Below are 71,923 nucleotides of genomic sequence, written 5' to 3'. Positions count from 1 at the left end.
GAAAGGGTGCACTAAAAGCTTGTTAGCAAAAGATAAATTGTGCAGTTTAAAAGTTTGTAAAATGCTACACAGGTTGTCCAGAGGAAGAAAAATATGAGCTTTGAGAATGATACAATGAAGCATTTGCCATTTTTAATCAAAATGTAGAAACATTCAAATTTTAATATGCATGACGTTTATTTAAAGATGAGCTTAAATGTTCTTTAAAAAGAACAAAGCTATCTGCTTCAAGGGCATAACTTCATCATCTCTGTCTGATACGCCAACAAATTGTGAATTTGACCCATCAGCTACTTTTTAGCCTCCAATGGAAAAGAAAAAAAGAAAAAAGAAGCCAAATCGAAATCTAAAGAAACATATTACAAACCGTCTTAAAGAGACTGAAATCTAGTTGAAAGAGAAGAGGTAACTTTAAAGGAGTTTGATGCCTTTATATTTACAATGAGATGAAATTAGTTATTAAATCCTATATATTGTCTTAATATTTACAATTTGTATGACTCCACTTTGTTTCGCTAGTTCCTCTTATTATTTTCTATTTGTGTGAAAATTTTAACTCCCTTGTTAATCTTTCAAATGGATCCTTATGATTCATATTTCGACCGTAAGCTTGAATGAAAGTTTAAAGATGAGTTTAATTACAATTCTAGACAACATGTTCCTATAAGAACTTGTATACAGATGATTTGGCAAGAGACCTATTTGTACTCTGGATTCAAATAGGATTCCCTAGAAGAACAAATTGAATGTAAGAAGTATCATTTTTATTCTGTAATAATCACTCCTCGATAGTTTCAAATTAAAGGCAAACTAATATTGGTGACAAAGTGACAGTGTCATAAACTAGCAATAATATCCTAATCCTGTTTTCAGTTCACCAAGCAAACTGAAAAACCCTTGCATCCCAACTTGAGATCACGAGTTAAGAACCAAAATATATTGTTAAAAAAGAAATTTACAAACACCCGGCCTTTGTCTCCAGCAGCATCTTTGGCTAAAGAAAATCGTGACTATGGACCTTCAACAATGTAGCAAAAATACCAAAATTACTTGTTCTTGAATGACTGGAAGCAGCAAAAGAAAAAGGAAAAGTTAAAAGATGATAATCACATTGTCAATATTGATTTAAATATTAATTTTGTCAGCATACAACCTCCATATTTTTCGAGATGTCCTTGATCTGCTCAGCTAGCTCCTGCCTCTTCTGAACAGCTGCCAGAATATATAACGCAAGTGTGAAATTTGTTGACATGGTCAATAAAACATTAAAAGACAATCATTTTGCTCCTATTACCTTTGTTAGAAATATCTTCAATTCTTTTTGATGTCCTCACTGCAAACCTCTGAAATGCAGGGCTGGGAAACCACAATGAATATTAACATGAGAAAATGACAGTAAACAAGAAAACAAGAACTACTACTGTAAATGAATTTCGTGTAGACAATTGGATGATTCAAAAGCAGGAAACCTTTGGACTTTGAATGCACCCACATTTTGAAAATCTGTGGTACATGATTTGGAATCCATAAGGTAATAATTGAAGCATATTATGGAGACTAGGGGCCTGCTTGATCAGTATTCTCTAAAACATTTTTCCCCCTTTAAAAATGGAAAGATGAAAAGAATACATTTTGGTTGCATATTCTTTTATCTGATTATTATTATGAAAAATTGTCCTCCATAATCACATTCAAATTAAAAAATTTAGATCGCATTTTGGTTGTTTTTGTTTCTCTGCTCCCATCTCAAACCCAACCAGTACATTTTTCTCTCCCACCCCATTACCACAGCTGCCAACCATGGTTCCTGGCATTCATGAAGCATAAGCCTTAGCCTTTGGACAAACTCCTAACAACACCAATGCATAAAAGAGGGCGATCAATGATTTTCAATGGGACAGGGTGTTCTGCACAAAAATAAAGCTGTGCAGTGGAACGGACAAAGCATTCATGTCATACACTACAAGGAGATTTGTAGTTTGAGTTGGATTAAGATCTTTTCCTTAAATAACATAGACTCCCATGAGGTGATTGTCCAGGAGAACATCTCTGAAGAGGAAATAGATATTGCTGGGGAGAATGGGAAAACATTGCAGAAGACGATGGGTGTCCTACTGTCCTTGATCATTAAAAACTTCTTTTCAGAAAAAAAAAGTATCAAACACTAGTTTTTGAATATTTATATTCTGTAAAGTATTTCTGTGAAGTAATTCTTAAAAACAAGAAAACAAAAATAGAATCAAACAGTCACTAGAAAGATAGAATCTTGAATGGATGGCATGCATATAAAGCTGTACTCAAATGCCATCACAGGAAAAATCAATCAGCATAAACATTTAACAAAGAAGCAAGTTGTCTTGGACAAGAGCACAGCTATAAAATTAATAAAGCCTATCAGATGCAAATAAGGGAGGGAAAATCACGGGAAACAATGGCTTATCATTCTCTTGAAGCTCATCCTCTTCATCATAAATGATCTGCTTGTCCCGAAATGAGTGACCTGGCCCAGTAGGGAAATCCCAATTCATTGGGCCTTTCAATACAATCAAATAGAAAGCCCCAAGGGTGCCATATTCTAGGAGCCCAAACAATGTGATTGAAAAAATCCTCCTCTATCAGTCGTGGGTTGAGGATGGAAAGCATGGAAAACAAGGGCAAATATGGGTTGTACCCCTGGGCATAAATCACACTATTGGCTGCAACAGTGGGCACATCATAAAAACATGATGCAATGCACACAACATGTAACATTCACAGGCTGCAACGTGAAGATGCTATAATAGCAACCGATTAACTAACCTGATGTCAAGTTTTTCGCTAATTAATGAATGCTTGTTAATTCTATTAATCAATGTAATATTTCATGCACAGGCACAGATATGGTTGATTCAAGGTTTCCAAATTTTCCATGTCTTTCTTACTCCTCTTGATTGAGTCCCTCAATCCAAAATCAGAGTGTTGGCAATAAAAAAAAGCCTTCAAAAAAAGATGTTTGCTCTAATCAACAAAACCATTTTTTTCCCAACAAGGATATTCCCCATCAGAAACTAATTCCTTTCAAGCCGTGGAGATCACTAAGTTTTGCCTCAACAACAACCATATGATTCATGCACAATCCACATTAAAATCTAACTAAAATTTCTAAAAATCAGCACAGGAAAATCCAATACAACAAAATGCACATTACCAATTATCATATTCATAGGTATATACGCGCACATGCAGCAAACCTTTCAAACTCCTTTAGATTAAGCTAGAGAAGGAAGCTTACAACCTCAAAAATCAAACGCATAGATCAAAAACAGAATTATAAAATAAATTTTTTTTAAAAAAGTGAATGAACCACATACCTGTTGGCAAGACCATTGATAACCACTTCATTCACCACGTAAGAGAGAACCCTTTGCACGAAATTTGCACCACCGGCCATGATTATTTTCTCGGCTTCAAACTGAAAACGATTCCAATGTTACCCAGAAAATAAAAATTAAACTTTTTAGGGAGTTATCAATAATTCCCAAGTTTTCTTCCCTAATCTTTTTATTTATTCTGATTAGAAAACAAACCAAAAAACTATAAAAGAATAGAAAATATGGTTTCAGAACAGAAATTGAGAGCTGAGAATTGAAAAGGGTAATTAATCGCAAACCTTGATTTAGAGATTGTTATAGGAGAGGAGACTGATTGAAGATGTTTCTGGAAATAAGGCGGCGAAGAGGCTTAAACGGAGCTTTGAGTTTCGTTTATATTAGTGGCCTTCACTTCTTTCCATTATTATATTGAAACGCTACAATATTTGGATGATTTTTAGGATAAATTATTTTATAAGTGCATGAATTATTTGATAGTTTTTAATTAAATTTTCACTCTAGTTACAAAAAAAAAAACTATACATAATTAATTATCTAAAATTAATATTGACCTTTCGTAGGTTTGTATTAGTATTTTTATCTCTACAAATCCACTCGACATAAGTATTTTTTTCACAAATCTATCCGGTTTCACTCTAATAATTTTGCTTTAAATTCACTTAACTGACTTACACAATTAATTTTCTATAATCAACAGTTGGACAAAAAAACATAATTAAAAAAAACACAAGTTTAAGAACTTACTTGGAAATAAAAATAGTTGAAAGATCTAATTAAATTTTTTTTAAATAATTTAGAGATTATGAAATAATTTAATCATATTTTTATACTCTATACAAATTTAATATAATTTTTAGGAATTTAATTTTTTATATTTTAATAAAATATATTCTTAGTTTTAATGAGAAACTAAAACTAAATTATTATATAACTGTATAAATGCAAAATATGTTGATTTTTATAAAAACTAAAATTAATATTTTTAAATATTTCAAAGAATAAAAACATATTTTATGGGAAAATATATGTTATGTAGTTATAGTATAAAATAATTTTTTTTATTTAATCATAAATTATTATATATAGTAACTTTGTTGACTTTTAGGTAATCATCTTACAAATGTATTAAAAATGATTTTTAATTTAAATTTTTTTATATTAATAACGTATAGTAATTAAATTGTATGTTTTAAATGGAATTATTTAGACACATATTTTAATCTTACTTAAAAATTTAAAGAAAAATTAGGTTGTGTGATAAGATGATAATTTTATATATTAAAAGATAAAAATGTTAAAAACACTTGATACACTCTTTAAAATACATTCTCTTTTATTCATTATAATTTTAATATATTTTAAATAAATAAAAAATATATTTGAAGGAATGTGTTTCTAGCATTCTTCTTTATATATATATATATATATATATATATATATATATATATATATATATATATATATATATTATAGAATGAATGTGTTAATTATTTTACTTGTAATTTGCCTTAATTTAGAGGAAGTTAAATTTACAAGAGAAATGATTTTAAATATTTTGCAATAGTTAATTATTAATTTTTAAATACTTTTTTTTGTAATTTATTAAAATGATTAATGAAAGATACAGTACGGGTGATACTTGAGTCTAGCAGTATTAATAACTAGGTCAAACAACCCACATCCATTTATAAATTGACAGGTGAAATGACTTAGCTCATTTGTTATGATCCACAACTCTCTGAGCATAAAAAGTAAAAGCGACCTTTATTAGACTATTATTCAGGTAAAGTGGTTGAAAAAATGTTTAAGCCCATAGCTGTGTGATCAAAATCACCTTATATGGCCTAAATAATCTCACACACCCTAACTCTTTTATAAGGCTTTTCACAATGTGTCATGCTTGTTAGTACATTTGATTGATTTGATGTATGATTATGTTTCGATTATCATTGATTTTTTAACCGTTAGTATTGTGCTAGTCATTCACATTATTTAAAAATCGAGATTAAAATCTTTATAAATATCTTTTCTTTTTAACTCAATGAAATATCTTTTATTAAACATAAAATTATGATGGCCAGGTCCACCAAATATATAAGTCTATTAAACAATTAAGACTTAGTTTTCATCACAATTATCATTTATAGGATTTGTTTTTTTTCATCTTCACTCCATCTTGTTACCTGTACCTTTCTTTGAGTCCTTATGTGTTTTTTTATATACTTTATTGCAGTGTTTGTAGGCATAGTAGAGAATGTTCCTATCAAACTAAAAATAAATTTACAAATCTATATTCTTCTCTAGTTTTATTGAATTTCTTATTTCATTTTGGGTTAAAACAATTTTTTTAAGTTATTAATACTTGTACATTTAATTATTATAAAATAATCATTTTATTGATATATCAGTGTTGCCATGGAATTAATTTAGTTTCTATCTTTCTTAACTATGTCTCAAATCCAAACTCATTTCCAAATACCAAATTGAAAAACTCTTTTTTTACTCAAAAAATAAAATTTTTCAAAATTTCTTATTTTAAATAAAATTAGTGAGGGCCTCCTTTTTTTTTTTATCTTTTTTTCATAAATTCAATCGTTTGTTCTTGACAAGGGACAAGTTGTGACAATAGGTCATAAGCCATGAAACTGAAATTTTAGAATCTTCCTTTCACTTAGCATAGGTTCGCTGTGGAGATGTGAGATGACTTTGTATGTATAAATGTGACATAGTGAATGTGACCCTTTTTGGTTTCACAATGTACTCTAATGTCAACTCTATTCATGATGCACGTATATTTATATCACACAAATGGCATTTTAACATTAATGTACACAAAACAAAATAGTTGACATCTTCATGTCACAAGAGTTAAGAAAAAAAAAGGGCATGGATCTTTGTGCAAGATATATATTTGTTTGTTACAACATAGCCAAAAGTATTTGATTCCACGTATCAGGAACTCCAGGCAAACACCAGTGTATGCAATCTGCATTTTGTGGATTAGCCCTTTCCTCTTCAGTCAACAGTTTCCCTCCGGTTTCAGTGTAAACTGATGAATGTCCATCAATTCTGTATTCTGATATCTGTGTTATGTTGATGAATGTCACTGGAATTTTCATTTTCTTCACCACTTTTGCCACCACACTCATTATTCTCTTGTCAGAACCAGTTCCCCAGTGCTTCTTTTTCCTCACTGGCTTTGTCTCATTGAAGCATTTCACACCTTCCATGTTGCCCCAGTCTTGGCTTCTGAGAAACAACACATTTGATTTGTTACGATTGAGCAATTTACTCAGAGACATAAATGAAGCAAAGAATAACTTATTGGGAAAAATTGATTTTGGTTAAAATTGATTTTCAAGTAAATGTAATTTATGTTTGAATTTTTTTATCTAATGCAAAAGTTACCTAAATTGCTTCAACTTAAAATTAGTTTAGACCCTTAATCAATCCCTTAACCTGAAACTGCACATATGAATATTTATCCAAAATCAAGGACGGATCCAATTCTTTTTTTAGTGGGGGCAAAACAGAACTAGTTTACAATATTTCCAAAGAAAAAATATTTTAAACTTTTATAGACTACATAATCTCATGGTAAAAAATTTAATTTCAAATTACTTAAACGTCTAGAAATTACAACTGGGTCAATGTGTATGTATGTGCTACTTGTTTGAAAAATAAAGTGATAAAAGTAGTATTGATTTATTCTTTCTTTTATCTTTTATAAATTTTTACATTCATTTAAAAAAATAATTTTGTATTATGAGGCAATATCTATTTTTTTATAGGTATATTTTTTTTTTTATCAAATATAGTTAAGTAAAAAAAAAATATCTTAGTGGTAGCAATTGTCCCCACAATGCTTAAGGTGCATCCTTCCCTGCCTAAAATCACGTTAAATGGTATTTCAACTTGAATCTAAACGCGCATTTAACTTATAGCTTTAAGTTGTTGCCATAAAAAGTTTAACTTCATTAAAGTTTCCTTAAGATAGAGACCTTGTATGTGTTGGTGACATAGTGGTGAAAAAGACTCGTGTTTTGTTTGGATTGATGGTTGAGTCGATCCAGTTGGCCCACGTCTTCAAAGCTAACTTGTAAGCAACTGGGGTGTCAAATTCTTCATACCCTTCTTGTCCATTGGCAAATGAACCCCATCTGAAATTTGTAAACTAGAGGTTAGGCAATGCTTTCTTGCTTTTGGTTAAAGATCAAATGCTGCTAGAGATTGTTGAATGTTTGTTATGAACAAAAGAAGAATGACACACATAATATGCTGATTCAGTAGTAAGTATCAAAGAAAGCCTACATTGTTTTAATCCTAACACCACTCATCCACCATACATAGGTGTTAAAAACAAGGATGTCCACACCCGTCCAGTTTTTGGCTCTTTCAGCTATAGCATCCACTTTTATTATCCTTTTCTTTATATCTATGATGTCAATGTCACTGTTGGACTCCACAAGATATGGGGCCCAATAGAATTCTATAGTAGCATTGTAAGCCTGTGAAAGTACAGATACAAAAAAGAATGAGCTTGAGATTTCCAAAAAAGAAGCATGATGTCTAATAGTTAGTGTCATTATTTGAGAGAATTCCTACTAGTAATAGATTTTATTGTGTTAAGTGTCAATTACATAATTGAGAGCCCGGCAGAGCCTCTGATTAAGTTAAGGACAAAATTTAGATGCAATTTTATATGTGCTTTTGGTGTTGTTCTGCAATCACAATTAGAGCTTCACCTCGGTGATTTGGGTTATGCAGATCAGAGGTAAAACTCTGATTCTAATTGGAAACAACACCCAAAACACATAAAACTGCATCTAAGTTTTGTTCTTAAGTTAATAGCTGATTGAGTTGAGTCAACATCTTTGACCATATATTGAATGCATGTATCAATACCTTGGCTGTGAAAACTGAATGAACTCTTCCTAGTTGCATAGACTTATGCTTATGAGGTATGACCCATTCTACCAAGCAGACAAAAGATTCCCATTGGTTTCTTTGCAGTGAATCCCCCACAAATAGCACCCTTTTCCCTTGAAGCTTTCTGAGGGCAAGCTCTGGGTTGAAACTGCAAAAAATAGTCATTTTGGAATATAGGTTATATAAACTAAACATACATATATCTATGACCAAAAAGTATGCATACTTAAAACAAGTTCTTCAATTACAATTGGCTTGTTGGAGTGTGAAGCTTACCGTGGCAAGGTGCAATCTTCTGGCTGCCACTCCCAATGGCGATAGTCAGAATCATTCCTCCCATTCTTGACACAAGAAAATTGTCTATCTATGTATGGACAGCTTATGTCTGAGTAGAGAGGCTTTATTGAATGGTTAAACACCCATTTCCCATTTGCAACATTGCACTCCTCAGGGTCAAAATCAAACCTGTCATCAATCCATGATGATGCATTCACAACCACAACCTCCTCATCTGTTTTTTTGTCACCTGCTAGGACAATCATGATGAGATATCATTGCATTAGAATCAAACCGATAAACAAAAACATGAAAAGGCAAAGACGAGATAAGGTGAGGTATATGTTTAGTTGTGGCATTTGTCAAGCTGACTTACTAGTCTTTGGTTTGGTGGTTTTTCTAGGACATGGCTTGAACTTGAAAATGGACTTGGAAGAGAGGAAACTGAGCCTCTCTACATACAAGATAGCCACAAAAGCAAGAACACAGGTTGTGATGACAATGATGGGAAGAGGAAGCTTTCCTCTGGGGTGCTTCATTATTCCTGAAGGGATCATGGGGGATGAGTGGAGCTTAACGGTGGGAAGAGTTTAATGAAGTGGTGCTCAACACAACAGAATGATGAGGACATTGTACAAAGGGTTTAGAGGGGTAGGTTTTATGCATTTTTTGAGTAGGAGTGAAGTTAAAGCATAGTATACTTTGGCATGACTAAAAAATGCTAAAAGATACTGGAGGTTAAGGAATGGGTTGAAAGGCTAACATCTTTGGCACCTCATACTTTGGCCATGTAGAGAAAGCTATGCATTTAGCCACACATCATGCTTTCTAGTATCTACATCATTAAGTAGACCCTGTAGAATATTCATTGTGTGGGAAATATACTATTTTTGTCAAGTTTCTGTCTCTCTCTTATGTCTTGTTGAATATTAAATAGATCTGTTCACACCATCAAGTATATGCTGGTCCCAAATGATTATTATACTAAATTGTGTCTTACTCCATTTTTTTTCACTACTTTTTGATGTACGGAATAAGCATTATGTATACCACACACACAGATCTATTGTGCAGGAGTTGATGAATTCCTTAGTAGTATTTGCTATGTACATTAGAATTCATGCAAGTGAAAAATTGAGTTAAATTTTGTAAACTGATTTGCTTTGAAAATTTCAATTTGTTTAAGCATTAAAAAGGGAATTACCTTTTTAAATTATATGGATATTTTATAAAAAAGTCATTGTCTAAAATTTTATAATATGATGACATTAAATCAGGTCGTTAAGGTATTTGAGTAAATTATACACCTAATTTAATCATGATTCTCTATTATTCTCCATTTAAAAGGAGGAATCATGTGCAGCAATTGAATGCTGTTCTATACACAAACAGCTACCAAACAAGAATGTTAAGATCACAAACCACGTTTGGATGTGATTCCTCTCTACCCAAACATGCCTTTCTCTATAGCACAGGATAAGTCCAGCAATCTTGTTCTTCCACTATACACACAATATATCGATTATGCAAGGTTGTTCCAATATTGAGTGGGACATGATAGCTTCCAATATGTTCTGATTGCAATACTCAACTTATCCTGTTCTTTTTTTTATAGCAACTAGTAGTTGCATGGGAAACTTTTTTTCTTTCTTTGCTCCCTGTATGTCCATTTGTCCTTTTGTGGTTTTAGAGGAATCTTGAAAAATTGTTCCTTCTCACCTTTTTGCCATTCTATTCCTTCCAAATCCTTGCTAGCTAGATTTTGACGTCAATATATAAATGCTAGAAAAATTGAGTAGAAAAGACCTTGTGTGTTCTTTTTAGTAGAAATTGATATTTATGTTACACTTTGTAGTGTTGTATGATTTCTTCAGAACTTCTATCTTTATGCAAAAAGGAGAAGAGATGGTTCAAATGTACTTAATTGAGTTTTAGGGAGAGACAGAGAGGAAATAAAAAGTAGTTACAAATTAACTTACAAGAGTGACATAATTGATCCAATTTAATTAAGCTGAAGTAAGACACAGAGAGAAAAGGGTATGAAAATAAAGCAAAGAAACAAAGTTGTAATTGATTAAGTAAAGTTCTTAAAAAGAAATAGAGGGGTAGGGGTTGAATTGCGTACGAGACTTAAAGTAGGTGAGATACACGATTTGAATGTACTTGAAACTCAGCATGAGAGGGAAACTTAACTGAATTTGATCGTATTGGAATATGATTTTGTTTCTATACATGATTTACTGATTTGCCAAATTACTCTTCTTAGATAATCTTTTTCACTTTGAAATTGAGGGATGACTGAATTATTTTACCATATATGAAAATAATAATTAATTTCCTTATTCAGAATATTTCAGCTTATAAATTTCAATACATGATGAAGTTATAACTTATAAGTTATAAAATATTTTTTTCTGTTATAAATAATACACTATATAAGAAAAATGAATCCCCATACTTTCCTTGTGCAGATCTTAGTAATTTCAACACGTGCCAAATCCATTCAATATGGGTGAAGTCATTGACAAGAAAAATGCATTCCTTTAATAAGTAGTAGTAACATGCATGCTAGCCAATTTTTATTGGTCTAATCAAGTATACACACAGCACTAGTCACATACAAAATTATTCATTTTCAAGAGCAGGTAATTATGAAGATCATTTAACAAAGTGGGGTGTGAAGAATGTGAAGGGTGAGCTGTTTTTGTGGGAAAGTTGGAGGGCAGAACGTGAGAATACCTTCCAGAGAAGTAGCAAAGCAGCAATGAACCAACCCTAATATTGGAGGCTCTAACAGCTTTGAAATTAATTTCATAGTGAAAGCCACCCATGATCTTGGCTTTGAAAACGTTTCCAATTAGGAAATTGACATTACAACTTAATACACAGTGGTTGCACTAACCTAATCAGACCGTACAACAGAAAATTGACATCCTTAAATTAATAACAATTAAAGCGTTGATTCAAATTATTATCATGTACAATATCCTTAATCAACTCAACAAATCCTGAATGGGTGACCCTAAAGCATTGAAGTCGAAAATACACCTAGCCAGTAGTCACTAATAATCATTAAGCAATAGAAATCTCCACTGTAATTCAGCATCAACATCAAACTCATTACTAAAATTGGGTATAATGAATAAAGAAATCCACCACTTGCAATTTGAGGGAATTTTGATTAAGCTGTTGCTTGAAAAATGGATTTGACCTAAAGCCATTACGTCAATTTTCCAATTGTAGGTAACACAAATTTCTCTCTAATATAACTTTCTTTGCTTACAATCTTAATCTTATTTAGAAGGTAGAAAAATAGAAATATGTTTTTTTTAGTCAACGAGGAAGGTAGAAATAGTGAGTTTTCTTTTAGTCAAATGGGTACAATTTTGCTGTTAATAAAACTAATATTCTAATAATTAATATTTATTGATAAATTTTTTATTTGGATGAAATAAATAGAAATATTTAGATTTAAATGTAATTATGATCCTCATATTTTGTTCGATTCATAATTTTAGTTTCTTATTTTAAAATTAAGGAATTTGATTCTCTTATTTTTAAAAAATTCTTTAATTTAGTCTTTCAATTTTGAAATAAAAACATTTAGTCCTCTTATTTTAAAAAATTTGTAATTTTGATCAAATTTTTAATTTTTTTTTACATTTTATTTCTTTTGTTTTGGTCTTATTAAATCCTAAATCTACTATATTTATTTAAGATATCATCAAGAAATAATTCAATTAATTACAAAATAAAATTAAAAGAAATAAATCATAGAAAAAATTAAATATTAAAACAAAATTGTGAATTTTCTAAAATATGAAAACTAAAATTATGAATTTTTTAAAATATATGGATCAAATATTTGTATTTTGAAATAAAATGGTCAAAATTACAGATTTTTTAAAATAAGAGGACTAAATATCTCAATTTTAAAATAAAGGGATTAAAATTATGAATTGAATTAAATAAAGAATTATTGTGTTTAATTCAAATATTTATTTAGTTGCCCGCTTTTGTTCTTTACTTTGCTGGAATGCTGAACACAAGCCCATACAAAACATAAAGTAAGGACCTGAATGCTTCTTTATGGGGCAGTAATACCAGTAAACAAAAACGACAATTAAATATTTATATAAAATAACGACATTCAACCTTGAAAAATGTAACCCAACAAATTAAAATAAGTTTCTGATTGGAAATTCTTCACTTACAATTGTTCATTCTCTTTTTTTTTATTGGGTGCCGTTGTCACTATGCTTGTCCGCTCCTACTACGATGCATGGGTATTGGACAAAAATGCTGCGTAAGACCCTTTAACCTTTGCTGTGTCGTAAGGTAATACAGCACGAGTGTTGTTAGTTGCGCTGGATCCATATTGTGTATGCTGACATCCAGTATTTAAAAAACCATTTGGTGAATCATTAATTAATTCGTATGATTTAATTTATATTAAAAAAATATTTATACATATTTTAAAAATTCTAAAATAAGTCTTATAACAAATATTTAATATAATTTCATAAATTCATTTTTCAAGTCCAATTAATTGACAATCAAGAGTGAGATTCTAACCTAAAAAAACAAGTTCTAAACAAATAATAAATTATAACTAAATCAAATAATTTTTCTTCTTTTATTTTGTTTTCATAATTATAAAGTTCACGTCTGTTTCCACAAAATATGGCTAAATAAAATAATTTTAATTTGTTTTTCTAAATTTTCTAATTTAAGGCGATTCTCAAAATATATTACTTTCTTCATATCTTCCACATTCTGTGTTACTTAATTAGAAAAATTTAAAATTCATAAAATAAGAAAATTCAATTATATTTAATTAATTTTGTAAATTAAGACAATTCTAAAAAGACATACCTTCCTCATTTATGTATATAAATTAATTTCGTAAATTAAGTCAACATTAAGAAAGTACCTTCCTTATTTATGTATCTAACTAACTAGTTAATTAATTATGTTTCTTATTTATTTTAACAATAACAGAGCAAAATTGTCCAAATGATATTCTTCTTGATAAAAAAATATGAGATGGGTCAAGTCCAATTCTCACAAAAGACTAACAATATACAAAAGAGGAACCCCTAAACTCTTAAGTCTTAACATTGCTCCAGCCGCCAAGAGGACTTGATGGGTTTGCTCTCAGTGGAGGGTATGAGAGGCTACAATGCAGAGATGATATTGGTTCTGTGTGGTTGAGTGAGTCCCAGAGAGAGACATAGATAAACGATTGCACCAGTGAAATGATGGTGGTTCGAGGTTGACGACGCCAGTGAAGTTTGGTCTTTGGAGGTCAATTGTGATTAGATTAGGGACTAAGGTTCACTCGACAAAAGCTTCATGTGAATTTGAGAGATAGAGACAACCTCTTTTGTGTTCGTCATTTTTTTGTTTATTAATCAAGACAATTTTGATTTATAGATATTTTTTTTAAAAAAAAAACTGACCCAGATTGGGTCAGTAGTTTATTGGTCCAACCATAAACCCAGTTGGGTCGCATCGGGTCACACCGAGTTAATTGTATGACCGATTCAATAGTTAAATCGATTAAACCTTCAATTCATGGTTGAACCGATTAGACCGATTGGGTCGGTCTAGTTTTAAAACACTGATCACATCACACATATAATATATTTGATTTTCTATTAAGAAAGTGTGGAATCACTTCAAGGGAACTACTATTAGCCCCTACAAAATTACTTTTGGCCCACACCACACTTCCCTGCCCTACCTTTCTTTCCTCCTGCCCTTTCTTTATTCCTTTTACCCCTTCCTCTTTCCCTCTCTTCACTCATACAAGTTGGAGGTATTTCCCCCCCCCCCCTTTTGTAAACATAACATAATCATGATTTTGTTGTGCATTTTGCATAGCGAAGTCATGATTCCGTTTTTCTTTCGAGTTTTTGGTAACACAAGGAAATCATGATTTTATTGTGTAATAATTTATGTAACACAATGCAACCAATGGATTGGAATACATTTATATTAATGAGGTTACAATGCTACCTGGATGGGGAGATATGGATGATGGAAGCCAATGTTTCTTTTACCAACCCAGCCTTTTATATGGAGTCAAGCCTAATGATATTGGTGTGAGGAATGATAATGATCAAGATGTGGGTGGTGATGATACCAATATGTATTTGTAACCTAACTATCTTGACTTTTCTAGTTATTTCATGACTTTTATATGTTTGTGTTTTGTGAAACCTTGTGTTTTGTTACTGAATAATTTTTTTGAGTCTTTTAGGTTATTCAAGAGCACAATGATTTGTTAAATTGGGCTCGACATGTGGGAAAGGAGCACGGGTTTATGGTTGTAATTTGTTGACTCATTGGCAAGCATACCAAGTCATCAAGTAGTATTCAATAAATAAGAGTTATCGTTCCCACGAAAACTCGAACAATACTTAGCAAATGGCACATGTTTTTACTATCTAAACTAACAAATAAATAATGATGATTTGAACATAGCATTCAACAATAGAGATAGAGCAAAACAAAGCTACAAGTTAAATATTTAGGGGATTTTCGATAAACACACAATAAAATGATATAAAATTCAAATGACGAAGGTTATCGAGGTTAGATTTCGCCGAACTAAACTCTCTTTACACTAAAACATGATACTCATAATCTAATGTTAATATCAGTCACAGTTCAAAAATTGTATTCTAATCCCTAATTCTTTAGGTGAAAAGACCTAAGTTTTCTCATTAAATGTCAATCCCTTGCACATTTAACAAAGAAGTTTGCTTTAAGCTCAATGACCCAAAGATAATCATTACCCCTCATCCTATTTCTAGCTCCGGGGTTTAATGGGCATTTTACCACAGTTCAAGATAAAGAAAGTACTTTCCAATAACAATCTTATCTAAAAATCAAGTTGTTGGACAAGTGGCCTCAATAACTTAAGAGAGGGGGGTGAATTAAGTTTCAAAATTTTCTTACTAACAAACTTTAACCCCCTTTTAAATGATATATGATAGGCATTTAATAATATTCTTTTAATTGCGCAAGACAAAGTAACCTGCAATAAAATAACTGAGATAAGGAAAAAGAGAAATGCAAACTCAATTTATACTGGTTCGGCCACTTCCCGGGCCTACGTCCAGTCCTCAAGCAACACACTTGAGATTTTCTACTATCTCTGTAAATCCTTTACAGACTTTGAAAAGACTTTGGGATTCCTCACCCTTGTGTTCAAAATTCTCACAAGCCAAGAGACAAACAGTCTCTTGATTACAACTGAGTTTATGAGATGTACACATTGATTTCTCTCTTTTAGAGTAGATGATACAAATTGAAGATCTTAGAAGAATTTTCAATAGATTTGCAAGTGTTTGGCCAATAGTTTTTTAGAGAGCATTTGACAATTAAGTTATCTTAGAACATCTTTCACTACCTTTTCAAAGTCAGACACACACATATATAGGCTCATTGTGCTTTTTCAAAATAGTTTGAAGAGATGTGTCTTTTCAAAAAGCTTTTCTGAAATTTTCTCACTAGTAATCGATTATAGGATTCTGGTAATCGATTACACAGATCAAAATTCAAACAGTTATGTGTCGTTAGTAAAAAATGTCTTCATAAACTCTCTAGTAATTGATTACACAGTATGGTAATTGATTATCAGTTAAAAAATATCTTTTTGAACTGATTTAGCCTTTGATAAAGGAGTGTTTGATACTAAAGATGTTGAGGCCAAACTAAAACAATCAAATTGAGATTCTTTAAACAAATTTACTAAGTTTTTATCTTAGATTTACTTGATCTTGTTTGTTTGACCTTGAATTAATCTTGAAGCAATCTCTGTTTGCTTAACCTTGAATGTTTCTTGAAGAAATCTTGTTTGCTTATACTTTGGCATCATCAAAAACCTGTATACATACATTCACATTCTCCCCTTTTTTGATGATGACAACCATTATCAAGTAAATTCTTTTTTGGCATCATCAAAACCTGCATGATTCACACAAGCTATGTGAGACTAATCCATAACAAGCATAAAGCATAGAAGTAAAACACTAACATTGAAGAACAATATGAATATATAACACTATTTCAAAAGAAATACATGAAAGCATAAGGTTCAGTACAATCTAATCCCAACAAAGGAAGGTTTAGCTATCTATCTTTATGAAATATCCAAAAGCAAGAAAGATGGAAGAACAATGGGAGGAGAAAGTTGGAGAGAAATAACTTTAGTAAAGGATCTATTTTTTACAGAATGAAGAACGTCAATCAAAATGAGTGTGAAAATCTATTTATACAATTCCAAAAATATGCACTTAAGTGAGGGTCTGCTTAAGCAAAAAATTTCAGGCTTATACAGATACTCCAACTATGCAATTCCGCACTTCTATCTAAATTCAACTTAAGCCAAAAATTGTTTGGCTGAAGTTGATTTTTCTCTACAACTTTCTTTTTCATCTTCTTTGAAAAGGAACTTGAATTTAGGCCTTCCAATCCCAACTTAAGCACAATTGAGTTGTAAGTTCTACTTCAAGCTTTCACTAAACCTTGCTCAGAAAAATCCAATTCAATATCCTACAAAATAATTCATCAATAAGCATATGCAATCTAGCAAAATGACAAGTTAAAGAGAACAAACTACAAATTAGTAATTTACATCAAAAAGGAATAAACCAAGTCCTAAATAAGAGAAAATATGAGATAATTGCCAAAATCCACATGTCTAAATTAAGTATTTTTGACAATTATCATGATTCAAAAGTCAAAAGTAAAAAAAAAATGTTATATTGGGTTGCAAAAAAAGGGGAAAAAAGTACACACAGTACAAAGACAAGTTAGTGCACAAGTTCACTAAAATAAAAAAATGTGGGTGTTCTTTTAAATTAAAAGGAAGATTAGTGAGAATCATAGGATGGAGAGTTACTGTAAAATGTGGTTTCCATGGCCATAAAGTGATGGCAACACTACTTGGCCTTTCATATGTTGGTCGTTTAAGCAGTGGAGAAAAAATTATGGTTAACCAATTGATCAAAAATATGGTGAAGCCTGGTCAAATTTTGTTGACAAACAAAGATCAAGATCAAACAAATATCAACACCATCAAAACCATATACAATGAACAAAAAGGGCTAAGAACAGAAATAAAACATCTGATGAAGTTGATAGAACGCGACAAATATGTTTATTAGTATAGACGGCTGGACAATGAAGATGTTGTCAAAGATATATTATAGGCACATCCAAATTCCATCAAAGTCTTGAATTCATTTTCAACAATTTTGATTTGTGATACAACTTACAAGACAAACAAGTATCGTTTTTAGTTGTTGGAAATTATTGGTATCACTTCAACAAATATGACTTTTGTTGTTGCCTTTGTTTATTTAAGTTCTAAGAGAACAAATAATTTTGAATGGGCTTTAAGTAAGGTGAAAGGATTGTTTGTGAAGGATGATGTGTTGCCTCATGTTATTGTCAGTGATAGGGATCTTGCTTTCATGAATGCATTAGAGACTGTGTTTCCTTCTTAATGCCAGTGCAAAATGCAAAACCTTCGTGGATAAGGCTAAAGAGTGATAAAATATCATGAATGCTTGGGAACTACTGTTACAGTCTTCAGATGAATGCTTGAAAAATATTTATTGTTCCAAAATACATGTTTGATACTGTAGATGCAAAGATATTTTGATGTTTTGATGATGCCAAAGGATCACGTGCTTCTCAAGTTTTATTCAAGACAAGAATCCAAAAAAATTCAAGATATATGATCAAGATAATCTCTAGAGTCTTAGGAAGGAAATTCCAAAGTGAAACAGAAAGAGTTTTGGCCAAAGAATTTAAGTTAAAATGTTTTAACAAGAGATTTGAATTATTTTGTGATATGCATGACATTGAACATAACTTTTTTGCACCTAGAACCCCTCAACAAAATGGAGTTGTTGAAAGGAAAAATAAGTCTTTGGAAGAAATTGCTAGAACCTTATTAAATGATACTCCTCTTCCAAAATATTTTTGGGCTGAAGCCGTTAATATTGCATGCTATATCATGAATAGGGCTTTAATAAGACCAAATTTAAAGAAAACTCCATATGAATTGTTCAATGGTAGGAAACCAAACATCTCGCATCTTCATGTTTTTGGTTACAAGTGTTTTGTATTAAACAATGGAAAAGAAAACTTAGGAAAGTTTGATGCTAAGTCAGATGAAGGAATTTTCCTTGGTAATTCTTTTCATAGTAAAGCTTATAGAATATATAATAAGAGAACAATGACAATTGAAGAATCTATTCATGTTTCCTTTGATGAGTCTAATGTTATTTCTCTAAGAAAGGATATTTTAGATGATATTGCAGAATCTTTAGAACAAATGCATATTCATGGACAAGATTCTAAAGAAAATGGAGAAGGAAGCAATGAAGATCCTCCAGTAGAAGTCAAAGCAAATAATGATCTTCCAAGAGAGTGGAAAGCTTCAAGAGATCATCCCCTTGATAGCATTATTGGTGATATCTCAAAAGGGATAACAACTAGACATTCTCTTAAAGATTTATGCAATAATATGGCTTCGTGTCTATGATTGAACCTAAAAATTTAAATGAAGCCATAATAGATGATCATTGGATAGTTGCTATGCAAGAAGAACTAAATCAGTTTGAGAGAAACAATGTGTGGGAACTAGTAGAGAAACCTGAAAACTACCCCATCATAGGAACAAAATGGGTTTTTAGGAATAAGTTAGATGAACATGGCATAATCATTAGGAATAAGGCTAGGTTAGTTGCAAAAGGGTATAATCAAGAAGAGGGAATAGATTATGAAGAAACATATGCTCCTGTTGCAAAATTAGAAGCCATTAGAATGCTTTTAGTTTATGCATCCATAATGAATTTTAAGCTTTATCAAATGGATGTTAAAAGTGCTTTTCTAAATGGCTTAATTCAAGAAGAAGTATATGTTGAACAACCCCCAGGTTTTGAAATGTCATATAAGCAAAGTCATGTTTATAGATTGAAAAAGGCTTTATATGGTTTGAAACAAGCCCCTAGGGCATGGTATGAACGTCTAAGCAAATTCCTTTTAGAAAACGATTTTTCTAGAGGAAAAGCGGATACCACACTATTCATAAAGAGAAATCATGATGATATTTTGTTGGTTCAAATATATGTTGATGACATAATCTTTGGATCCAATAATGATTCACTGTGCAAGGAGTTCTCTCTTGATATGCAAAACGAATTTGAGATGTCGATGATGGGAGAACTAAATTACTTTCTGGGATTACAAATCAAGCAAACTAAAGTAGGTATATTCGTCAATCAAGCAAAATACTGCAAAGAATTGATCAAAAGATTTGGGATGGAAAGTGCAAAGCACATGGCTACACCTATGAGCACTGGCTGTTACTTAGATAAAGATGAATCTGGTCAGTCTATAAACATGAAACAATATCGAGGTATGATCGAATCTCTTCTCTATTTATCTGCTAGTAGGCTGGATATCATGTTTAGTGTATGCATGTGTGCTAGGTTCCAATCCAATCCCAAACAATCACATTTGAGTGCAGTAAAAAGGATCATAAGATACTTATTAGGAACGATCAATTTAGGTTTATGGTATCCTAAGAACTCAACGTGTAACTTAATAGGATACTCTGATTCTGATTTTTCTAGATCCAAAACTGATAGAAAGAGCACAAGTGGGACTTGCCAATTCATTGGATCTACTCTTGTCTCATGGCATAGCAAGAAGAAAAACAGTGTTGCTTTATTCACTGCTGAAGTGGAATATATTATTGCCGGCAGTTGTTGTGCACAAATTTTATGGATGAAGCAACAACTCTCTGACTATGGAATCTTTCTTGACCATATACTCATTAGGTGTGATAATACAAGTGCAATCAATCTTTCCAAAAATCCAGTTCAACATTCGAGAACCAAACATATAGAAATTAGGCACCATTTTCTAAGAGATCATGTTCTGAAGGGAGATTGTATGCTAGAATTTGTTGATACAAAGAATTAGCTTGCTGATATTTTTACAAAACCTCTCCCCAAGGAAACATTATTTTCCATTAGAAGAGAATTAGGCCTCTTAGGTGTTAGTGATTTGGATAAATAAGGATTGATTAGTTGATTGAAACATTTATGTTTAATGATTGATTGATTGTGTTTTTGATTAAGTATGTTATTATGCTTAATTTTGCTTGACTACTATTAAATTCTTGTTAGTATGATTGATTGATAGAGTTTGATGATGATTTTAGACATAGACTTAGGAATTTTTTAAGAGAAAAGGCTCATATAGTGTTCTGGTAATCGATTACGAACCTGTGTAATTGATTACAGTAGAACATTAGCCTTGTAATTGATTACAATATCCTGTAATCGATTACCAGTGGTCCTATCTATAAAAGCTAACGTGAACCAGCAGTGCAACGCAGCCACACCTCCCCTCGTCGCGCCTCTTCTTCCCTAAATTTCCAAACACCATCTCTCCCTTGTTTCTTCACCAAATCGACTCCCACAACTTCCAATCTTCTTCTTTTTCGATTCTCGATTTATTCCACCAATCAAAATTCTCAAAAACACATCAGAATGGTTGAATCGTCCAAGAAAAGAAAGGGATCTTCCTCCTCCACTGCGCCAACTAGAACACCATGTCTCGAAGCCACCGGAGCATCCCCAACACCAATTCCACCCTCCTTGTCATCCTCTACACTGTTTTCATCTTATGAACAGCGTATCTGATACTCTTCTCTCTTTTCCTCTCGTCCAATTCTTGATCCCAAATTCTTTGATGGGGAAACATTTGATTGTTATCAAGTGTTTCAAAACACTGGTCTGATTCCTTTTATGTCATTAAAATTACCATATTATCCTGAGTTAATACGAGTCTTTTACTCAAATTTGAAAATTCAGGATGAAACTTTGATTTCTGAGGTGCATGGTATCCCTATGATTATTGATGAGTATATTTTCTTTTCTCTCACACAACTACCCAGTCAGGGTGCACCTTTTGAGGGCACCATTGTTGACGATTGGAAGTTTGATTACTCCAGTCATGATGCCCACCGCATGGTCTGCATTGACCAGGCGGATATGAATGGTATACTACTTGCCGGGTTATTGACATTTGATTGTCGCATCATGCACTATATCATTGTTAGAATTTTGATGCCTTGTTCTTCTAATCTAGCTCAAGCCTCTGAGGAGGACTTGATTCTGATGTGGGCTTTCTTGACCAGTCGTCAAATCGACTGGGCCCATTTTATTCATTACCGCATGCATAAGGCATTGTAGTCTATTGCACCTCTCCCTTACCCTCCGCTTGTGACTTTATTTCTTCAACATTTTGAAATTCCCTTGAATTTTGAGCCCTTTGTGCAAGTTAAATGTTCCTTTGCTATTGGTGTCAGTGCGGTAACCTCCTTCGGCTACCGTAAGGACATGGACGGGCAATGGTTGAAGAAGGATGCGCAACCTCCGCAAGATAAACACACTCCCTCTCGTTCGCCTCAGAGAGATGACTCATTTGCCCTCATGAATGAAGTTCTCTTAGAATTACGTGGTATTCGCACCTATGTTGGTGAGCGCTTTGATTCCTTGGATGGTCGTATCGATGCCATTGATGCTCGTTTTGCTGGGATGGACACTCGCATCACGCAATTTGAAGATGACATGAGCTTCATCCGCCATTGCTTTGATCCTCTACAGATTCATAGATTCTAGTTATTTATGTTTTAGTTTCTGCTTTTTTCGTACTTATTTTCTGGCCTTGTATTTTGGCTTTCATTAAGACTTCTGACTTTGGTTGTTTTGCTTAGTTATTTATGTTTGGTTGGTTGAATGATAGTTGTTTTTAGAACACTATGTTTGACTGATTATGGTTGTGACTGAATTATGTTTGATTACGAATTGAGAATGGTAATGGCTATGTTAGTCTCCATGCACTTTAGCTTTTTGATGTTGCCAAAGGGAGAGAGAAACGGGGCTTAGAAGCTTAGAAATCAAGAGATCATAAATTCCAAAACATAGGGGGAGTATGGGATGAGTGAACGTTATATATTATATATATTTTATCTTGTATCTTGATTTCAGGAATTGTCATCATCAAAAGGGGGAGATTGTTGTATGATGTTTGATACACAGTCTGGTAATTGAATATCAGTTAAAAAATATCTTTTTGAATTGATTTAGCCTTTGATAAAGGAGTGTTTGATACTAAAGATGTTGAGGCCAAACTAAAACAATCAAATTGAGATTCTTTAAACAAATTTACTAAGTTTTTATCTTAGATTTACTAGATCTTGTTTGCTTGACCTTGAATTAATCTTGAAGCAATCTCTGTTTGCTTAACCTTGAATGGTTCTTGAAGAAATCTTGTTTGCTTATACTTTGGCATCATCAAAAACTTGTATACATACATTCACATTCTCCCCCTTTTTAATGATGACAACCATTATCAAGTAAATTCCTTTTGGCATCATCAAAACCTGCATGATTCACACAAGCTACGTGAGACTAATCCATAACAAGCATAAAGCATAGAAGTAAAACACTAACATTGAAGAACAATATGAATATATAACACTATTTCAAAAGAAATACATGAAAGCATAAGGTTCAGTTACAATCTAATCCCAACAAAGGAAGGTTTAACTATCTATCTCTATGAAACATCCAAAAGCAAGAAAGATGGAAGAACAATGGGAGGAGAAAGTCGGAGAGAAATAACTTTAGTAAAGGATCTATTTTTTACAGAATGAAGAACGTAAGTCAAAATGAGTGTGAAAATCTATTTATATAGTTCCAAAAATATGCACTTAAGTGAGGGTCTGCTTAAGCCAAAAATTGTTTGGCTGAAGTTGATTTTCCTCTACAACTTTCTTTTTCATCTTCTTTGAAAAGGAACTTCAATTTAGGTCTTCCAATCCCAACTTAAGCACAATTGAGTTGTAAGTTCTACTTCAAGCTTTCACTAAACCTTGCTCCAAAAAATCCAATTCAATATCCTACAAAATAATTCATCAATAAGCATATGCAATCTAGCAAAATGACAGTGGGTAAAATGCTTCCTGAAATGATTTTAAAATGTTTTTGAATACTTTTGAAAACATGTAATCAATTACACAAGTATTGTAATCGATTACCAGCAGTTGAAACTATTTATAACAACTATTAGAAATTTGAATTCATATTTTACACTATGTAATCTATTACACTTGGATGGTAATTGATTACCAACAGTTATTAAACATTTTGTAACAGGCAGAATTCAAATCTTAAAGCCTGTAATCGATTACACTAGTCTTGTAATCGATTACCTGAAGAGATTTTCAAAAATAATTTCCAAGAGTCACATCTGTTCGAATGGTTTTTAATGGCCATCAAAGGTCGATATATATGTGACTTGGAACACGAATTTGCTTAGAGTTTTTCTGAACAAAAAGTCTTATCCTCTCAAAAACATAATTGTCTTATCCTCTAAAACATTCCTTGACCAAAACACTTGTAATTCAATAAGGAATTATTCGAGTGCTTCAATGTACAATCTATCTCTTTCAAGAGAGATTTCTTCTTCTCTTCTTCATACTTCTGAAAAGGGATTAAGAGACCGAGGGTCTCTTGTTGTAAAGAAATCTGAACACAAAGGAAGGGTTGTCCTTGTGTGTTTCAAAAGTGGTAAAGGATTTGTAAGATAGTGGAACTCCCAAGAGGGTTGCTTGGGGACTGGACGTTGGCAACGGACTTTGTCGAACCAGTATAAAAACTGTGTTTGCACTTTCTCTTCCCTAAACTCTTTTATTTATTGTTACTTTACATTTACATTCAGATTGTTTAATTTGAATCATCATTTAGAAATTCATCTTTAAGGGAAATTGGAACTTGCATTAAAATCAAAGTAGAATTTTAATTGCAGAAATAGTTTGTAATATCTTAATTCATCCCCCTTCTTAAGATATCTGAGGCCACTTGTCTAACAGATACCTTTCAAGGAGAAGTTTGTATAAGCATGGGTTGATCGGGTGATACATCTTAGAAACACAACAACAAATAGGTACATAAATTATTTGACATTGATTTTTTTAACGTTTCATTTTGTTAAATTAAAAGTAATTTTAAACATTTCATTTTGTTATATAATAGGGTTGAAGGCATACATGCGAGATTGAAGAGTTTGCTTAGTGATAGCATGGAAGATTTGTGTAGTTGTTGGGATGCAATGAATAACATGCTTGTCTTGCAGCGGATGATGATTAAGGCATCATTCTAGAAAAAACATAAATATGGTTGAACACATGTTTAATACCCTGGTATATAAGAATTTACACAACTTTGTATCAAGAGTAACACAAGACATCATTTTCCATGAGTTGCAACGGGTTGGCATCATAAGTACTAACAATTCTACTTGTGGCTACACACTTAGAGTTACTCATGGTCTGCCATGTGCTTGTGAACTTAAACAGCTTATCAATATATATGGTTCCATTCCTTTAAAGTTCATTCATGTACATTGAAAAATGTTATCCATTCATAGTTCAGAAGACATGGGTGACTCTTGGGGGACTTAACCCTAACACATAAGGTTTATGCATTGCTAAAGAGATTTTCATAATTAGACATGTGCAGTAAAATCACCTTAAAGAAAAAAGTCTATGAACTTGCATTTTTGGATACGACTTCAATGTGCCACCTCTAGAGAAAGTAAAAACAAAAGGTGCACCAAAGTCTATAAAATCTTCCAAATGTGAACCTTCAATGTGGGAGTGTGTTGATGAAATGAACATGATGGTTGGCAGTTCAAGAACTTCAAGTGTGGCTCACAAAGTTGGTCATCACAAGAAGAAGACAAAAATTGATCATTATATGGTTGAATTTCCCGATGAGATGCAACAATACATTCTGAACATCGTTGATGCGACTGATAATTATTGTGTAGAAAGTCATTTGAATCACATTTAACACATCAATGATCTATTTTCCTTGATTTTTGCTTACTTTAGCCTCAATTAGTTAGAATTTAGATTTTTTTAATAGAACTTTAGGCCTGTATGTTTTTTTTAAAGTCTTTTCTTCTTGTTTTTACACATTTATCAGTTTTTTTTATCACCAAGAAAAGTTGTCATAGGGAAGATTGCTCAGCCAACTAGCTATGCTCGCCCAACAAGAGAGCTCACATAGAGAAGGCCATGTGGCAACTCAAGAGTGGAGAAGAAGGGCCAAGTCATTTATGGAGTTCGCTTAGCGAGTTGCACTCATTCAGCGAGCAAAGACCACTGACATGGAGAAATGGAATCCAAGTTTTTAATTGCCAAAGAATTCGCTAAGCAAGTGCAACTTTCCTGATGAGCAAAGTCCATTGATCTAAAGTTTTAAGTTTTAATTAGATTTCCCCTAGCAAGCCTTACTTGCCCAACGAGTATTGTGTTCTGTGAAGTAACAAGACAAAGGCCTTGGGCCCATAATAAAAGGAACATTCCTTTGGGATCAAGGAGAATCAACTTAGGGCACAGTGAAAAGCTAAAGCACAAAGCAATATAGGCTTCTTTCTTGTTCTTCACCATTTTTTTCTTTTTCCACTTTTGTATTTCTCCATTATTAAGGCTTCTCATAACAATGAGAGGCTAAATCACCCATTGTTGGAGCTTGCTGCAGTAAACACTTTGATGTAATTATCTTTACTATCTATTCAATGTTATTGATTACTTTCTTTTATTATTGTCTTGTTTTGGTTTGGTAACCATATGTATGTTTAATAGTGTGAAAGTCATTGGGAAATGCTATCACTACTAAGAATTGAAAGTAGCTTTTATTGAACTAATGTCTAGGGATGGAATGATATTTATTAGCTCTATGTTTTAATCCTTATTTTGATCCAAGACACTTGGATTAACTTGCTAAGGGATTAAAAGTTAAGCTAAGCAATTTAGAATTTAGGCCTTTCTATTAAAGGAGTCTTGATTAGGGTATTTTTCTTGATTAAGGTAGCACTTGAATGAGCATTGAATGGTGAAAGATTATTAATATTGCTTCAAGAGTTGTTTAGTAAGGCCAAGCACCCAACAACTTCACACATTTTGCACTACCCATGTTTTTGCCTTCTAAGTGTTTGTGTTTTTGCTTTTGTAGTTGTGCCCTATTCGACTTGTTATTGAATGCTTGTTGTTGTTATGATAATTTTAGTTTATGCACTTTATTTTAAAAAACCAATCAATCATTTATTTCCACTGCTTAGAATTTGGTTATACAAAGCTATTTTGCACAAACGAAGTTCCTGTGGACATGACACTTGGTTTTACAGTGTATTTACTACTTGCATGATTTGGTTCACTTGCCAAACATATTAATAGTCACACCTAATGGAAATTGTGATTACATGATAATTGCAGCTTTGCTAGGCTAGGGTGAGGAGTCTTGGTCTCTCGTTCACCAAGATTTGATTTGGGAACTTCAAACATGACACTCTCTCTAATGTCAATTATTTGGCTCAGAAGAAAAACTGTTGGAATTAATAACATCTTTGTATGTTGAATGTGGCCCAATAACTGAAGTAGAGTGGATGATGATTTTTGATATAGGTTATGTCATTGCTAGTCGATATAATCTTGTATTGGTCCACTTATCTAGGTTGCAAAGTTAGACTTTATTTTCACTGAAGATTCTTGTGCCAACTTTGTCCCATCTCATTTTAATTGTAATTGTCATTGGAAATCACTTTGTGCAAATATATATTATCCACTAAAGATACCATTTAGTTTTGTAAGCTAATATTGATTTATTTTCTAACTTTATTTTTTGTATGATAATGTAGCTTTTTAAAAGGATAATTGTCCCTTGCCTCTTGTTGTACCACAATGGAGAAGATAATACACACCTGAAGCATGTTCTTTGCAAAATCCTTACATGAAACACACTCAAGCTTTCTACTCAATACAATTTCAATCAACTAGAGGATCTCAATATGTAGTATACCTTTTTAAGGATTGAAATAATTTTAAATGTTCAATGTGTATCCAACTAGTTTTATGGATGTGTATCTCAATATGTAGTAGACATTTCTATAAAATTTGATTTGATACATAAGTTATTTTTATTTGTCAAACCTATCTTTCAAACTCTTGAAAAAATGTACAACGGAAGTATGATTCAATTGCATGGTGTATAACGGAATCATACTTTCATTGTACATTTTTTATTCCTGACAAGTAATGCATAACAGAAGTATGATTCTGCTGTACAATGTACAACAAAATCATACTTTCATTGTATATGTTGTATTTAGCTCCCCTTGCGTAACAAAATCATACTTACGTTGTACATTGCACAATGAAATCGTGATTCCGTTGTGCATCTTTTCCATAAACCAAGATGCACAATGAAATCACGATTTCATTGCACTAGTGGGGGGTGTGAAAAAAAATACAATGGAACCATAATTCTATTGTAAAACATTTTTCGCACCCCTCTAGTACAGCAGAATCATGATTCCATTATGCATTGTGGGTAAGGGTAAGTTTGGAATTTTTGAATAATGGTACATGCCAATAGCAATATGGTTAAGGCCAATAGCAACCCCTTCACTTTGAACAATAATTAGTGAGCCTTGAACATTTTTTTTATAGAGTCTTAAACAACATTAAAATGGCCTTTGCTTCCTGCACCCAAAATTTTACTTCTTACACCTAAAAGAAATCCAAATGGACCAAAGTACCCTTTGTTTCTTTTCTTTTCTTTTCTTTTCTTTTCTTTTCTATTTTAGATCTAGTTATACTTTTGGATTAGACAATCCAAAATAAAATAAAAAAACTTAGAACTTCTATAGTGCTAATTCCAAAATTATGCATACATATGCATAGTTTTGGATTGTTCGTTCGAAATTATACATAAATAACTTTAGAATAAGTAATCAATTTAGTTATCAATGACAACAACGATGGACATAGAGTCATCGATCTCCATCTTCTTCCACATAGAATTAATAAATTTTGAAATATTTTTTCTAAGACTTTCATAGCAACTTTGCCTTGCCTTTTAAAATCCTAGCCACTGATTATTAAACTGATAAATCGAACAATTGAAATATCTTTTGTGGGTGATTTGTGACACCCTCTACTCCGACATACATATAAATAAATAAATAAAATATAGATAAACAAATTTAAGTGGGTAAAAGGTTCACATTTACTTCACTATTACCAAATAAAACTTATTAAAAACATATTCGGCTCAGAACAAAGCCGTCAAAGTTTACAAAATAAATTTTGTTAAATCAATGAGGTAAAATAAAATAAAATAACATTATGCAATTAAAATAAAACCCATCCTCAATGTCACATCCTATCAGAGCATTGTATCACAGTGTCCTCTAGCACGAGGTTCTTTAAAGTCATTCACCTAGTCATCTGTTCCTACGAACACAATGTTCGAGATCATCACAGGATCCAAACATAAATAACATACAGGGAGTGAGTTATCACATTTCTAAAAAAATACAAATAAACAAAGACATGATCAAAATAAATTATAGAAGTATTTATAACATAGCTCAACTTAATACAATCCACGTCACTTCACCACTTTATCATTTAAAATTCATTTTTCAACCATCAATCACTTTACACATGAATCACACACTCGGATCAAAATGTAATAACACTCATCAATTTCATAATAAATAATTAACATACGTTATTTAATAATTATACTAAGACTTAAGCCTATATGTAATGTGATACCAAGTTAGTGAAAAACCACACCGAGGCGCTTAGGAATACATAACAAGACACACCACACAATGGGTATGTTAGGTCACTCTCACTAAGTAAAATCATAAGGTGACCAATCAAGGTCACTCTGTTTTGCGAGAATGCTCCAACTATATGGGATCAACATAGGCTTAAAGCAACACTCAAACCGAGTGTCTTTACCCCCAAGGCCTAGACTCCAAAGAATCCGTTAGGGTCTCACCTTCCTGATTCAAGTTCAACCCCTAAAACATTTTTTGCACGCAGACACTGCTCGTGAACTATACAATACCCACGACCTCACACTCATGTTTCAAACATGTTTAACACATTACGCTATAATTTAACACTTTAGGTTCCTAAATAGGAATCCTACATCTTTCCTTTAACACTACGCATAAACATTTTTCTCAAGATTAACATCGGTCAGGTTATTGTATAATTCACAACTCACAAGAATGTGGAGAAGAGTAGCTAACCTCGAAGGTGGCACTGCTAATTTCATTGAAACTGAACAATTTCTTGAAAATGAAGAATTCAAGTTCTCATTTTTGCAGGTATTATTATACATTATTTTGTATCAACTCCCAGTAATTCCTTTCTGTAGTTTTTCTACACAGTTGGTTGTGTTTTCCACTTGCATTTTGTCCATGTTTCTAAGAATTGGCACTACAGTCAAACATGCTGAAGGACTTTGAATGTTGTAGTTTCTTGATATATATATATATATATATATATATATATATATATATATATATATAGAGAGAGAGAGAGAGAGAGGTTAATGAGAATTTGGTATCTTAGTACCATGGAACATCTTTTATATGCAAATATCAATGTTTTTGTCTCCCAATTTTTTATTTGTACTCCAATTGATTGTTTCACAGGCTTGAGGTCCAATTCCTCTTTTGTGGGAGCAGATTGTTGATTTAACTTACAAACCGAACCTTAGTGTTATTAGTCATGAGGAAATAGTATACTTCTATTCTCAATTCTTCCAGCATTTTAATGGTTTTATCATGAAATTTACATTAATACATGTTCTTTTTTTTTTCCCCATCCACTGCTACTCCAGCCCAAGATTGTGGAGCATCATTTCCATGATCTCATGCAAAGATATGGAGAGATAGTAGCAATTGATCTTGATAAAGTATGGTTTCTTTCTGCTCTCTTTCTACTTTAAGCAACGAATTTGTCACAATTTATTTTTCAGATTTACTGCGAGTCCAAAGATACTTAGAATCTACTTGATGCTTTGGAGGCAAGGATATTCATGATTGAGTAAAAATGTGTTTGGTTTTAAATTTGGCCTTGAACAACTTGATGTGTTTGGGACTTTTGCATATAATCATATTTGAAGATTTTTTCTTTTCCAGTATCCCTTTTCTCATCCCCAAAATTTTACGTAGGGAAATTGAGGCTATGGTTTGGTTGAGTTTGGTTAACATGTCCTTTAGGATGCAATAATTGCCAGTCTCCACTGCTAAGTTCCCTTTTAAGTGCTTCTTAGTGGTTATTACTTTGTGTTTATTATTTTAAGCAATTTCTTGTTAATTTTACTCTTTGTAGCATGGTGAAGAAGGTCAATTAAGTGCAGCATATGCTGCTGAAATGCAAAATCAGCAACATGTGAGGTGATAATTTATTTAAACATTTTTTCTTTGCAAACTTATTTTACATCCATGAACTATTAAGTTTCTTTGGCTGCATTATAGCTTAAGCAGTTTCATTGTGCTTGATATGAATATGATTATTGTGTGTACAACGGATTATGGTAGATATGTGCCTTTTGATTTTCATCACCACTATGGGAGCTCAAACTTTGATAATATGAAAATCCTCTATGATCAAATCTCAGAGGATTTTGAAAAACAGAGGTAATGGAAAAATAATTGTATTGTATACAAATTCAACGGCTAGTTGCCACAATCTAGGTATACTGGCAAATCTATAATTCAGATTTTTAATTATTGCTATTTCAGCTGAGCAGATACTTCTTGATAGATAGACAAGGAAATATACTAGAGGAGCAGAGAGGACTTGTCAGATTAAACTACATTGATTCCCTTGATCGAACAAATGTTACTCAGGTTTGTTAATAAGGGATTAATTGAATGCTTGGACTTGCTCTTTTCTTAATCCTTGTCTGATTGTCCTCCTGTTTGGAAATGTGTAATGTGTCCAGTTACATGACTATCTTTATGTTGTTTGTAGCGTTATCTGGCCCAGAAGTCATTAAATATTCAGTTGCAGAGGATTGAAGTGCTGACTTCCTCTGAGTGCATTTCTATGTTTGCATAGGAATATGGAAAATTTAGAATATGTATAGAATTTCTAGATAAGTTCTTCCATTCTTTGTGAATTATTGCCCTGCTTATTTGAGCTCTATTTATTTTATTTAGTGTGGGCAGAACAAGGTGATGAGATAAGTCTCGAGTATGCTAGGACTCATGCACTCAAAGGGGACTTAGTTAGGTATGGAATTTTTGGTTCTTAAAAGTCCTATGTTGCCATGTTTCCCTTCTGTGATAATGGTTTTTGGAAATTTGGTGTAGATATGGGAAACAAACAATAACTAGAATGATTAAAGATGGGGTGAGTGCACTTTCCCGATATTACTTGAATAACTTTCAGGATGGGATTCGACAGGCAAGTTCATTTATGTGCATAATTCTTACCACTCGTTTAAATAAAGGAAACTCAATCTCAAAGTATTTAATAAGTTTCATGACTTTTTCAGGATGCCCTAGATTTGCAGGATGTTACATTATGCATTCTTGGGTGTAATTAACTACAGGAAGAATACACATTACGAAATTCTTAAGAAGCCATTTCAGCATATGTAAATTTAAATTGCGGGCATAGATAATTACATTACACCAAAACTTTTTAAATGGCCTATAAGACAAATTATCATTGGTATTGACATGTTTTGTTGAAAACTGTAAACACGCAGTACCTACCTGTGGCATCAGCTTTGATAATTGGAGGTTTGACAGCAACAACCTTCACTCTTCAGCAGGGTATATAATTTTTTTTCTTCTATCTGAGCAAAGGGTCCTTGATGCTTTTCTTTCCTCATTTTTTCTTATTTTCTTGTTTATTTTATAGCAAGCCAAAATACGCAACATTATGTGTCTTCAGTACTTTGTGTTGTAATAAGTGTTGGTGTCATGGCAATTGTCAAAGCTAATGGAAGACATTTATCCTCAAGACCTCGTTTGTGTGGTCTCTTGTGATACAATTCCAGAGATTGTAAATATAATGCTTATGTTGTTCAATATTTTGTTTTCTGATAGGTAGTTGTTATCTATGAACTTGATATGAGTTGGTACATGCATGGCCACTCACCTCAGTCACTTGTCTATTGAATTGTCCATCTGTTGGTTAAAATCAACAAGAATAATATATTTTGACACCCAAACCCTATTATACACCTTTAGAAAGAGTGATAAAAAAGAAATAAATATAGGTATTATAAGTGATATGCTTTGGTAGGATGAGAAACCGAGAGAAATGTTGGTTGTTGAATAGGTGTTTAAAAAAACTGGGTGTCAAAATATCGTTGCTCAGATGAGATATGAATGAGTTTGGCAACATTACAAATAACCGTGCTTTTGTACTATACAAGTGTAAAATAATTCTTATTTTACTTTTAAATTTAATCTGAAATGACCATACTCAATATTTATTAATAACTGGAAGGGCATAAAAGAAAAATATTTTTCCACCTTGTGCTTATGAATTCATAACTGAGAAGTGCATGTTTAGATATTTGTTGAGAGAACTTGAAAGTATTTTTATTTCTGAAGTAACAATTTTTTCCTTTTTTTTAATTTTATGTTTGGAATTTGAAAATGTACATTAAAATTTCTAAAAGTACATTTTTAACTTTGATTCAAACATAGCTTAAGTAACTCACTAGGTGTCATTATGTAGCTAATATTCACCATCAATAGCCAACAGTTTGAAAGAACATTAAGCCAACAGAGAGGCACCAAAATGGATAAAAAAACTAAAAACTCTTTTATATCTGAAACATCCAATGTCTCATGCTCACAGAATTTGTCTTTGCATTTTTTGCATGCTACGATCTTGTCTTTTTATTAAACTATCTTTAAACATCTCTCCACATGTCAGTAATTGCCAAAATGTTTTAATCCTTTTCTTCTATTTTCCTTGCATTTGTGTTTCCATACTAGTTTGAATTTTGTATTTATCAATTGTACGTATTAAAACTTGAAAGTGTAGAAGCAAAGCTTCATGGTGAATCAAAGGTGATTCAAAGGTGTTTTGATGATAACAATGATGATAACAAAAGATGATGACAAAGGTGATGACAAAAAGCTCAAAGATCAATCAAAGAACAACTCAAGTGAATCAAGAACAATTCAAGAGTTCAAAATAGAATCAAGAAGAAGAAAGTTAAGAGTCAAGAATCAAGATTCAAGGTTCAAGATCTTAAGAATCAAGATCAAGATTCAAGAATCAAGAGAAGGCTTAATCAAGATAAGTATGAAAAGTTTTTCTCAAAAATTGAGTAGCACATGATTTTTCTCAAAACATTATTACCAAAGAGTTTTTACTCTCTGGTAATCGATTACCAAATTGGTGTAATCGATTACCAATAGCAAAATTGTTTTGAAAAAGGTTTTAAACTCAATTTACAATGTTCCAATTAATTTTAAAAAGCTGTATTCGATTACAATGTTTTGGTAATCGATTACCAGTGCCTTTGAACGTTGAAATTCAAATTCAAAAGTGAAGAGTCACATCCTTTCACATAAAAGCTTTGTGTAATCGATTACACTAATTTGGTAATCGATTACCAGTGCTTGTTTCTGAATAAAATCAAAAGATGTAACTCTTCAAATAGTTTTTTACTTTTTCAAATTGGTTTTTAAGTTTTTCTAAAAGTCATAACACTTCTAATGGTTGTCTTGACCAGACATGAAGAATCTATAAAAGCAAGGTATGTTTGAACAAATATTAAGTATGTTATTTTACTATATGGGTTTTATAGATAATCTATTTATGATTGTTGCTTCATGATTCTTGCTTCATGGTTTGGTTGTTAGTTTCTCAATGAATGTTTTACGGATGTTTAGTTATGTTTAATTATTTCAAATTTGTTACGCACTTTGGCTTTTTGTTGATGCCAAAGGGGGAGAGAAATGAGATTAAAATCAAGAACGCACATGAGCAATCAATTTAATTTTAAGATATGCACAAATTCAAAAACAAAGGAGGAGAATTTATGTGAGTGATCGACTAGGAAAAAGTGTGTGTGTGTTTCTTGATTTCAGAAGTTGTCATCATAAAAAAGGGGGAGATTGTAGAAGCAAAGCTTCATGGTGAATCAAAGGTGATTCAAAGGTGTTTTGATGATAACAATGATAATAACAAAAGATGATGACAAAGGTGATGACAAAAAGCTCAAAGATCAATCAAAGAACAACTCAAGTGAATCAAGAAGAATTCAAGAGTTCAAAATAGAATCAAGAAGAAGAAAGTTAAGAGTCAAGAATCAAGATTCAAGGTTCAAGATCTCAAGAATCAAGATCAAGATTCAAGACTCAAGAAAAGGCTTAATCAAGATAAGTATGAAAAGTTTTTCTCAAAAATTGAGTAGCACATGATTTTTCTTAAAACATGTTTACCAAAGAGTTTTTACTCTCTGGTAATCGATTACCAGATTGGTGCAATCGATTACCAGTAGCAAAATTGTTTTGAAAAAGTTTTCAAACTGAATTTACAACGTTCCAATTAATTTTAAAAAGTTGTAATCGATTACAATGTTTTGGTAATCGATTACCAGTGCCTTTGAACATTGAAATTCAAATTCAAAAGTGAAGAGTCACATCCTTTCACATAAAAGCTTTGTGTAATCAATTACACTAATTTGGTAATCGATTACCAGTGATTGTTTCTAAATAAAATCAAAAGATGTAACTCTTCAAATAGTTTTTGACTTTTTCAAATTGGTTTTTAAGTTTTTCTAAAAGTCATAACTCTTCTAATGATTGTCTTGACCAGACATGAAGAGTCTATAAAAGCAAGGCTTTGTTTTGCATTTAAAAAATCTTATATACTTTTCCAATCAATCTCTTACAATCCTTTACAAGCCTTGAATCTCTTTGAACTTCTTCTTCTTCTTTGTACCAAAAGCTTTATGAAGTTTTCTGGTTTTCCAAACCTTGAAAACATGTGCTATTCATCTTTTCATTCTCTTCTCCCTTTGCCAAAAAGAATTCGCCAAGGACTAACCGCCTGAATTCCTTTTGTGTCTCTCTTCTCCCTTTTCCAAAAGAACAAAGGACTGACCGCTTGAATTCTTTTGTGTCTCCCTTCTCCCTTGTCAAAGAATTCAAAACGGCACAGTCTGAGAATTCTTTTGATTCTTCCCATTCCCTTATACAAAAGTGTTCAAAGGACTAACCGCCTGAGAATTCTTTTGTATCCCCATTCACAAAGTATCAAAGGTTTAACAGCCTGAGATCTTTGTCTTAACACATTGGAGGGTACATCCTTTGTGGTACAAGTAGAGGGTACATCTACTTGGATTTGACTGAGAACAACAGAGGGTACATCTCTTGTGCATAAGTTCTAGTGGAGGGTACATCCACTAGGGTTTCAAAGAGAACAAGGGAGGGTACATCCCTTGTGGATCTTTGCTTGTAAAAGGATTTTTACAAGGTTGAAAGAAATATCAAGGACCGCAGGTCGCTTGGGGACTGGATGTAGGCACGGGTTGTTGTCGAACCAGTATAAAAACTCTTGTGTGTTTGTCTCCTTCTTCCCTACTCTTTTAATTTCCTTTGCACATTCAATTTCCATTTTTACTTTCTATTAAGTTTCTCTTCTACTCCTTATTCTCTTAACAACATAAGTAAAAGCCTTAGAAGAGTAAATTTTTAATTAGTAAAGGTTTAGGAATAATTAATTCAATCCCCCCCTTCTTAATTATTCTGAGGCCACTTGATCCAGTAGAAAAGATATCATTAATGTCATATAACTTCAAATTTTACCAGTCATGGTTTACATTATGCCTTGGCCAATGATTAGAATTGTTGTTGTTTACAAAGGCATAATGTAAACCATGACCCATAAAATTTGACATTATATGATATTAATGGTATTTGTCTAAGTTCGAATGTGTGTACAAAATTCAAGTCAATAAGAAGACACACAATGCATGAATAGAAAAATAAGAAAAGGATAAAAATATTTGACAATTATTAGCATATAGAGAGATGGTTAAAGACAACATCATAGCTTGCAAAAACTACAAAGGCACGTGCCATGAATAGAGTCATTGGATATTACTGAAAGAGTTTTAGGTTTATTCTCAATTTTGGTGTCTCTCCGTTGGCTTATGGTGTTTCTCTGTTGGCTTAATGTTCTTGGACAGAGTCTACGGTGCGAAAGCGAAACTACTTTTGCACCATACGTGAGTTACTTTTCTCGATTTTTAATTTGGTGAAGTTTAATCTTAGCCGCAGGTTTCGTTTTTTTAAAAAATAAATGGCCATGATTTGTTCACGGCTATCGGTTTTGGGCCACTATTATAAAATAGAAGCGAGACCGTAGAGACCTCACGTGCGTCTCATTAGGCTTTGGCACCGAGTTGTTGTCTTCCATACGTCACATACGCATAAGTCAACATGGAAAGCTCATAAGAGTCTGACTGTTCCTTCATACTCACATTAGACTGACTCCAAAAATAATAAAGCATTACAAAAATAATGGGAGTAAATATTGTATAATTTAAGGGATACAAACAATCATGGACGAAAAAAATGGACCAAAAATAATTAATTGACTCAAATAAAGCAATTTTAATGTACAGGGAAATTGTAAATACTTACCCATAACATCAATAGAAAATTAAAATTAACAAAAAATAACAGCCCAAAAATAATCACAAAATACCAACAGCGAAATCAAAAAAAATTGTTTTGGGCTAACCTTTTGTATAACTTCACTCAGTTGTCGGGACCTTCCAGCTAAATAAACCAAAGAATTCTTCAATTTTCATGTTCGGAAAATTTGATTGGATGTACCGCTCAACATCGGGCTTGCTTTGGAAGCACCATGAATAGCAACAAGAGGTATGAAGAGATGTCGAAAGATAAAGGTATCTATCATGAAAATATCCAGCCTTGTTTGCCCTTCTGCCCACTTTCCAGCCCCATACATCACTAGCATTAGGCCACTCTTCAAAAGCATATGGCAAACCTTCACCAGTAGAAAAGGGTGACACCGGTTGAATTTTGAACTTTTGCTTTTCAACCTTACAACTAAAATAAAACAAAAAAATTGTCAACTGCTACAGACTATTCAAGGTAGACAAACAATTTGGTAGGAACCATACAAATAATTTAAACAGCAAAAGCCTGGGACCCAAAAAAATTATCAGAATAGTCTTCGTCTTTGCAACGAAAAACAGAAAAAAAATTTGGCCTAAAATAACAACACACGACTTCTATCATCTTAGAATAAACCATGCATATAACATTTCATCAACCCTAATTCAAACAATTCCTTTTTTCATAATACAATAACACATGTATTGCAACACAAATCTTTTTAAAAACTACACCATTGAAAACAATTTTTTTCAACAAAACATCACCATGCAACAAAATTAATACTATAAACCTTCTCTTTTAACAGAAATAAAAATTATAACTTTAAAAGACCAGCCTTTGCAACCACCATGGGACACCAAAAAAAGGATTCAAGAGGGGGAAAAGGCCAGAACTACACCTGGACAGAGTGTCATCAACTGTTCCACCCATCGATCCGTGTGACGCCCTCTACCCCACACACATATGTACTAATAATAAAAAGAATAAGAAATCAGAATTAATTAAAAGTTTTTAAAAGACATTTATATAAAATCATTTAAAAAGGGTAAAAGGCTCACATTCACTTCACTATTATCAAATAAAACTTGTCAGAACCATTTTTTTCTCAAAACATCATGTAATTAAACAAAATTCATGCCCCAGTGTCACATCCTATTACAACATTATGTCCCGACGTCCTTCAGCACAAGGTTTCTTAAATCAATTCACCTAGTCATCTGTTCCCACGAATACAAAGTTCGAGATCATTGCATGATCCAAATACAAACAACACACGGGGAGCGAGTTATCACATTTCTAACCAATAGAGATAAATAAGACAACATGTAGATATACATATCATATAAATGAAATACAACTTACTTTAACATAGCTCACGTCATTCCTCCACTTTGTCACATAACATCACATCACATCACAACACAACATGTCTCATTCATTTTCACATCATTCACATACTCAATGATTAAAACACAATATTACTAAATCAATCAATATCGATCAATACACAAGCGTTATGCAATAGATACACTAAGACTCAATCCTATATGCAATGTGGTACCATGTCAGTGAAAAACCTCATCGGACACCTAAGAGTACATGACAAGACGAACCACACACTAGTAAGTTAGGTCATTCTCACTAGGTAAAATCATAGGGAGACCGATTAGGGTCACCCTGTTTTGCGAGAATGCTCCAACCATGTGGAATCGACACAGGTTTAAAGGAGCACTCAAATCAGGTGTATTTATCCCCAAGGCCTAGACTCCGAAGATTCTATCAGGGTCTCTCCTTCTTGATTCAGGTCCAACTCAAAAAACATTTTAGCACACAAGCTCTACTATGAACTGTACAAAACACACGACTACTCGATTATTCTCAAAATAATTTATTTTGTCGCGCTTGTGATTAAACTTGTCGAGTCCCCATAGTGGTTCCTATCACAATACTCGTCGTGCATTAACGCGTCACCCTTAAAAGGTCTTATAGTCGTGTGATTGAACGATTCATAGCTCACAACTTAGTGCACACAACATCTCAATGCACATATATATTACAAGTCAATACATACTCAATTTATTACATACATTCGGTCTCAATCACAATGGTATAATCTCAATTTAACATTTTATCACACCTCATGAATCATATACACTTTACCTATGAACTATGCAATACACACAACTACTCAATTATTTTCAAAATCATTTTAACTCGTCACGCCTCAAAGTGATTCAACTCGTCAGGTTCTCACAGTGGATCCCATCACAATATTCATCGCGCAAAAACTTGTCACCCTTAAAGAGTCTTACAATTGTGTGATTGCACAGTTCATAGCTCACAACTCAATACATATAACATCTCAATACACATGTATCTCACCATTCATCACAAGTTCAATTTATCACTTACAATTTGAATCACCATTTCATAATCTCAATATAACAATTTATATAAAATGTTTCTCACAACATGGGGAGTAAAACCCCTCAAACAATTCCACACAATCATATTAAAATCAATGAATCAAAATCATAGGTCAAAAACACGAAAACACCAAGAGCACTCAAGTTTATCAACCAATTCACATCAGAACATCAATTGGTCTATCAAACACAACAATATTGTATTTATAATCGTAAAGGAAAATTATAATTTAATAAACATCTCAAAATAAACCTCAATTTAATCCTCTAAAGATCCCTACACATGTTAACTCTAACCCCAATTGCGATAAACTTATCCCTTACCTCTAATTGGGCTCACGGTGTGTATTCTAGCAGCAATAGCGGCATCTCTGATGGTTTCCTTAGATTTCTCAAATTTTTCCTCTGATTGCTCTGCTAGGATTTCCAAGCGTTAGAGAGAAGGAGGAGAGATTGAAGCCTTCACTCCACTGTCTGCGTGCGATGAGTATTTCTCCCTCCACATACATAAATTTTAAAATCCCAACAGTAAGATGTGCAAAAATGAATTTCAAACCTGGTGTCCAAATTTGATGATGATCCAACGGTTCACGAGTCCAGGATTATAGTTTTACTAAGACAGGTTTGAGTGTATGCAGAAAAAGAGAAAGCTCAGTGCGAGACACATTTCTTTCACCATACACATTATCTTGAAAATCCCAATGGTGGGTGTGTTCAGAAATAAGTTCCAAACCTAGTCTTAAACTTTCACAACAATCCAACGGATAACGAGTCTGAGATTATCTTTTTACTGAGATAGATTTTTGAAGGAAGAGAAAGTGTAGAGATGGATCATCATAATGAAAATTGACCTAATATGTCTCTATTTATAGATAGGGTGCTCTCAACTTATTATTTATTCTATTTATTTATTTTATAAAAAAAGAACTATATTTTATTTCTTATCAAATGAATTAATAAAATATCTTTTTTTAAAAAAATTTCTTTCAAACTATTATTTTAATTAATAAATTTATTTCTTCTTATTTATTTAATTATAAAAACATCACCATTTTTTTAACACTATTTTTAAATAAAAATTATTTTTAATTTATTTTACAAAAAAATAAGATATTACACTCCTTTATATTCTAGAGGAAACAAACAAGTAAATGTTACCACACACTTAGGGTACCTACTTTAAAGATGAAAAAACCAACACACTTACAGTACCGAGATAAACAAAGCAATCACTAACGCACTTAGGATCCAAGGTTAACGAACAGAAGAGGTGGAAACAAAGAGGTCGGAAACGAAGAGTTCCCAAGATTACCGAGGACAATAAATGGAAACGAAATACATTTAGGCGCACGTGAGGTGGAAGACAAGAAGTCAATGCCAAATGCCAAATGCCGATTAAACGCATTAGTGGTCTCGATTATGTCTTATGCGAACCCGAGGTTCAGAAGACAACAACTTTGTGCCAAAGCCCAATGAGACGCACGTGAGGTCTCCGTGGTCTCGCTTCTATTTTATAATAGTGGCCCGAAACCGGTAGCAAACCGGTAGCCGTGAACTAATCATGGCCATTTATTTTTTTAAAAATGAAACCTACGGCTGAGATTAAACTTCAGCAAATTAAAGACCAAGAAAAGTAACTCACGCACAGTGCGAATGTAGTTTTGCTTTCACACCTTAGACCCCGTCTCTCAAACTATTTGCTATTCATGTTGAATACAACACCCAATGGAGAAGGAGCAACCTTATTGTGATTAAGCTCCAAACACAATTTTCTTTTAAGAAAGATATATGTGTGAAAGTTATAGACAAAATGGATCCAATCTTTTATTTCTTACTTGACATGGTGGAAACATGGCAACTATTTTCTGCACCTCCTTTTTTCACTATTCATTCTCTGATATTTTCTTTTCTCATTCCTGAATTATTTTGAAACAATGTAAAAATTTGGTTTCCAAAATTAAACTTATTTGCATTTTCTTAAAATTAAACTTCCGGAAGTCGATGTTATAGATTCCGGAAATAAACCTTAGAAGGTCTATTTGTAAATTTCAAATTTTAACATTCATAATTCTATTTGTTACACATTTTTGAATGAGATTTCCTAAAATTCTATTTGTCACACTTTCTGAAATTAAATTTCCATAGATCTATTCATATATGTTTCCACAACTATACAAATGAATTTCCAAATTTTTATTTCAAAATGTGTAGAAAATAAACTTTCATATATTTATTTCTAAAATATACAAAATAAACTTCTGCAAGTTTAATTCTGAAATAAACAAATAGAATTATAAAATTTAAATTTGGGAACGATAAAACTACACTCACCATTAAGGACATTACTAAAAGAAAAAAATTGGAGATGTAAATAGGGAAAAATTGCAAAAAGAAATCTCCTGGAACTTTACAGCACCAACTTCCCATGGTTTACTTGTTCTTGAAAATATTTATACGCTAGACGTCGTAGAGAAGTGAGAATTCTAATTTATTAAATCTAAATAGCATAAATAATATGCATAGAAACACAATACTTTATAATCAAAATAAAGTCCAAAGAAAAGTATAGAACATACTTTCAGCAGGAAATCTCAGTTGATTAGATGGTCCTTATAATAAAGGGGTGTAGTGTTGGCAACATGCAGAGGTTTTTAGCTTTATAAAACTGTAGTAACAACAAACGCGCCCATTAATTATTTTCATGTGTCACCGCCAAGAAAATAAAATATCTAGTAATGTAACGTTATCTGACTACAAAGGTTTGAATAGAAGTCATGCATTATTAATATAATAAACCGTTATATATCAGACAATATAACTAGTATTATTGATGTGCATCAACGTATGTCTAAAGAAACTGATGTGCATCAACAAAATGCAGAACTCACATGCATGGCCACAACGGTTGGAATCATAATGATGCATAATTACATTTTAGGATATTACCCCTTTCACTATGCAAAGTACTAATTCTTTTTAGACAAAATTATATTTTTGGTCTCCTAATTTATCTTCAGTTTTAGATTTGGTCTCCCAGTAATTTAATTCACTAATTCGATCCTCTTATTTTGTAATATCGTGCAATGTTAGTTCCCTACACTATAATTAGACGTTGACCGTTAGCAAGTGATGTTGACTGTCACGTGTCACGTTTTTATTGGATGATGATTGTCACGTGTCATATTCTAATTAGATGTCAACTCCATGAAAAATGAGATGCATTGTTGTTTTCATTGACCAATCAGAACATGACACATGACAAACATTATCCAATAAGAACGTGACATATGACAGTCAACATCACTTGCTAACGGTCAACGTCCAATTGTGACCTAGGATCAACATTGCACGATTTTACAAAATAAGAAAACTCAATTTGTAAATTAAATTATTCGGGAACCAAATCCAAAACTAAAAATAAACTAGAGAATTCAAAATACAATTTTACCTTCTTTTTAATTTGATTTGTAAAAGTATAATATATATTGCCCTATTAATAGTCTCAATTTGCATAGTTTCATAAAGTGAAAATTCTGACTTGCTTGCTTAGTGGTGTAGTAGCATAAGATTCTTTATTCACCTCACAGCCTGCCAGATCAAAAAATCTGTGTCACTTCTCTATCTTACTTGGCTTCATTTCTGAACTTCTCTGTCTTACTTGTCATGAAACCAATTGTGTAAACTAAGACAGCACCTTAAGGTAGCATGGCCCTTGCATGTGTCACCATGTCAATTGATTAATCCTCGCACCAAGTGTGAATCCAAAAACCCAAATCCCAAATACCAACACCCCCACACCATAATTGAGCACCTTCACATGAACAAACCAACCTTACAACTCATCAAAATCCTCAACCACAGTTCATCCCCTCTTCCCCATTATGTATTGCACCACATTTTTTTAGCATTAACACCTGCCTCCAAACCAAGCATGTGCCGACAAATTGCACCGAAACCAGTCCCAACGCCCACTATTTCTATCATCTCTCTGTTTCCTAACTGAACACCGCTCACTCTGTTTTGCTCCAAATGACTCTGTTTTTGCCATTAGGCTTCCCTTCTAAGCACCCTTGTCCCAACAATGCTTCCACCCTAAGAAAACCAACAACTTCCCATAACCAATTGAAAGAAATACATTTTCCCAATAACCCCTTTGAAGCACATGTTCTAAGCACTACCACAAACCATATTCTCCATCTCCCTTCCTCTGTCTCCCTCTTTCTCTTTCTCTGTCACTCACCCCTGAATACATAGATGACTGATGCAAATGCTGATTCGTTTGAGGCATTTCTCCAAGGGTGGAGGGTGCGCCAAAGAGGCTACCTTGATGAGCTTCTCTCAGCTCAGCAACACTATCACGAGCTGCAGGATGATGATGTGAAGCAATTGATCAACAGGGTCGTCTGCCACTATGGACAATACTTTGAAGAGAAATCAAAGATTGCCCACCAAAATGTTCTTCTTGTTTTCTCACCACCATGGTTCAGTTCATTGGAAAGAACCTTTCTTTGGGTTGGGGGGTTCAAACCTGGAGTGGCCTTTCAGGTTGTGAACGCAGCTTTGGAGGTTTTGTCAGAAGAGCAAAAGGAGAGGCTGAGTTTGCTCAACCAAGAGACCAAGGTGAAGGAGAGAGCCCTAAATGATGAGTTGGCCAAGCTTCATGAGAGTGTGGCAGCTCCACCGCTGGTGGACATGGCCAGGAGCCATGGTAGGGTGTGTTTCAGTAGGTCCTTCATGGCAGAGGGGGGTTCTTCCGTTCCAAGCACTTTCAGAGAGACATTGGAGAATCTGGTGGCAAATGCAGATGCTTTGAGGACAAACACATCTTTGAAGATTTTCCAGATACTGAGACCTTCTCAGCTTGTTTCATTCTTGGTTGCTGTGGCTGAGCTTCAGATCAGGATTGGGTCTTGGGGTTTGGACAAGGATGCCCTGAATGGAGGCCAAGGGTGAAAGTCAATCAACGGGAATTTGAAGGCTTTTTTATGTAAGTTGCTTTCAGTTTTTGTCTTTTTTGGGAACTGGTTTGAGTTGGAGGATGGATACATAGGCATTTAGCCTTTTAGCATCTTGATGATGGATGGTGTGCATTGGGCAGTGAGCATGTTCACTGCCTGTAATGTTGTTTCTCTCTACCTGGTTTGGTGGGCATTGAACAATGATGAACAAAACAAGGCCATGCAATGCATACTTTTATCTAGAGGCTAAAAGCACCAATATATTTCTACCTCTTGAGATAGAGGCAAGTACTCCAGGTTCTCTCTACTCAAGCAGCTACCCCAGATTTCAATTGGTTGCTATATTTACCATAGTAAGTAGGTAGTAGATACCTAAGGATTATTTTTTTTTATTTTTTTTTGTGATATTAAGACATGTTTTCTAATTTCTAGTGAAGAACTTGGATGGATGTATAGGATGTGGTACCTTGAAAATTACTTTTCAACGTCCCACTCACTTTGACATTGCATCAAAGTAAGTTTCTCCCTAAGGGGTCTTTTTGGTCCTTTCCTCAACACAATGCCTAATGCTAAAGCAGCAGTTTCAAAGTTCAAACATTCAGCATCTACAAGTTATCAGAAGTGAAAGAGTGGATATGGAGTGGAAGAATATCCCAAGATCATTAATTTTCATTTCCCTTCTTTGTTATTCACACATTTGTATGATTATTTAATGCTAATGAATTGTTATTTAATTCATTATTATAAATAAATACATAAACCAATGAAGTCTATTAGTCCATAGAGGAACACATTCTTACACTTTCACAGTCTACTTTTTTGAGCAACCGGCTTAAAGCTGGCAAAACCAGTAATTTCCCTGCCTGTAACCAAGGTGTTTATGTCATACGTGCCTTCAAATGTATAGATAGGTTCTATATCACAGAATGCCTGCAAAATTAGAGAAGAAAAGCAGAAAACATCTGAGGAAACAAAATGACCTGAACTAGGCTTTATTAATATCTCAGTCCCAACAAAAAAAAAAGTGCCAGTAGGATGTCTAGTAGAAATTGCATTTTGCAAGCTCATATTTAACTTTAATTATAGACTACTAATTGACTACTAAAGCCTTCACTAACAAATCAAGTAAAACAAGGACCAGTGGAGACTTCTTTATGGTGTGACGAGGGACTTGAATACTTTGTATAATAAAGTTATGACTTATAATATAGTGAGTTAGTTTGCATGTAGTCATGATATATTGAGGACTAGGTAGGCCACTTGCATGACCATGAGCTATGATTTAAGCCTTGGTATTTGTATCGTACCAGAGGGCGAGCCCTGGTGCAGCGGTAAAGTTGTGCCTTGGTGACTTGTGGGTCATGGGTTCGAATCCGGAAACAGCCTCTTTGCATATGCAAGGGTAAGGCTGCGTACAACATCCCTCCCCTATACCTTCGCATAGCGAAGAGCCTCCGGGCAATGGGGTACGAAGTTTTTTATTTGTATCGTACCAAAACATATATCAAGGAAAGACCATCATCGTGTATAATTGGCCTTCCATTTCCATCTCCATCCAAAAACCCCAATTATTGTAATAGAGTTCATTATAAGCTGGGTCTATTACATATTTCCTTCGAATTAAGAGAACCATATATCATTATTAGCATTCACTCGTTCTATAAGTATTTATTAAAATAAAAAGGTAAAAAACTGATTTTCTTATAAGCTAAAATTAATGCATCCATATCAGTTTTTAAAGAAGTTAAATGAAAGAAATTCTATAAAAACTAACTGCACTAAAAGAAGTTCAATTCGTTTTTTTTCTCTTTTAAATATTTAAAGAACCTATGGCAAATTCATTCTTTGGCCTCAATTATTTTTTGTGATGGATTTAGAAATTTAAAAATATTTTAATGTGCTAAAAATCCATTCTAAAATTACCCCATTTGAATCTAGATCCAATAGAAGGTTCAACAAAATAAATTTCAAAAATGAAATTAGGCATGAGAACCTTTGCCACTAGAAAATCAGCCAAAATTCCATTGCCACCAAGCAATTCTCTTCCCAAGGCAGCTGTTTCTCTTGCCCTCAGGGTAATCCACGACTGAAACATGATTGACATTTTATCACCAGTTATCTACCTCAATTTATTAACAACAACAAAATAGCCAACATAAAGCTTTTATTACTTGGTGATATTTTCTTTTATTTTGTGAATAGGTGGTTAGGAATTACCTTCCCCAAGCTAGCATGACCTGGTGTCATTTTACCACTCTCATACAACTTGCACAGGCGCCAACCAACAAGAATCATTGCTTGAATGTTACCTAGCATTTGAACAAGTTTCTGTTGACTGATTTGGAAAGCTGCTAATGGTGCTCCAAACTGTTTCCTCTCCTTTAGGTACCTAGCAAAGATAACCAACACACAATTCAATTTCACTTTAGAATAATGATTTGCAGTGAAAGTTTTAGTTGAATTATACTAGCATGCTATCAATCTAAGAATACCTATGACACATATCATAGATGCCCATTGATAAACCAATAGGTTGCCAAGCAACCATTACACGGGAAACAGCAAGTACCTGTTTTGAGATAGCTAAAACAAATAAGCAACATGTAAATTAATAGACAAAATACAAAAATGCAACAAGTTAATTTATATGTTTGACCAGTCTAATATACATCTCAAAAATTAAACCGTGCATATAATCTCAAAAATTGTTTCCTCAGAGTAGAGAATAATAGACTAATACTATGAAATGAAAAAAGAAAATTAGACTGTACTTATCCAAAAGCAGATATGACAATATCAACCAAAAAATATGATGTGCCTGCCCCTAAAGGAAAATAATGCAAAAGTAAAACGCATTAGAGTGGCATATTCGATAATTCAACAAGATGAAACTGCATTTGCATAATGCTGATCTTGTCCACAACCTAAGGCGTGGAGAATCCTACAAAGGCACAGCAGCTAGCTCCAAAAGGACACAGCACAGGAACCAAGATTGACTAATGTTCTACTACTTCATCAGGTAATAGAAGTTATATAAAGAGCAAGACTTATACCATAATTATTTCATTTATTATTGAAATGATGAAATCACCTTCTTGAAATAACAGCAGAGACAAGTAACATACTAATTTTACCTTGTTTGTATCCTGAAAAGAATTGACTCCTTCTAGTCTGTCATCATCAGGGACAAAAACTTTCCCCATAACTATGTCTCCATTTTGTACGATCCTAAGTCCAATTTTGTTCTCCATTTTTGTTACTGTTAAACCTGGCGCATCCTTTTTGACAATATATCTGAAATAACAGTACCAAAAAACAAAGTAAACAAAAAGAGTAGGTGTGAAACTGGACACAAGAGCATCAACAAAATATAAAGCATGAGAGAAAATGTATATGAAAAATAATCTAGAATTCTGAATGTCTCAATATAATGTTTTCTTAGCCTATATTTTTCACTTTGATATGGTGTTAATGATGTTAATCTTTGCACTAGTTTCCTCTTTTCTGTTTTCTTTCAGGGTGCAAGGCTAGAGTATAATAAGACAATCCATGAAATTTCATGGGTGTTTGGGTCTCCATGGCCAACAAATAAAAGGAGTAAGTACAACTATGGCTTACCCATTTATTTGATTAGTTGTCATATTCCTAGCAAAGATAACCAACAAATCAGCAAATGTACTGTTTCCTATCCATCTCTTTTGGCCATCAAGGATCCAACCACCTTCCACCTGATATTTTCAATGCAAAGAAGAAATACTTTATTGAACATCGGAACACAATTGAGCATAGTAAAATATGTCAGGTAAAGACAAATGAGTTAAATGCAACTGATAGATAAGATGCATTAGGCACTGGACCTTTGTTGCTGTGGTCTTCAAAGCACTGGCATCACTTCCATAGTCAGGTTCAGTCAAAGCCTAATGAAAAGAAAAACAACCTCTTTGAAGAATGTAACTTTAGCAAAATGATACAGATCATTCAAATCCAAGGAAGGTAACTTACCCAACATGCTATAGTTTTCATTTGAGCCAAAGAAGGTAGATACTTTTGCTTCTGAGCTTCAGACCCACACAATGCTATACTTGATGGCCAATCAAAGACATAAAATTTCAGGAACTATGAATTACTATTAGCAAAACGATTACCATTCAGAGATTTATTATTGAAAAAAGAAAAAATAATACCAATAGTGAGCATTGCCAAGGAAGAATGGACCAAAAAGAAAGTTGAGCAGCTTGCATCAACTCTAGCAACTTCTGCTGCAGCAACAGCACTTCCAGCTATGGAAAGATCAGGACAACCATAACCCTGAGAATCAGTCAAAACTAGGTAAGAACTCCTTTTGCAGTGTCTTACACCTAACTAAGACTCTAAGAAGCAATATATGTAAATAGAGAACCTTAATTGTGCCACCAGCAATACGCAGGGCAGCAAACTTTGGGATAACATGAAATGGGAATTCAGCCTTCTCCCAGTACTGATAAAAAAAGTGTGAGATTAGGTCATCTGAAAGTACAATTATCTACAGTTTGCTCCTCTAATAATAAATACACAAAGAATGCTGTTTAATTTCAATTTGTAAGTGAAACTGGTCTTTCAATGTTAATTACATACAAGTAAACATACAATTTAGTCTCCAAAATGTTACTTCAGCCCTGGAAAATTTCCATCCATACAGGTAAACCACTTCAACCAATTTGTATGGATAAAAATTTTCATAGATCAAAGTAACACTCTACTTTCAGAAACCAAATAGTATATTTGCTCATATATTCGTTGTTGGAGCACCAACATAGTTATTTTCTAGGGAAAATCTTAAATGCATTTTTCTAAGTGTCATTATGTTATTTTCCAAATTGAAGTTTTACCAAAGTAATCTATGTTGATCTAATGCAAACCTTTAGCATACATATTATCAAGAAAAAACTCCAGTGCTGATTAGAAAACTATACTAAGCGCATATTTGGATAACTGTTGCGGTCCTTCCAAAAGTAAGTTTAGAATGAAAAATATAGGACATGTTTGGATAAGCATTCCAAAAGTACTTTTAGGTGTTGGATGTACTTTTGGATAAGGATATTCTTTATATAAAGTTTATTTTAAATGGACTTTTAAACAGGATGAATATAAACCAACAAGTCGTTGGTCCAAGTAGTACTCCTTTCGTTCCCTTAAGTAAGATTTTGGATTTAAACCTTATAGGTGAAGAAAAAGTGGTTGAAAAGGGATATCTCACTAAAGGTGACTAGTCAAGTTTTTCAACGACATTAGCAAACCTTGTAAATATTATCGTGGAAACCAAAAAAAAAAAAATACAGGGTGAACATAATCCAAGCATAACTAATAAGAACATCCTTTAAAAAAAAAAAAGTTTCCCACCCAAAAGTACATTTAGAACAGTTATCCAAACAAAAGGAATTTCAGCTGAGTTTTGTCCTATTTCTGCTTCTTTTAAAACAATAAGCAAGAAAGAGAAACATGCCTCAGTCATTATAGGAGCAATTTCTTTTTCCATACACTCTCTCACTCTGTTCCTCACGGCCTGCTCCTCCGGTTTCAACAAGTCATTGAAATGAAAATAATCTGAAGCTGAACTTCCCAACAATATTCAACACAGTTAAGAATAATAATAACAATAATAGCTATAAGATCGATTGAAAATTGGATGAGTTCAGATATTTTATTATATATAAATGTCAATGTGAATTAATGTTAATTAGTTACCACAAGGAGGAAAAGTAGAGGCTGGAGTGGCCTGTGGAAATGCAACAGAAACATCAAGTGCTGGAAAATTAAAATATGACGGCATCTTCATATTCGCATTATCTGTGACAAGAGAATCAAATCAGAGCATATCGGTGATTAGAAATAAAGTGTAGCAAAGCAACATGTTGCAAATCATATGATATGAAGGTATTATTATTATTATTATTATTATTATTATTATTATTATTATTATTATTATTATTATTATTATTATTATTATTATTATTATTATTATTATTATTATTATTACGTGGATCACAAAATGGAACATAAAAGAAAAGATAGAAGAGACCTAGATTGGGGCGAGACACCATGGAAGCGAAACAGTCAAAACTGAAAGTGGTTGTTGGTTCGGTTGCAAGAGCTTTCAGTTTTATTTGCTGTATGTGGAAACCAAAGTTAAAAGGAAGGAAGTTGTTATGAGAAAACGGAAACTGGCACGCAACCCCAGCTAGGGTCTATCATCCACGTCATCATTTTGTAGTTTTTTCTTATACGTGACAAACTTTTTTTTGCTCAGCAAAATTATACGTGACAAACTAATCTAATCGACTAGATTGATGTTCGCACAAAACATTCTTGGATAAGAAACCTTAACCTTAAGTGCCTGATTAAGAGTGTGTTTGTAAGTATTTTAGTTTATTTTTAATTTTTTTTATTTAAGGTAAATTTTTATCTCTATTTATGTAATTTGATATTTCCAACTATTTTAATAGATAATTTTACTAAATACCTGTGATTCAATAAGCTAGTTAGCGTCATATAAAGTATTAGCTTTATTTATTTTCCTTTTTCCCTTGAACATTTATTGTATTTCCTTTTTAATATTTTTTATTTAAGGTAAATTTTTATGTCTATTTATTTCATTTTTATTTTTCAGTTATTTCAACACATCATTTTACCAAACACTTATCACTAACTAACTATAGTTAATTAGCATTTACTCAACTATAACTACTATATATTCTAATCTGCAATCAATTATTACTTGGTTTGAATAATATCTCCTTCAATCTCAATCTTTTCTTCTTTATCTAATTCTCTTTATGGTATTTAGAGCTTAGGTTGAAATAGAACCTTTGTTCATGGTTTCCATAATCCAATTTCTCCTCCTCTCGCCTCATACTCTAACAATTACTACGTTGATGTTGACAATGAGCGCTTCAAAAGACCTTTTCGCACTTGATCAATTAAAGATTAATTAATTTATCAGAGATTATCCAACAGGTTTGATCATGCAATTTGGTGTAAAGAAATGAGTACAATTAGACAACAAAAATGACTTGATCAAACCTTGTGGGTAATTAATTAACATACGTAGATGATCATCACAGTACATTCAATTAAGCATAGGATTCATCAGTTCCCAAATAAACAATAAGAATAAGGAAGAGAATTAATTAATATAAAATACTGTGAAATTCCATTAAGAACAAAGAAATGAGTGCAATTAGACAATTACATCATAACCCTTGGACTAAGGGAATTAGTCGCTCATGGTCAAAGAAAAACTAAAAATCCTATATGAAATAGACATTGACATATTAATAAGATAGGAATGATGGTTATGATCCATCCTCACGGTGTTGTCCACGATTCATAGCTTTCAAAAACCCTCAAGATTCTCTCAAAATTTGTAAGAGATAAAAATGATCAAAAAGTTCCCTTTTTTACAAAGTTGAGAACCCTATTTATAGTTTCCTAAAAGATACCATGGTTTACCATGATGTGGTGGAATTACCCACAGTCGTTGTTGGATGGTTAACGTTGTTCTGGAGGGAAGTTATGCTCTTATCATGGTCGTGCTACTTATCAGGACCATAGTAAATGTACCATAACTGTTATTAAGTGTAAAGTCTTCAGATCTTCATAAAATTATGGAATTTTCAACTTTTTTACTCAATTGAGCGGTTATACTCATGAAATACAAAGTTAGTGTCCAAACATGAGTGTTTCTCACCATGTGACTAACATGTCACAAAATATTCAGCAAGTAACTCCTTTTGAGGGCCTTGATCAAACCACCATTGGGAATGGTTAAGGTTTGAATATTAGTTCCTCTAGTGTTTTAGCCTTTTCCTCTCCTCTTAATCCTCAATTCCCACTTATTTTGAGTAATCTATTATTTGTTCCCTTTATTACAAAGAATCTTATCAGTGCCAATCAATTCTGCAAAGATTATAATGTGTTTTTTTTAGTTTCACTCATCCTTTTGTGTTGTTAAATCACAAGATTCTAAACATGTTCTTCTTAAAGGTCTTATGGTAAGTGATGGACTCTATCAATTCCCAACTTTGCTTACTTCCATGACTCAGCTCAAGGGTTCTTCAAATGTCTTTAATTATGTTTCTCCAAATAAAATTGTTGTTGTCAATGCAACTTCTTGTAATCTTATTGATGTTAATGTGACTCCTTGTAAAGTTGTTTCTTGTACTACTGTTCCATGTGATTCAGGTTCTTGTGCTAGTCTTGTTGTTAATACAACATCTTATCAGGATGTTTCTTTTAGTACTTGGCATTCTAGACTAGGACACCCTAGTGCTAATTCCCTAAAAGTTGTATTTCAACTTTGTAATCTTCCAAATATTAATAAAACTTCAACAAATTTTTGCAAACAATATTGTATTAGAAATGTTCATTGTCTTCATTCTTCTCCTTCTAATATTGTGTATGTTAAACCCTTTGAGCTTGTTTTCACATATCCACAAGGACCTACACCTTTTGCATCCCCCTTAGGTTTCAAATATTATGTGACTTTTGTGCATTCCCATACCAGGTTTACTTGGTTCTATTTACTCAAAAATAAATTTGACACCTTAGAGACCTTTAAACTTTTTAAAACAATGGTTTTAAATTAGTTTAATTCTAGCATTAAGGTTGTTCAACCTAATTAGGGAAGGGAGTTCAAACCCTTTACTAAGTTCTTAACTGAAAATGGTATTCAACATAGGCTCATTTGTCCTCATACTCATCATCAAAATGATGTCGTTGAATGCAAGCACAGGCACATAGCGGAGCTTGCTCTCACTCTTTTTTCTCTGGCCAAACTACCACTACATTACCAGGATCATGCCTTTGTTTCAAGTGTTTACTTGATCAACCAGTTGTTGTCTTTAGTTATTAACAATGAGGTTCCCTTTTAGAAGTTGTTCAATGAACTTCCTAATTATTCCTTTCTTAGGGTGTTTGGTTGTTCATGTTTTCCTCTACTTAAACCATACAACAAGCACAAGTTCCAATTTAGATCTTAGGAATGTGTCTTCTTGGGTTATTCCCCCTCTCATAAAGGCTACAAATGCCTAACTATTGATGGCAGAATCTATATCTCCAAGGGTATGATTTTTAATGAAGATAACTTTCTTTATCCAACTCTCTTTCCTGAACCTTCCTTAATTACCTCTAACTTACGTAAAGTTTTTTTTCACCCTTATTGTTTTATCCAGTTCTTAGGCAAATTCCAACACCTTTGTACCTAGTAATATTGTTTCATCACCCTTTCTTTCCCCTCCTCTAGCTTCCTCACAAACTGCTTCTCCATCTGTTAGCCCTAAAAATTAATTTATCCCACCCACCAACATTGTTCAAATCCCAAATCCCACCCATATTGTTTAGAACCCAAATCATACACATACTAATCAACATCCAAATTCCAGCTAGGTTCTCTCAATATTGATTCTTCATTGCACACACCTCCAAATGTGCACCCTATGTGCACTCATGCTAAGTCTAGTATCATTAAGCCTAGAATCAATCTTACTCTTCTTCTTGCTCAACTTGAACCAAAGCTGCCTTGATTAACCCTTCTTGGCATTCAACTATGAATGTTGAATATGAAGCATTAATCATAAATGGAACTTGGACTCTTGTTGATCTTCCACCATTAAGGACAACTATTGGATTTAAGTGGGTGTTTAGGGTGAAGAAAAACCCTGATGGCTCGATCAACAAGTACAAGACCAAACTTGTTGCTAAGGGCTTTCATTAGCAGTTAAGGTTTGATTACAAGGAAACTTTTTCTCCTGTAATCAAACTTATGATTGTTAGACTTATCATGTCTTATGCCATCTCCTCATAAGTGGTTTCTTCAACAACTAGATGTTAACAATGTCTTCCTTAATGGCACTCTCGAAGAGGAAGTATACGTGTCACAACCACCTAGTTTTGTGTCTTCTAACAAGCAGCAAGTATGCAAGTTACACAAGGCCATCTATGGTCTAAAGCAAGCCCTTAGAGCCTGGTTTGACAAACTCAAAACTACACTTCTCAATTTTAAGTTTGTTTCCAAGAAATGTGATCCTTCACTATTTATGTTTTCTTAACATGTTGTTGTTGTATACATTCATGTTATGTATATAATATAATCCTCATAGGAAATAACACCAAGTTGATTACTTCTCTTGTATCTCAGCTTAATTTTGTATTTTCTCTTAAGGATCTCAGTGACTTAGACTATTTTCTGGGAATTAAAGTTCAAAAACAAAAGGATGGGTCATTTATTCTAACTCAGTCCAAGTATATTAGAAATCTCTTGGCCAAGACTAAAATGGATAAGTTTAATCTTATTTTCTCTCCTATGGTTGGAAGCTGCAAACTAACCAAAGTTGGCTCTGAAGATTTCTCTTATCGCACTTTGTACAGATTCGTAGTTGGTGCTTTGTAGAATGCTATTATTACACAACTAGATATTAGCTTCTCAATTAATGAAATATGTCAATTCATGTTGAAACCTTCTAACTGACATTGGCTAGCTGTGAAGATAATTCTGAGGTATCTTAAGGGTATTGTTTCTTGGGGTCTTCACTTTCAAGCTACTTCCTTTAGGCAACCATTTCCTTTTCATGCCTATTATGATGTAGATTTAGCCTCTAATCCTAATGATAAGAGGTCCACTTCTGGAGCAGCTGTCTTTCTTGGAACTAATCTCATCTCTTGGTGATCCAAGAAGCAATCCGTTGAAGCCATATCTAGCATTGAGGCAAAATGCAAGAAAATGGCACTCATTGCAGGATAGGTGACTTGGATTCAATCTCTTTTTCCTAAACTCCGAGTTCCTTACACCACTTTTATTATTCACTGTCATAATACCAACACTGTCTCTTTAGCTAACAATTTTGTCCTTCACTCAAGAACAAAGCACATGGAGCCAGATCTCTTTTTTGTCAGAGAAAAAGTTCTCATCAAACAAATTAATGTTGTACATGTGCCTGCAATGGATCAGCTAGCTGATATCCTGACCAAAGCATGGTCTTCTACTTCATTTACTTCTTTCAGGTCCAAGCTCAGAGTGGTTGAAAGACTTTCTTCCACCCCCTCATGAGCTTGCAGGGGTGTATAACGAGTATACATTACTTGAAGTAGTTTTTTACTTCCTAGTTGTTAGTTCTTAGTCTAACTACTATAATGAGTAATTAGTTTATTGTTGTCAATTTTGTTAGCAGTTAGTTAAGACAGTTGTGTGACAGTTGTCACTAACTAACTCTAGTTAGTTAACAATTACTCAACTCTAATTGTTACATATTCCAACCTGTAATCAATCATTACTTGGGTCGAATAATATCTTTTTTCTTCAATCTCAATCTCTTCTTTATCCAATTCTCTCATCCTCTTTTCAAGTTAGTTTTTAGTTATCAACTAGTATTTTAGTTTCCAACTAGCTTTTCAGCTAGTTTTGTCAAGCATAGTCTAATTCTTGGACCGAAGATTAATCCTATAAGTGTCTGTTGGACGGTCGGCAAGTGTACCGATTCGCACAAGTAGTATATAAAACGGTAAGACTGAGTAACGTATTCATAGGAAATTTGTTTCACCTAGACTATGTATATTTAGTATGTAAACACTTTTAAAGCTTGAAATAAAATAAATATTGAGTGTGAATTAAGTTCTGCACTATTAAACTATTTGAATAAAAACAAAGTACTCAAAGCTATGAAATGTGACAACTATCAAGTTAAAATCGTTGGGGAGTTTCCTGCTGAATTTCCTCTTGCTATATAAAAGGTTTTTCTCTATTTAATGTTATCTTAGAGTTCTTACACTGAGAAAATACTCAGACCATGATTTCTCACATGAATGAGCCTAACTCTCTTAGCTTTCATTCGTAATCCCACAACAAACTCGCTCTAACAGAGTTGCACTAAGCACACAGTGTAAATTAGACTAGATCACTGCACTTCATTCCTAGACATACAGATTTCTAGCTTGCTCTATCAAGTTCTAAGGTTTTAAAATATTTTCCAATACTAAAAAGCCTAACTATGCATACAAATGGGTTATCAAGCCACAAGCATGTCAAATAAGCATAGATAGAAGCAAAGAACACCAGAAAAATAACATTAAATAGATAGTAAGAGTATTACATTAAGAGTTTCAGTAGTTGCTCCCCAACAAAGAGGCTCTAGCCTTCCATTACAAGCAAAGCTTCAAAATACAAGAAAGAAACTATTTTTGGTGAAAGAAAATGGAAGAAGATGATGGAGAATGTCTTCTCCAGCCTCTCAACCCTAAATCTCTTTGTTTTTCACGAAGCCCAAACCCTCTTTGTTGCTCTCAAACCTCTTATATCTTGAGTTCCCATTAACTTCAATGTTTTAAAGGCTCTTGGACTTTTCAGCTTCCGAAGGCTCGCTTAGTGAGCATGTCTTACTAAGCGAGAGTAAGTGAAAATCCGCTAAGCGAGCATGGGCGCGCTAAGCGCGAGAATAGACAACGTCTTGGTTGGGCGGGCTGGCTGCACGTTGGGCATGCAGATCTCTGACTTGTCCTCTCCTAGGGTTTCCCATTCGCGAAGCGAGCTGACTACCTCGCTAAGCGGATGAGGCTCGCTTAGCCAATCTGTCTCGCTAAGCGAGTCATCAACAACTTTAACCTTCTCTTCTTTGACCTGCAAACTGAGTTGAATTCAACATTAGGTCACAAAAATGGAGTTTCTACTCTATAAAAATACACAATAAAGGAAATATATACAATTTTTACAAAAAAAATCATAAATTGGAAACACATTGCTATTTCTTTGTAAATTTTCAATACCAAACTAACTCATGAATAGCAACTAATAGTATCCTAAAGGATTTAAGTTTGTAGAGATATATCAAGATTCCAACTAGAATAAAAAACCAATCAAATTAACTATACTGTCCATCCAATTCTTTCCATAACAATTTAAATTAAATAAATATCTTTAAATTGTCTTATATTTTAATTAACTAACTGGTATGGATATTAATATAATTATATTTTATAAATTTCTTTAATTAGGAGTCATTATTCTAAATTCAATAAATAATAACTAGAATACAATAATATCTTAAACTCCTTACCTTGTATGCCGAGCACATTGGCAATTTTAATGTCTTTTCACATGCATAGAAAATCCAAATTGATGTAATAAAAAGAATTTGAAAAAAATTAATAAGAATATGTCTCATTAATATTATGAATAATTTTGAAAAATATTTATAAACTTAAGATAAATTTAATACTTTTTTAAGAATAAATTTAATACAATTAATTAAATTAACTAATTTCTTAATTCTTGTGAATTACTAGTTAGTTATATAAAAAGGATCAAATATATATTATATTGTCGCTCTTATATGTTTATAATTATATCTTTCTTACTTAAACCATTTTTAAAACGTGCACTTTGTGTCTTATCTACCTACATTTCTAAAAAAATTAAAAATAAAATATTGTTAAGGAATATAAGTGACTATGATGATTGAGGAGTTATTTTTTAATAATTGTAGTTAGTTAAGTGTATGTGCAAAATAAGGAAAAAAAATTCAAATGGGATTATCTCCTTTATTATCACTATAGATTATATAGATAAGCATTATATTTGGAAATTACACTAAACATGAAAATTTGAGCTATAATTTTTTTTATTTCATTCTAATTTCATTGCTAGACTTTAAGAATAATCTGATGTCAGCATATGATATTTTAATTTACATGTTGAACCTTAGAATTCCCTACTTTCTTATTTTTATATTTTTTTGAATTTTAGATAATTCTTGAAATTATACTCTTTACGGTATCAAGTGGGTATTAAAGCATACTTTCCTAGGAAAATAAAGTGAGACTCCTTGATTTTTTCTACAGTAGTTCATGGCTGAAAACATATTACAGGCAGCCATGAAATATCTTGATGAGTAGTTAACTCTGAAGGTTGTGGCTCTAAAGGAGGAGCTGGCTGAGATGATCAATAAAAAAAAATGGTAGAATTGTTAGAATCTACGAAGAGCATGGTCATGAAATATGCAAGGATGAAGGATTATTCAATTAATGACTATTTAAATGTGAGCAATTCTTTTTTATGGATATTACCCAATGACATGAAAATGCAACTAGCCGTGGTGTTTTTAGAAGGAAAAACAATGCAATGGTGTCATATCACTATTAACTTCACCAATGCCTAGTCAGGGAGAGTTCATCAAGGCTATTAATGAAATATTTGGCAAAGTTTATGATGATGCTGTGACAGAATTGGAAAATTAACATAAAAAGGGCTTTGTCCAAGATTATCATCATGAATATGATGCTATATTGGCCATAGTGAATTGAGAAGAAGAATATTTGGTTAGTTGTTTTGTGGTTATTTAATGATTTGTTTGATTTGTTAAAAAATAAAGAATAAGACAATAAAAAAATTGTTATATGCTTGATTAAAAAATTGTTGCGGGACAACACAAAACAAGGGTTATAAGACAGGATTAAATGATAAATACTATACAAAAAATAACTATTTGTCCATTATAGAGTATAATTAAAAAGGTAGGAAAAACTCTTGCACAACAAAATCCATTTATTATTATTTTTTTGACAAATAGCTTAAGGCTTAAGTGAACTTATTTATTAACAAATATTTATGGAAGTCAAAAGATATTTGTAATGCTAAACAAAATTGATTAATTAAAGGCTTAAATATGTTTTTCATATCTGAAAAATATATCATTTTCAAATTACTACTTAAAATTTATTTTTTGTTAAATAATTATCTAAAAAAAATTTGTTTCAATTTAGTAGTTGTTGTTAATTTCATTCTGTTAAGTGATGACGTGACAGATGAAATGTCATGTCATCAAACCTAATCATTGACACCTCATTGTCATATCATTTCCACATCATCATCTTCATCAGAAACTATCACCATCGCGCCACCACCACCGATCGTGTCTTGCCACCACCGCCGATCATGTCATGCCACCACCATCTAGTTTATTAAAATCCCAAAAAAGAAAAAAAGAGATTACTTGCGTGAGCACCTGTATGAGCAAAGGAACTACATTCGTTTGGTTATGTTGCTTTCCTCTTAGTACCAACAAAAAAAGTAAAAATCACGTTCACATCCTCCTTGAAGATGATAGTGATGACTAGTGGAGAAAAAGCAACGGTGGGAGTTCAAATCCAACAGAAGAGCAGAATGGTGCTCCCGGATTTCCTCTAGAGCGTGAATCTCAAGTACGTGAAATTAGGTTACCACTACTTGATCTCCAACCTTGTTACCCTATTCTTGGTCCCTTTGATCCTCGTCACACTAATCCAAGTCTCTCAGACCATTGACCTCCACCACCTGTGGCTCCACCTCTAGTACAACGTCTTCACCTGCTCTGTCGTCCTTGTCTTCGGCCTCACCCTCTATGATGTCACCTGCCCACGCACCATCTACCTTTTCGACTCCGCCTGCTTCTGCCCCGCTGACCACCTCAAGGCCCCCTTCCGGAGCATCATGGACCATTCTTGCCTCACAGTTTTGGGCGCAATCTAACCGAGGCAAAGCATTGACTTTTAGGGTCGAAAATGCATCCTTTAGCAGCCCTCTTTCTCTCTAATTCCTTCAAAACCAAAATCCCATTCTTCATCAACGACATGAATGTTGTGGTGGTTAGGTTTTGAGGGGCGACTTGCCTTTGGGAGAGGAAGTGTGTGGTTCTATTTTTTGGTGTGGCCAATATGTTGATGTTGAGTGGGTCATCATGCAAGGGAGTGATTTTAGCGAAGAAACAATGACGACAGAGGGAGAGTTGGCTATGATGATGAAGTGTGTTGATGAAGAATTAGGATAACATAATGATGGTGACACCATGGCACGATCGACGATGGTGGTTTCTATTGAAAAATGGGGAGAAGGAGAGAAGGAGAAGGGAAGAAGGTGAAGATGTGACAACAATGTGTCAATGATTAGTCTTGATAGCGTGTTATTTCGTCTGTCATGTCATTACTTAACAGAATGAGACTAACTATATATACAAAATTAAAACATAAATTTTTTTAGATAAGTAATTGATAAAAAAATTAAATAATAATATAAAAATAACCTACTTTTTAGACATGAAAAATATATTTAAGCCTTAGTTAAATAGATTGTGTTCTCTTTCTCTTTTTAAAGATTTTTCATTTTAATTTGCTAACCTAAAATCAACACCCGCGAATTAATTGAAATGAAAAATATGTTTGGGTTTTCACAAATGAAACAAGAAAAATTAGAATTTCTCTTCCCTTACCGGTAAAGTGTGTCGTTGGACCTTGTTGCCTCAAAAGACTAGCCCTGATTTGATGTTTGTTGTTTCCAACATTTAAATCCCTTTAACCGTAAATAAATAAAAAAAGCGACAACAACAACATGATGTAAATACCTTTGTGATGTTTCCAACATTGGCCTAGTGAAAATTAGCAATCCTGGCGTTGGAGCCTACGCCTAAGCTTAGCCTCAGCCTCCCACACTAAGCTTATGGAGAAATTCTACTTTCCTTCAATATAGTGTAAGACATCATCTTAGTGTTCAAAACATTGCATCCAATTGCAAGTGTTTTTTGTTTTATTTTTGTACAAAATTAAGAATTTTTCTTGTGAAAATCATAACCGCAAAAGAAAACAACTAGGACATACAATTTTTATGGGTTTTCCTAAAGTTATTCTTTTTAGTTTCTTTTTCTTTTTTTTCCTTTGAAATTATGCACATAATAAACTCACCAAATATGAATTTATTAAATTACATTTCTCTTTGGCTTACCACCCTCAAATAAATGACTGCCTCTTGTAGAATGGTGGTACATTTCACTCAACTATTCAAGTGATGATCCCTGATAAGGTAGTAATAGTCAACCACTTCCACTACATCTACCTTTCCTTGCCGGAGAATCACAAGTTACAAAAGTAAATAGAAGTTTCCATAAAATAGAAGAAATTCATAAGATACTCAAAAGAGAATGAAGCAACAAGTAGATAAGCATAAGTAACATAATTTTTCAAATTGGTAATTTGATTTTTCTCAAATTACAGCCATATATATAGCCAAATGTCAGTTGCTAAGAAGAGTTTAGAAAAAATTTCACCTAGCTACTATATTGCCTATATCATATACATTAGCATTCTCAATTGCAAAGTTCATTCAATATTTCATGTCTCCCAGCTAAAGTAACATGTGGACTATGTTGTCACTTCTACTTAATTCCATAAGTTAAAAATTCATTTTTACCATTTTACAAAAAAGTAACATTAAGTACAAATTTTCATTAAAATAATATTTCATGAGTCAAACTAAATTTTAAAATTTAACTTCAAAATTCAAATTTAAATAATTTAATTTATATCTTTATTATTAATATTTTTATAATTTTATTTTATATTTATTTATAAAATACTTGTACAATATATGGATAGAAAAGAAAAATGTCAAAGTCACAAATTAAATATAGGTTAAACTAATATGCAAGTTCTTGAACTATTTAATATTTTTTAATTAAGTTCCTGAAGTATTTTTTTCAATTGGTAGCTTGAATTGTATTTGTTTTTTTTAATTAGATTCATAATTTTTTATTAACAAATATAAGTTATTTGTTTGTTAATTTTTGTTAGTGGGGATTAAAACCGAATTAAAAATAAATATAAATTTAAGGATTCAATTAAAATATAAAATAATCCAAAGACCTTTTTAAAAATGCTAAATAGTTTAGATGTCTAATTTAAAAAATATCAAGTCTCTTGATGCCCATATTCTCACTTCTCCAAGTTGAAAATACTAGTTTAAAACGTGAAGTGAAAATATAATGTGGATGACGACATGAAGCGATCGAAGAACATACGAATTATGGACCGACCTAGTACGGTAATTGTAATGTACAATTTTGTAAAAAAAAACACAGATATGTAGCAGCCAAGAAATATGAATGGATACAATATCAATATATAAACAAAAATAATGAAGTGACAAATAAAAACCAAAGTTCGAATCGTTACAAAAATTTTAACTTTATTGGAGATGCGGGGTATCGATCCCCGTACCTCTCGCATGCTAAGCGAGCGCTCTACCATCTGAGCTACATCCCCATTTAATGTTATTGATGTAATTTATAGATAAATATTTTTAAATAATCAAATTGAATTTATTTTAAATTTAAATAAAAAGGTGTTATTGAACAACTATTGCATTGGTATTGACCTGCAGATGAGCTAAAGAATAATAATAATTAAAAAAAATAAAAGAGTTTGATTTTTTATGCTAAAAGAAAATTCGAAGCTTTGGAATGATCATCAGTCCAACATAACAAATCAAACTGTGGAAGACAACCTACGCCCAACAACAACAACATCGTAGGCATCCATGTTTGCCAAGAGGTTGTTGCACAAGGCTGTGCTGCACCATTCCAACGTAAATTCCAAAATAGAATAAAAAAAATCCTTTTTTTCTCATCCAACTTCATTTTTCTTCTTCTGGGTTTCCTTTTGTTTTTCAAAAAATTCTTCTTTTCTGAGTTTGGGTTGTATTTTGTTCAGCATAAGTTGCAGCATGGCGGTTTGCAGGGAAATGAGTTGGATCCCAGAATTGTGATTCACTATGGCATTCCATCGACTGCTTCAGTTCTCGCCTTTGACCCCATTCAGCGACTTTTGGCTATTGGGACTTTGTCAGTTCTCTCTCTCTCTCTGATTTTATTGTTAATTGTTATTGTTTTTTATTGATTGGGTATGTTACAGTACTTTTAAGTTACAATATTGTTAAATAATTTTTCATTTAATATTTATAGTACTGTTGTTGTTTAGTAACTGCAGTCTGCTTTGCTCCTGTTGCATAACCAGGTTAAAAAACGAAAATGGATTCAATAATTTAGAAAAATTTAATCTGGGGTTATTCTAATTATCCGTGGTAACTGATAAGTAATTTAAAGTTGCTCTTTTTCATTTATTCTATAATTGTTTTAGACAAGTGTTATTTGGTTAAGGTGAATTCAGATATTTAGGGGGGGAACATCTTGGTGGTTATGTTCTTTCTAACTATCCTTGATAAATAAGTAGGTCAGTTCTTTCAATTCTGAGGAGGCTTTATTTTTGCTGGTGTGTAAGGGAGGGAGGGTGTTTCCTAAATTCATTTTTTCGTATTAATGTTTATTTTGGTTCTTTTGGTTAGAAACATGCATGTCATAGTCATAAGAAACAGTTAAGAGAAAGTCCAACTGACATAACTCTTGTATATGTTTAGCCGGTAAATGTAGTGATGACATAACCCTTTTATTATTGTAATGGACAATGCGTGATTCTTCAAATGTAGTGATGACTGAATATGAGGCAAATGGATGTTTATAGGATGTGAGTGTTTGATTGCTTGTAGCTTAATGGCAGGGATGGAAGACTTAAGGTGATAGGGGGAGATAATATAGAAGGACTTTTGGTTTCTCCTAAGCAATTGCCTTACAAATACTTGGAGGTAAGTGGCATTGGACTTCTCAAATTGATATGCAGTTAGATCTTGTTGGGTTTTCTATGATACAAAATTATCAAATTTTTAGCCATCTAAGCTTATGTGAGTGGCATATTGATGCTTGGATTCTTTTGGCATTTGCAGTTCCTGCAAAACCAGGGGCATTTAGTTGGTGTCTTAAATGACAATGATATCCAGGTAAGTTTCTGTTTGTGTTGATACATTTTTCAAACAAAGGCATTTGCCTGCCTCTCCTGCTCTCTTTCCCCCTAGATAGCCTATATAGTGCGGTTTTCATCACTCCTTAAGACCTATCATTGATATCTGAATTGTGTGGTTGTTTTTCTGGCTTCTTTTCTTACCATTCATTATTAATTGTAGAATGAACAATAATATCTGTGATTGTTTATGAACGGGCACTCTAGCATGTCAAGTTATGGTTTATAATTTATATCAGTAGGGTGATAGACTTTTAGTTCCTTGCTTATTATAGGTGTTATAGTTTAGCACATTTAGTTAGTCTTTTTATCTTTTTTTTTAACAATTTTGGCAGGTTTGGAATCTTGAGAGCCGGAGCCTTGTTTGTTCTTTACAATGGGAGTTCGATATTACTGCTTTTTCTGTAATCAGCGGTTCACATTTCATGTAAGTTACTGTTAGTGAAATACTTATATTCAGTAAATCTGTATATTTTTCCTCTTGTTTGTAGTAGTAGTTAGCTGCAAATGGTTGTGATTACAAGGCACTTGATTAATACCATTACTACTCTGTTATAATGTGCAGTTATGTTGGAGACCAGCATGGCTTATTTTCTGTGATAAAATTTGAAGCTGAGGAAGGACAACTTTTGAAGTCATCATACAATTTGTCTGCAAAATTTCTAAGGGGTATTTATTTTTTGTTTTTTGTTATCATGATTGATAAATAATACATAATATATTGCATTCTCTTAAGCCATACATGCAATCTGTCAATCTTAGTCAATCATAAATTCTCAAATACTCTTTTGAGATGATAGGAACTGAAAATCACTGGGTATTATTTATGGAACAAAAAGGGAGCTTAAAACTGAGAAAAATCCTCAGGAAAACACAGAATCAGTAACAAAATAGATGAAAAAAGGATTAATTACTCATTTGGTCCCTATACCTGCACAATCTCTACATTTTAGTCTCTACACATACACTTTTCAATTTGCTTTAGTCCTTCCAAAATTGTAGGGACTAAATATAAATTAAGAAGTGTATGTATCGGGACTAATTGGCTAAACGAGTTAAAAAGTGTACTTGTAGGGGCTAAAATGAGTAATTTCTAGGTGTAGGACTAAAACATAAAGATTGTGTAGGTATAGGGATCAAATGGGTAAACATAGACAGAAATTGCTATAAAAAAAAATATACTTCCAATGAATATTCAGGATTCATCTCTCTCCCTCTAATCATAGATCTTCTCCATTCACATACTGACAGCTGTCTGTTCTTTATGCACACAGCTCATCTGTGATTCAGTATCAAATAAATATTCTATCATTACTTTCTTTCGCTGCTTCCATCACATATCCCTTACTCTCTCCCTTATTTCTCCTAGTGTAGACTTGTTTCAATACCTAACACTCTTATCTTTTGCATGGAAATTATGTTGGACTTCTTGGACAAGGGAAACATGGTCAGCACTAAGATCAATAATGCTGAGTCACAATACATTATACATCTTAAATGACCACTATATTCAAATGTCTTATTCAGATGATTCATACATCTGTGCTTCACATTTATACTTATTTGATTTTCTTTGATTTAAAAACTGCTCATTGTCATTGTTTTATTCCCTTTGACAGAAGCTGCAGGCTTTTCAGAACCCAGTGAGCAACCAATCATTGGAGTTCTTTTGCAACCTTCTTCTTTTGGGAACAGGCAAGATATAAGTATTTCATACAGCATTTCAGCCTTACTTCTCTGTCTGGCACATTTATAAATTGGATTTTTACTTGACAGCTACTTATTGATTTGGAAAATTGAAAAATAAGATTTTGTAAAATGAGAGTATAACTTCCTAGTTGAACATTCATATTTTTTCTTTTTTCACTGTCAATATCATTTCAAATAATTTCTCAGATTTTCAAAATTACTACAAACATTTGATGAACTTGCAGAGCCAACCTCCAAAGAAGTTTGTGTAATTTGTCATGGCTGTATATATTCTTAGAGACAGCATTGCATGATTTCATGAGTGGCTTGTATCTAAATCTTTGAACTCTGAATGAAATGATGGGTGAAATATTTCCAGCCAGCAAATGTTTCCATCAGTATTCAACACAGTCATGACTCTTTCTATATGAGAAGGGGTTGTTAACTTGAAGGCTTGTGAAGAAATCTTGACAACTATACTTATCATATTTTTTTTATCTGCCATATTATTAGCATATTCCGTATACTTGTCTGAGATCTGATATTACATAGTTGAGTAAAAAAAAGTATACTCATTATGCTCAATTTTGCAGACTCTTAATTGCATTTGAGGATGGACTGCTTATTCTTTGGGATGTTTCTGAAGCTAGAATTGTGTTCCTTGGTGGTGGAAAAGATCTCCAATTGAAGGATGAAGATGGTAACTCTTCTTCCGAATCGGGCGCCAATCCTCCAGCTGATATTGTAGAACAAAATCTAGGTGACAAAGAGATAACTGCTCTTTGCTGGGCATCTTCTACTGGGTCCATTCTTGCTGTGGGATACTTAGATGGAGATATCCTTCTCTGGAACTTGTCATCAGCAGCACCTTCTAAAGGCCAACAAACTTCAAAAAATGTTGTTAAGCTACAACTTTCAACTGAAGAAAGAAGACTCCCAGTCATAGTCTTACAATGGTCAAATAGCCATAAATCCCAAAGTGATAGTGCTGGACAGTTGTTTGTCTATGGTGGCGATGAAATTGGATCTGAAGAAGTTTTGACTGTGAGTTATTTGTTTGTCTGTTTCTAATTTCATTTTAAATTGTTTTTTATTGGTTTTATTGGCAGTTGCTTCTGAATTTTGATAAACTATACAGTTTACTAAAATATGTGATACATTCAAAATTGGTCCAAAGTTGTGATTCAGGCATTCTTTTTATGTTTCATCATACTTAAAATCCCAAATGTATTGAAGAAATATTTTACTTAGACTCTACAGGATACATAAAGTAATGGAAAATTCCTTATGATGTTGTTAATATGGTTGAGCACCACCCAGTCTTTATAAATGTTAAACAAATATTTATATTAATGCAGGCTTACCCTCTGATTAATAAATTGAGCATCCCCCCATATGTTTTCATTATTTCTTCCCATATATTCAGTTAGTTTATGGTAAAGTTTAAGCAATGGTTATTTTTGAATAAATGTGATGTTGACTTTGTTGTAGGGATTTCAGGTCACTTGTTACTGTTGCTTTGATGGGCAGTGTTTCTACATGTTAAAATGTTTTCTTAGCATGTCTATATTGTTTCCCTAAACTTTAGAGTGTCTCTCTTCATTACAGGTTTTAACTCTTGAATGGTCATCTGGGATGGAGTCCGTAAAATGCACCAATCGTGCAGACCTTACACTTAATGGCTCTTTTGCAGACTTGATTTTACTGCCAAGTCCTGGAACAATGGGGTTGAGCAGCAAAGATGAACTTTTTGTACTGACAAACCCTGGACAACTACATTTGTATGATAATGATAGTCTGTCCACATTAACATCTCAGCCAAAGAGGACGCCATCTGTTTCTGCTGTGGAGTTTCCAGTGCTAGTACCTATTGCTGATCCATGTTTGACTGTTGCAATACTTATCAGGTTGCCCAGTAAGTCAAATTCATCAAAAATTCTCACTGAGGTAATTTATTTGTCTGCCTGTAGTTTCTGTCAAACCTGGCTGCTAATTTGTGTATTATATGATTTTTTTATCAACTTATTTCTTTATCTTAGGTAGCCTCAGCAATGAGAACTGGCTCAAGGCCTGGATCAGCTCCTTCAAATTGGCCCTTGACTGGGGGTGTTCCCAGTCTATCATCCACGGCTAAAGGTGCTGTGGTTGAGAGAGTTTATTTTGTGGGTTATTCTAATGGATCTGTCCTTGTGTGTGATGCCACACATGCAGTCTTATCTTATATTTGCTACATAGAGGGAGAAGTAAGCATTCCACGTCTATTTTATCCACACAAAAAAAGGACAATGTCCTTACTTTTCCACATATAAAATGTCACAAATCTCCTGTGTGTTTGGTAGGTGAATGGTATAAAAGTGGCTGGTTCAGATGCTCAAGTGACAAAATTGGACTTCTGCTCTGTTTCCTTACTGTTGGCTGTGGGCAATGAATGTGGTCTTGTGAGATATCTTTCGTAATATGTCGTTCTATCTGACACAATGCAATATTTGTTCTGTACTGACTTCCTTTGCTGTGATGACTTTAATAGGTTCGCATTTATGACCTCAAAGGCCACTCTGGTGGACGAAATTTCCATTTTGTCACAGAAACAAAAAGTGAAGGTGATCCCTAGATGTTTCTCGCCATCATGGAAGGCTACCTTCTTCATTTATGTTTTTTTGCCCTTGACTTATGCTGTGCTGCTAAACATGTATTGCAGTCCTTGATGCTCCACAAGGAAAAGGACCTTATTGTAGCTCTGTCTTTTCTGTTCTGGATTCTCCTGTGCAAGCATTATCATTTGCAAATTCTGGAACCAAACTTGCTATTGGGTTTTTAAGTGGCCGTGTGGGTATCATCTGACTACTTGTTAATTCACCTTGTCTTTCTTGTTCTTATATGATCATAAGTAAAAGTGTCCGATCTCTCAATTGATTCATCTTGGATAATTGCTTCTTTCCAGATTGCAGTCTGTAATATGACTTCATTGTCAGTTTTGTTCTTGATTGATGGTGTACCTAGCTCTAGTTCACCAATTACTTCATTGGTTTGGAAACAAGAAGCATATTTTCTAAGTGGTGTGAATAGTTTAAAGCAATCAGAAACAGATTCAGGCAACTCTCTTGAAGAAATACTATTTGTGTTATCCCGGGATGGAAAAATTAATATAGTTGATAGTGATAGTGGAAAAATTATCTGCAGTCGGCCATTACAAGTGAAGGAATCCACTGCAATTTCAATGTATGTTATAGGCAAGTACAAGTTTCATCAAGAACACAACATATTTTCAGTTTTATTGCATTTAGCATATCATTGGAAATTCTAATAGATTTTTGTACCCCAGAGGGTAGCATCTCAGCGTCTGAAGCATCAAATGACAAGCTGCAGGAAGAACCTGTGAAGAATACTGCTGATGCTAGCCCTGATGAGGAGGAAGAACCCTTATCAACTAGGGTAAATTCATCAGAAGCTGGTCTGCCCTCTTCAGAAAGCTCACACTCTGGAGATTTACTGTTGGATCCACTTGTTCTGCTATGCTGCGAGAATTCATTGCGCTTGTTCTCTGCAAAATCTTTGATACAGGTTCTTGAGTTCATTATCACTTCACAATTTGCATTCACATTGTAAGTCTGTATGCAAATGAGTTTGACATATATGGTATACTCTTTACAGGGACATAAGAAACCAATTAAAAAAGTGAAACATTCTAAATCTTGTTATTGGACTACATTTTTTAAGAAAGATGACAAAGTTTATGGGCTTCTATCATTGCTTCAGACTGGAACATTTGAAATCAGGTGAAAGTGCTAGTTTTTTTTTTTTCTTTTTCTGAAGGGTTGGGGGTGTATTTTCAATAGGACTATATGGATTCTAGCAAAAAAAAAGTTGCTTTGAAATACTAAATTCTTGGTGTTCTCCCTTATTTTGCCCTTGGCTTTGAACAGGTCTTTACCAGATTTGGAATTGGTTGCGGAAAGCTCTTTATTGTCAATTTTAAGGTGGAATTATAAAGTGAATATGGATAAAACCATGTGTTCTGATGATCATGGACAGATAGTACTGGTACAATACTCTCTAGAACTTTCAAAATTGTCAGGAATTCCATTCCTCTGGATAGTGTAAAACATATTTTAGTATTCTGGCCAAAAACATTTAGTAAAATTCAAAGTATACAATTATTGGTCTTCAAAGCACCCATCTTATATTCATAACTTACAGGCTAACAGTTCTGAATTAGCATTCATGTCATTACTGGCTGGCGAAAATGAATTCAGGTATATTTGTTATCCTGTAATGAAGAGATAACATTGTGGACATCTGGTTAAACTGTAGAAATAAGGAAGAAAAACTTGAATAACAATTCTATTCTGTTTTAGTAATCCGGAGCATCTGCCTTGTCTTCATGATAAAGTTCTTGCAGCCGCTGCTGATGCTGCCTTTAGATTCTCTTCAAATCAGAAGAAAAAACAGGTATGAGGTTCTCTGATTTGCCTTATTTGTCATCCTAATGTTCCCACCATTGAAAAGCTGTTTGATTAGCTTAACTGTTTTGGCACAGACCGTGGTGCCGGGGATTCTAGGTGGTATTGTCAAAGGGTTTAAAGGAGGAAAAACCACTCCAACAGATGTGACTAAAATTCCAACCTCCAATTTTGGTCATTTGGAAGACATTTTCTTTAAGCCCCCCTTGCCTGATTCACCTCCAACAGTGGCAATCCCAGATAATAAAGAAGTGGAGCTTGATATAGGTTTACATTTTTCTTTAAACATTTAGTGTTTTTTATTTTTTATAATTTGAATACTTTCACACTTTGAAGTTTGAACTTTAAAAAACAAAGCCTCAAAACATGCTATATTTTGGCACAGATGACATTGAAATAGATGAGCCCATACCTAAGGCTTCTACTTCATCTCCTGATGCTAAAAATAAACAGAAAGGTAAATCACTTTCAAAACATATATCACATTTTAACTACAAAGATTAGTGACAGTTTCTTCCTTCTACCTGCAGATAAGTTGCAAGATAGAGAGAAATTATTTGAAGGAGGGACCAATAATGATGATATAAAGCCAAGACTTAGAACACCTGAAGAAATTATGGCTACTTATAGAAAAACTGGGGTAATGCTAAGCTGACTATCCTTTCTGTCTTTTAACACTATTGATTTCGATGTGTTAATTTATTAATCAATGCCTGGTTTCAGGATGCTGCTTCAGTTGCTGCCCAAGCAAGAAACAAGCTTATGGAGAGGCAGGAAAAATTGGAGGTAGAAATTTGTCTGATCTCATCATGCCAACTTGCATAACTTCTACAACAAAACTTTGTTGCTGTTAATTCTTCAAAACAAACATGGATAGTCGTAATAATTTTTAGGGACTAAAAATAAATAAAAAAAGTTCAGGGACCAAAACAAAAATATCATATTTCCAAGAACTAAAAGCATGTTTAAGTCGACCTTTTTTTCCCTCTTAAACATTATAGACCCTCGGTAGTCGTTGCTTTGACATGGAAGTTGTCATTTGTCTAGTTTTCAACTATTATTGTTAATTATAAACATCTTTGTTCACTCTCTACTCTCTAGTTTTTAGTACATGGATCATAGATTTCTTATGTTGAAAGTATCATTATCATTATTCATAAACAGTGTCAAAATAAACTATTACTGTTCAAATTTGATTCAGAGAATCAGCCAACGTACTGCTGAACTGCAAAGTGGAGCTGAAAATTTTGCATCATTAGCAAATGAGCTTGTCAAGACCATGGAAAGGAGGAAATGGTGGCAAATATAGAAGAAAAAAAATTGTCCGTATGAATTGTATGTATTTATTGTCTTGTATATTATATATATTTTTGTGGCTGCTGGCGTTGTTTTTGTTTCATTTGTTGTCAAATAGTGGTTAGTGATTCTTTATTACTAGAATTATGCCATTATTTTTTTCTTTTGCCATTATTCAAAATTGATATTTGAGGATTAGTTAATATAACTCTTAAAAAAATTACTTTATA

At 33.1% G+C, this 71,923-nt stretch overlaps 5 protein-coding genes, 1 non-coding gene and 1 pseudogene across 8 annotated transcripts; 3 read left to right on the top strand and 4 right to left on the bottom strand.

Annotated features, from left to right (window-relative positions):
- Positions 1–690: 690 nt before the first annotated feature.
- Positions 691–3,750, bottom strand: LOC100306008 (uncharacterized). Its single transcript, NM_001364448.1, has 5 exons — positions 3,650–3,750; positions 3,351–3,451; positions 1,295–1,356; positions 1,154–1,212; positions 691–1,064 (listed from the first exon to the last, which is right to left on the bottom strand). Exons 2-5 carry the CDS (start codon positions 3,428–3,430, stop codon positions 1,047–1,049), a joined length of 219 nt encoding a protein of 72 aa, NP_001351377.1. The 5' UTR covers positions 3,431–3,451; positions 3,650–3,750; the 3' UTR covers positions 691–1,046.
- Positions 3,751–6,165: 2,415 nt separating this feature from the next.
- LOC100777555 (protein trichome birefringence-like 3) lies at positions 6,166–9,385 on the bottom strand. The gene is made up of 6 exons (XM_003552210.4): positions 8,953–9,385; positions 8,577–8,826; positions 8,277–8,448; positions 7,683–7,879; positions 7,373–7,531; positions 6,166–6,620 (listed from the first exon to the last, which is right to left on the bottom strand). Exons 1-6 carry the CDS (start codon positions 9,131–9,133, stop codon positions 6,290–6,292), a joined length of 1,290 nt encoding a protein of 429 aa, XP_003552258.1. The 5' UTR covers positions 9,134–9,385; the 3' UTR covers positions 6,166–6,289.
- A 13,107-nt stretch (positions 9,386–22,492) lies between these two features.
- LOC100795284 (phosphoinositide phosphatase SAC8-like) lies at positions 22,493–32,552 on the top strand (annotated as a pseudogene).
- Positions 32,553–43,103: 10,551 nt separating this feature from the next.
- On the top strand, positions 43,104–45,336 carry LOC100794752 (protein RESPONSE TO ABA AND SALT 1). Its single transcript, XM_026126789.2, has 2 exons — positions 43,104–44,597; positions 45,001–45,336. The coding sequence occupies exon 1, from the start codon at positions 43,865–43,867 to the stop codon at positions 44,561–44,563; it is 699 nt and encodes a 232-aa protein (XP_025982574.1). The 5' UTR covers positions 43,104–43,864; the 3' UTR covers positions 44,564–44,597; positions 45,001–45,336.
- On the bottom strand, positions 44,404–50,785 carry LOC100777033 (acyl-coenzyme A oxidase 4, peroxisomal). Of its 2 annotated transcripts, XM_003552209.4 has the most exons (14): positions 50,627–50,785; positions 50,293–50,394; positions 50,051–50,157; positions 48,968–49,045; positions 48,753–48,876; positions 48,571–48,644; positions 48,426–48,485; positions 48,187–48,296; positions 47,703–47,862; positions 47,061–47,137; positions 46,786–46,957; positions 46,562–46,654; positions 45,369–45,498; positions 44,404–44,542 (listed from the first exon to the last, which is right to left on the bottom strand). In XM_003552209.4, exons 1-13 carry the CDS (start codon positions 50,646–50,648, stop codon positions 45,373–45,375), a joined length of 1,305 nt encoding a protein of 434 aa, XP_003552257.2. In that variant the 5' UTR covers positions 50,649–50,785; the 3' UTR covers positions 44,404–44,542; positions 45,369–45,372. The 2 variants fall into 2 exon arrangements, with proteins under 2 accessions (XP_003552257.2, XP_006602671.1); XM_006602608.3 differs by lacking the exon at positions 44,404–44,542 and having other exon boundaries at positions 45,210–45,498.
- Positions 50,786–62,588: 11,803 nt separating this feature from the next.
- On the bottom strand, positions 62,589–62,661 carry TRNAA-AGC (transfer RNA alanine (anticodon AGC)). Its single transcript has one exon. It is a non-coding gene; the product is annotated as a tRNA-Ala (tRNA).
- A 143-nt stretch (positions 62,662–62,804) lies between these two features.
- Positions 62,805–71,864, top strand: LOC100776508 (uncharacterized). Of its 2 annotated transcripts, XM_003552208.5 has the most exons (24): positions 62,808–62,983; positions 63,109–63,239; positions 63,952–64,036; positions 64,175–64,228; positions 64,584–64,675; positions 64,814–64,917; positions 65,868–65,943; positions 66,531–66,981; positions 67,546–67,884; positions 67,977–68,180; positions 68,277–68,375; positions 68,465–68,537; positions 68,636–68,763; positions 68,879–69,167; positions 69,260–69,498; positions 69,589–69,713; positions 69,861–69,978; positions 70,135–70,190; positions 70,293–70,386; positions 70,475–70,664; positions 70,783–70,854; positions 70,928–71,037; positions 71,121–71,183; positions 71,599–71,864. In XM_003552208.5, the coding sequence occupies exons 1-24, from the start codon at positions 62,936–62,938 to the stop codon at positions 71,704–71,706; spliced, it is 3,348 nt and encodes a 1,115-aa protein (XP_003552256.1). In that variant the 5' UTR covers positions 62,808–62,935; the 3' UTR covers positions 71,707–71,864. The 2 variants fall into 2 exon arrangements, with proteins under 2 accessions (XP_040867635.1, XP_003552256.1); XM_041011701.1 differs by lacking the exons at positions 70,783–70,854; positions 70,928–71,037; positions 71,121–71,183; positions 71,599–71,864 and having other exon boundaries at positions 62,805–62,983; positions 70,293–70,383; positions 70,471–70,658.
- The last annotated feature ends 59 nt before the right edge of the window (positions 71,865–71,923 follow it).

Source organism: Glycine max, chromosome 18, assembly GCF_000004515.6.
Source record: "Glycine max cultivar Williams 82 chromosome 18, Glycine_max_v4.0, whole genome shotgun sequence".
Lineage (NCBI taxonomy): Eukaryota > Viridiplantae > Streptophyta > Magnoliopsida > Fabales > Fabaceae > Glycine > Glycine max.
The sequence above is the reverse complement of the archived record's forward strand: the minus strand, read 5'-3'. Positions and strand labels throughout refer to the sequence as shown.

Bases quoted from the DNA above. Each gene is read 5' to 3' on its own strand.
- LOC100776508 (XM_003552208.5), top strand. From the start codon at position 62,936: ATGTTTGCCAAGAGGTTGTTGCACAAGGCTGTGCTGCACCATTCCAAC. The intron at 63,240-63,951 runs GTCAGTTCTCTC...GCTTAATGGCAG, and splicing joins CTTTTGGCTATTGGGACTTT to GGATGGAAGACTTAAGGTGA. The intron at 68,538-68,635 runs GTGATCCCTAGA...CATGTATTGCAG, and splicing joins CACAGAAACAAAAAGTGAAG to TCCTTGATGCTCCACAAGGA.
- LOC100794752 (XM_026126789.2), top strand. From the start codon at position 43,865: ATGACTGATGCAAATGCTGATTCGTTTGAGGCATTTCTCCAAGGGTGG.
- LOC100777033 (XM_003552209.4), bottom strand. From the start codon at position 50,648: ATGGTGTCTCGCCCCAATCTAG. The intron at 47,138-47,702 runs GTAAAATTAGTA...ATCTCAAAACAG, and splicing joins CTTTTCAGGATACAAACAAG to GTACTTGCTGTTTCCCGTGT. The intron at 46,958-47,060 runs GTATTCTTAGAT...TATCTTTGCTAG, and splicing joins ATCTATGATATGTGTCATAG to GTACCTAAAGGAGAGGAAAC.
- LOC100306008 (NM_001364448.1), bottom strand. From the start codon at position 3,430: ATGGCCGGTGGTGCAAATTTCGTGCAAAGGGTTCTCTCTTACGTGGTG. The intron at 1,357-3,350 runs GTATGTGGTTCA...GTGGTTTCCCAG, and splicing joins ATCAATGGTCTTGCCAACAG to CCCTGCATTTCAGAGGTTTG. The intron at 1,213-1,294 runs GTAATAGGAGCA...ATATTCTGGCAG, and splicing joins TGAAGATATTTCTAACAAAG to CTGTTCAGAAGAGGCAGGAG.
- LOC100777555 (XM_003552210.4), bottom strand. From the start codon at position 9,133: ATGATCCCTTCAGGAATAATGAAGCACCCCAGAGGAAAGCTTCCTCTT. The intron at 7,532-7,682 runs GTAGGCTTTCTT...TACAAATTTCAG, and splicing joins GGTGTTAGGATTAAAACAAT to ATGGGGTTCATTTGCCAATG. The intron at 6,621-7,372 runs GTCTCTATCTTA...GTTGTTTCTCAG, and splicing joins ATGTCACCAACACATACAAG to AAGCCAAGACTGGGGCAACA.